Source organism: Lepidochelys kempii, chromosome 8 (assembly GCF_965140265.1).
Source record: "Lepidochelys kempii isolate rLepKem1 chromosome 8, rLepKem1.hap2, whole genome shotgun sequence".
In the NCBI taxonomy this organism is placed as follows: domain Eukaryota; kingdom Metazoa; phylum Chordata; order Testudines; family Cheloniidae; genus Lepidochelys; species Lepidochelys kempii.
Window position 1 is genome coordinate 5,587,344 of NC_133263.1, and position 72,089 is coordinate 5,659,432.

Genomic DNA, 72,089 nt, shown 5'->3' on the forward strand with positions numbered 1-72,089 from the left:
TTTAAAGCAGAAGGCTTTTAGATAAGGCTCCTCTACTGATCCCAGCACAGATAGTATCACTCCTTCCAGTACACCTCAGCCCTAATCTGAAATCGCTTACACTATTGTGCCAGACCAATATATCTTATTTCAGACCTGAAGCTTCATCTGCAGTATAGCCACATTCAGCTGTGCTAGAACGTCTCAATCCTGACCTGAAACTTGCCCTGGTAAGCCCATTCTGGGCCACTCCCGAGCAGAGACTTTCAGTCGCATGTGATTATGCATTGCCTTTGTGATGAAAACAGCCATGGAGGCTAAGATCCCAAGAATGTTGTCTTTTGCGACCTAGTAAGATTTGGACCCATGCCACTAAAGCTGATGGATTTGGATCATGTCACCAAGGGTGACGGCAGCAGCCTCAACCTGTGGCGTCACCAAGGTTGCAGCCCTCTTTGCTGTGAAGGGAATGCATTATTCTCACCAAGATGTCCCCTGGGAAGAGTTAAAGAACTCTGCAAAATGACACATGATTCCGAATATGACGTCAGTTACTCACGTGCTTTAGAAATTGACATGGTGAACTCCAAGTCAAAGATTTTCTTTCATGCAGACTGATGCCCTTATTTAAGAAAACTATGAAGAGACTTAAAATGAAAGTAATTTTCCACAAGGGATAAGAAATAGCAAGAAATAAATCCGGATTCATGACAACCATGTGTGCTGACACTGAATGAACTCAGATGACTAGTAAAGTTGTACAATCCAGGGAGCTAGAGGTGTCAACCCTATAGTCTTTTTCAGGGGTTAGTCCCCTTCTTAACTCAATTTGTAATAGACATGTGGGTTGGAACCTGTTCTTTTTAATATGAATATCTATTGTTGTCTTTTTTAAGGTGACACAGCCACATACTGCCATTTGCTTTGTGTTTCTATAAGAAAACAACGAGGAGGCATTAAAACATACCTGAAACCATAGAATTGCTCCTAATTGTGCACATAAATATATACAACCAGATTTTCAAGCACAGATTTTTGTTTCTGTGCCTCCAAATTTTGAGCATAACTTTGTCTGTGCAGTTACTTGTAAGATTATTTAATGTCACTTTGATGCACCTGATTACTCTCACAACATGTGTGCTGGAAATGGCCCATCTTGATTTTCATACACATTGTAAGGAGAGTGGTCACTTTGGATAAGCTATTACCAGCAGGAGAGTGAGTTTGTGTGTGTGGTTTTTGGAAGGGGGGGGGGGGGTGAGAAAACCTGGATTTGCGCTGGAAATGGCCCACCTTGATTATCATACACATTGTAAGGAGAGTGATCACTTTAGATAAGCTATTACCAGCAGGAGAGTGGGGTGGGAGGAGGTATTGTTTCATGGTCTCTGTGTATATAATGTCTTCTGCAGTTTCCACAGTATGCATCCGATGAAGTGAGCTGTAGCTCACGAAAGCTTATGCTCAAATAAATTGGTTAGTCTCTAAGGTGCCACAAATACTCCTTTTCTTCTCACAACATTAGTACTTAGAAGACTAATAACCTACGCTGAGTTATTTCCCTGACCAGTGGTCTCGTTTACTTGTCCTAGTACTGACAATGTCCTATGATGTGTTCCGTGTAGATGTCTCTGGACCACCTGATGGTGTCAGACACCATAAGCTGTTTCATGAGCCGGGCGTAGCTTTGACCGACTCTACACACTCTCAGCACCAGCTCATTGTGGGGGTCCCACGCACCCAGGGCTCCCATGACCAGGGCTTGGATCTGGACCTCGTAGCCCCGGGCTCTCAGGGTGTTGGCCAGTGGGGTGTATTTCAAGACCTTCCGAGCTCAGGTCTCATGGAAGGCCGGGGACCTGTTTTCGAATGGCACTGTGACATCTGCTATGAGGACCTTCTTCTTTTCTGAGTCGGTCACAACGATGTCGGGTCATGCTTGGCTGTCTGTTCCAGGGAAGGCGGAGTCAACGGTGATTTTCCCCGGGGATGGCGGGATGGCTTTCATCAGCCAGTTCTGGATGGGGTGGTGGTGATGCTGCCAGGCTCTGGAGTGGTGCTTACAACCACACAGAACGTGGGGCAGGGTCTCGTTGGGGTAGCCGCACTTCCTGCAGCTTTTGTCCCGGTTGCCATGGCAGACAGCTCCGTTGAGGGGAACGCAATTGAGCCGGGCCCAGAGGATGAACCACCAGTCCATGAAGCTGCCCCCAGGGAGGAAGTGGTTGCTGGTGTCTCATTTGCTGGTCACCTCAAACACCTTGACATGGTCAGGATTCTGCTTGAGGTTCTCGGTGTAGTGGCAGCAGATGGCATCTTTCAGGGTCCTTTCCAGCATTGTTCTGGTGGTTGGGGTGATGATAGTGTGGTCCGAGGTCTTTATGCACGGCACCAGTACTCCCAGCTCCTGGTGCTCCTTGCACAACTTCCAGCGGCAGCCGATCCTCTTTCCTAGACGTCTCGAGGCATTGCAGGTGCGGGACCAGAGAGAGGACAGGTCTCCCCCCTCTCTCCCAAACTCAGTCTCCAGGGAGCTGCTGAGGTAAGTGGCGATGTCCTGCTTGGAGGGGGCCCTGGCGATACATTTCCTGACCATGTCCCGTATGGCTTCATCCACGATGCTCCTCACCGTCAGGTCCAGGCATGTCAGGAGGCGGAAGGCATGGGTGATCACCGCCACGTTGTACAGGTCGCCCATCCGAGGCACGTTGGCACTACCTTCCGGTGAGAGATATAGATGATATCGGTGCTGGCCCTCTGGGGAAGGTAGAGCCATTTCCTCACCAGCTGCCTGATGGTGCTCATTTCCATGATAGTTCAATTCCTTGCCTCCTACATGAATTGCCGACAGGGAAGCTGATTTTGATGGTGCCATTTGTGATCTGGATATTTGCTTACTGATAAGAACTGGACGAAGATTTTTTCCAAAGCCCAACCAGCAATGGACATATATTAAAATCTTATAGCCAGCTACCAGTGGTGATGTTTCCGATGTTGGACCTAATAATAGGAATAATGTAGATAAAATTTCCAAAAGCACCCCAGTCCAAAAGCAACTAAGGCACTTAGGAGCCTAAGTCATGTAGGTCTTGCAATGCTGAGCAAAGTAACATCTAAATATCATGGCCTAAGAGCCTACATCACTTTTGAAAATGAAACTTAGGCTTCTAAGTCCTATTGACTTTCAGTGAAGGTTAAACTCCTAAATCACTTAGGCCTCGCAACACTGAGTGAAGCAGCACCTAAATACCTTTAAATATCTGGATCTTACATTTCTGAAAATGGGACTTTGGCTCCTAGGTCACACAGTGCTTTTGAAAACTTTAATCCCGTCTCCCACGGTAAGCCATTCAGTCCCAATTATTTATTTTACTTCTAGGGGAAAGAGCAGACAAGCACCCAGCCATCATGGTAATTTCTAGCCCTAATTACACCATCTTATTCTTTGCTTCTTATTAGTCCTATGAAAAATAGAACTACTGTGAGTTTAGAATCAATATTCCTCCCACACTCTTTCAGCTCCCTTCCCTGCAGGCACATTCTCTCTCTCTCTCTCTGTTTTGCTAGTAGCTCTTGTTTAGACATTTTTTTCAGCCAATACTAAATGAAAGGTTGTGCCTTTCATGTCCAGCCGTGACTCTGGGTTGCCTTCAGCAAGACAGAGAGCATTTGGGTGAGAGAGGACTGAGGCATGCACTCCCATGGCAAGACTAGCAAATAACTGGCGCTTTTTACGAAGGAGGGTTTTCAGAGAAAGCTGTGCATGTGAGAGCTTTCTCCTTGCGTGGGTGTGGATGTGGGTGTGAAAGAGCATGCATGTGAGAGAGAGAGAGAGAGAGACAGAGACAAAGAGGTAGGAGTGTGTGTGTGTTCAGCCGCAAGGAGGAAAACATCATAGAATCATAGAATATCAGGGTTGGAAGGGACCTCAGGAGGTCATCTAGTCCAACCCCCTGCTCAAAGCAGGACCAATCCCCAACTAAATCATCCCAGCCAGGGCTTTATCAAGCCTGACCTTAAAAATATCTAAGGAAGGAGATTCTGCCACCTCCCTAGGTAACGCATTCCAGTGTTTCACCACCCTCCTAGTGAAAAAGTTTTTTCCTAATATCCAACCTAAACCTCCCCCACTGCAACTTGAGACCATTACTCCTTGTTCTGTCATCTGCTACCACTGAGAACAGTCTAGATGCATCCTCTTGGAACCCCCTTTCAGGTAGTTGAAAGCAGCTATCAAATCCCCCCTCATTCTTCTCTTCTGCAGACTAAACAATCCCAGTTCCCTCAGCCTCTCCTCATAAGTCATGTGTTCCAGTCCCCTAATAATTTTTGTTGCCCTCCGTTGGATGCTTTCCATTTTTCCACATCCTTCTTGCAGTGTGGGGCCCAAAACTGGACACAGTACTCCAGATGAGGCCTCACCAATGTTGAATAGAGGGGAATGATCACATCCGTTGATCTGCTGACAATGCCCCTACTTATACAGCCCAAAATGCTGTTAGCCTTCTTGGCAACAAGGGCACACTGTTGACTCATATCCAGCTTCTCATCCACTGTAACCCATAGGTCCTTTTCTGCAGAAGTGCTGCCTAGCCATTCGGTCCCTAGTCTGTAGCTGTGCTTGGGATTCTTCCGTCCTAAGTGCAGGACCCTGCACTTATCCTTATTGAACCTCATCAGATATTTTTTGGCTTAATCCTCTAATTTGTCTAGGGCCCTCTGTATCCTATCCCTACCCTCCAGTGTATCTACCACTCCTTCCAGTTTAGTGTCACCTGCAAACTTGTTGAGGGTGCAGTCCACGCCATCCTCCAGATCATTAATGAAGATATTGAACAAAACCGGCCCCAGGACCAACCCGTGGGGCACTCTGCTTGATACCGGCTGCCAACTAGACATCATTGATCACTAACCGTTGAGCCCGATGATCTAGCCAGCTTTCTATCCACCTTATAGTCCATTCATCCAGCCCATACCTCCTTAACTTCCTGGCAAGAATACTGTGGGAGACAGTGTCAAAAGCTTTGCTAAAGTCAAGGAATATAATCACTACCACTGCTCTTAACTGGGACTCAAGGGGAGCTTAGGTCTAGTGTGGGCTCTATGCACAGGGGTGAATTTCTCCCTGTTAGAACAGTCATCTGTCATGGTTAGGCAGCTGGTGTGCTGTGGCCACTGCTTACCATGCTGTTAGTAATTAACTCATTAGTTCCTTGTGCATACTCTGTACTTAGCCCCTACACCACAGAGCTTCCTATCTTTGTTCTGTGCCAGTGTAGTTCCGAGCACAACGGGGTCTTGAACTCTGCCTGGGGCTCTTAGGGATGACTGCAACAGAAATAACCAACAATAATAATAATTTCACCCAACAAGAACAGGTTAGAGGTAATATGAGAATGTGACTTCTCCGAAGGACAGATTCAGATGATGTCCCTCAACCACAGGAGTGGAACTTGTGGGCATTGTTGCCAAATGTCAAGGTGGCAATTCCCCTCTTTTAGTCACAGCTGCAAGCTATTGCAAACCCGCTGACATTTTAAAGGGATGCAGCCAAAGTTTGGAAGCCCAACTTTTAATCCGATTGAATGCTACAATAACAAAGGGCCCTGGCCCAGACACTCAAAGGAATTTAGGTACTTCTGTTGATTAAAATGGAAGTTAAGATCCTAAAAAACATTTGAGGATCTGGGACCATGTTTCTTTCAAAAATTGTGAAAGAAATCAGTGTCCATTTAATATTTCTCAGTAGCAAGTAGCTTCCATTCCCCCTACTCTAATCTCTCCCTCCCTCCCCCCCCCTCAATTAAATAAATAAATAAATAAAAAGATGAGGACACAAATGTCCCTTTCTGATGTATCCCAATGAGAGGTTGAATAGGCAAATATCAAACATTTGTATTCAGACTTCTGACCATCCTTAAAAAATATACTTTGTTAATAATGTGGCCATTATCCTGAATTGCTGAATGACTCTTCAGATAATAATGTGTATACTCTGTTTCTTTGATGTTTAGAATCACTCAAGCATTTAGGAACTGTCAAATAATATACTGTTATTCAAGGAAATATATTCACTGAAAGATTAAATTACATATTGCAGCAAAGATCTCCTTTGGAGTGGAGAGGCATTTCATGCTAACAAATAACTACAACGTTATTATAACAAGACTAAATGGCACATGACTTCAAATGACTGCATGGGTTTCTTTGAAGGTTGCGAGAAGAGCATATAGGATTGATAAGGAAAGGAGTTGCTCTATTAAATAGTTTTAAAAGATTTGTAAATGTTTCAAAGAGCAAATTCATACCAACAGTGACCCGGACACAGAGCTGTTGCATTCATTCCATCTATTCCTGTTGAAGTCCTTCAAAGTTATGGGTGTCTGTATTAAAGACATGTAGCATCATTGTAGCTGTGTCGATCCCAGGATATTGACGAGACAAGGCAGGTGAGGTAATATCTTTTATTGGACTGTGACAGGTTTCAGTCGGTCCTGTGAGCCCCTAGGGGGTGATGGAGAGCTGTGGTCCCACTGGCGGGCCTTAGTCACACCTTTTGGGCACTGGGGAATTAGCGGGAAAGGTGTGCTCACCGGAGTCTGCGGGGCGCCCCTCGGGCGGGGGGAGCGCCGGCCCGAGTCTGCGGGGCACAGTTCTGCCACCCAAGGCAGGTTGGCCGGGGTAGGGGAATGCAGGCCCACCCAACTCCACAGCGTTCCAGCCCAGGCCCTGACAGTGGCGGGAGCCGAAGGTCCTGCCGCTCGGTCAGCGGGGGGCCATCCGCGCCCGCTGACCAAACACACCCACCCCACGGTGCAGTTCTGCCCCTGGGATACTTCCTACCCGGTCTCTCCGGCGGGTCTCTCTAGCTCGTCCGGGTATTCAGCTGCTGGCAGCTCCAGCTCCCTCTCTGTGTCGGACTCACGCTGGACCGGGCTGCAGCCGGGCCCCTCCAGGTCCCCCGGGTACTCAGCGGCTCGCAGTCCTGGTCGCCACAGGCCTTCCTCCCGGGCCTCCCCTGGGTCAGCAGCAGGATCGCAAGGGAGCAGCCAGCAGCCTGAGTCTGTCTCCCACCCTGGTGCTCTCCTCACTGGGCAGAGGGCCCCGCCCTTTGTCCTTCCTGTCTCACCCCTCCCCTTCCAGGGATTGGCGTAAGGTTGGTCTGGCCCTGCCCTCTCAGGCTGAAAGGGTGGCTCTTTACCCTCTGGTTCAGAGGGGAGCCACCCTGGCTCCCTATATGGACCAACTTCTCTTGGTGAGAGAGACAAGCTTTCGAGCTTACACAGAGCTCTGCTTCAGGTCTGGGATGAAGATGTCAATCTCCTGAGATTCTTTACTTACCAGGCTACAGTACTGGATATTAACATAACAATAATGGCAGAGAAAATTTGCCATTGGGACTGGCTTGGAGATAGGCATCCATCAAAGCACCAGCTACTACTTGCTTGCCCGTTGACTTGTATTGGGAGCACAATGTGTGCCGTATCTTCATGAAAGCAGCATAGTGTGGGATCTAAAAAGTTTCAAAGTACAGTATCTGTCCAGGGGCTTTTCAAGGGATGGCATTTTCTTCACATTTCCTTAAAGCTTATGCACTTTGAAATTGAATGTCACTATGTACAATACAGTGAGTGCTCCCGAGACCATCCAATTTACATATTATTGCTCCTTTGGCCTGAGCAGTGGTATCCTATATGCAGGGCCTTGCGGGGTTGTTTTGGTTACAATGAGAAACCAATTCTATGATTCAAGTATATTCTTTGGTATGACCTTTATTTACAAAGAACGGACACAGAGTCCCTGTTTCTCTGCTGTGTGGAGAGACACATAGCAGCAGGCATTTGTCTTGCTGAAAATTCCTATGTCTGCCACCCAAGTAGCTCTGTTTTTTGGCTTCCTCTCAGTCACATTCAAAATGTTTCTACAAATTTTGCCTCTAACACACAAGGGCTGCAAAACTAGTCCCCTGCTAGGGAGCCAGGGAAACCCCTCAGGGTGCACGCCTTAGCTCTGACCTTCCATGTGCCTTGGTCATTCCCTCCGTTATTTGTAGCTGTTTGCTGTACAAAGGAGCTAAACTGCTTCTTCCATGTGTGTGTTTGCAGGGTTAGGGCCTTATTTACTTGGTTTTCCAGGCTATAAAACCAGCAAAATTGAATCACTAATAAGGAAAGAGAAAGAGAAACAGCTGATGTGCAGATTCTCCTCCAGCTGCAATTGTGTCTTTGTGGACACGAATAAAGTGTGCCATTTTGCACACTTTGCTTAATATGAGAAATGTTAAAATGTCACTGGGAACAGTGCCAGTAAAGGCTGGTGACAGATCAAGAGGCATCCCAAATACAGCTGAAGATGAGGAGATGCCCGTGAGAAAAAAAACACAATCAGGACCATGGCACAGCACAGGTCATCTGAATCATCAAGTGACACACTAATATTAATGCAGGACGTAAAATCTCCCCAACAGTGTGTTTGCATACAGTTGCTGTTCCAAATACAGTCCAAATGACTTCAAAGAAAATATCAAAGACGCTTTATAGTACAAGACATCACTGAGATGATTCTTTACCCAGTTGGATTCTCACTCAGGGAATGCTGGTTGAATAATTGTCACTGCATGATTTATTCAAGAAATCGCCACATTTTCCCCACATAAATTATCTAACAAATATATATTTACTTTTTTGTCTGACTCTCTACGATTCCGTAAAGATCCAAGGATGGGATTTTGAAATTTCTCGACTAAATAGAACCTTCCTCGGGTCTCTGTGTGATGGCCACCAAACTTCTCACTGAAGAGAACTGGATGGAGCTTCCCTGGCACCCTGCCAACACCTTTTTGTTTGGTCATCTAAGTGGGGCTGAATGTGCTGCCATGAGATACCAGGAGCGGGTATCAAACCTGAATCTCTTGCATAACTATGTAGTGGATTAACCACCCAGGTCATTTTCTGAAACTTTGCCACGTATTCCATAGGATGGCTTTGTTTGCCCTGCTCCTCTGGTGGATATAACATCTCGACAAGCCATCCCCACCCCCTGCTCTGCAGTGCCACAGGAGCCTTTCAGTAATATTGAAACAAATCAATAATAAATGGCCAGAACCCACAATCCTCTGGGTGAAAGCCGTCGAAGTTGGCAAGCAGTGTTATCAATAGTGGGAACAGTGTGTGCATTCCAAACCTCCCCCCAATTACTGCTATGAGTACCGCACAAGCAGCAGGGTTTCGCCACTTTCAGCTGGTGCTCAGATGCACAGATCTCTCCCCCTCACCCACACACCCATTCCTTTGTTTAGTTGCCTCTGGACTGTGTTGCCTGGCAACAGGAATCAGGAGCTTTAGTAGACAAAAGCTATTATTTCAGTCATACAGATGTGTTAATGCGATGATTGATTGGAGGACAGGTCAGATTTCTCCCACACACCAATTCTGAGGCAACAGGATTTTAAGGGGAAAAGGCAAAGAACCTAAACACAGAGGCAATCGAGACATTTTGCAGGGTTTGTCTGTATGTGGGTGATACGGAGGGAGTATGGATGGTACAAGGAAGATATTAAGTGACCGGTTGCCATTTCTGGGTTCCCCAGAGATTTCAGGAATATTCTAACAAACTGTGATTTGGATCTGGGGGTTGCATTCCACTTATAAACCATTTTACCGACCAGTACCAAACAGAACTGCCTTTGCAACATGTGGCTATTAAAGCAGATTGTTTTGTGCTTCCTTATGGGAGTACATCAGATGAATTTGTCGCTTCATGGGTAGGGAAGTCTGGCTTTGCATTCCAAGAAGCCCCGAACATGTTTGTGTGGAGTTGCAGCATTACATCACCCTAGCATCTCTCAGTCATGCTGTATTGCACGGAGCTGGCTGAACACCGCAGAAGTATTTCTGAGCATTCCTTCAAATTCCAACCTGCTCTTCACAGCCTCCATGTTTGGGGCCCCCTTCTGCTCACCGTTTATGAATATTCATCTGAGGACATTTTTGCTTAGGCAGAAGTTTGGGGTGCAGCTGGTTTTCATATGAATGCCCATATTTGGGTGCAAACCAGGCTGTTTGAAAAAGAGGAGTTGCTATCTTCTATGCTGGTGGGTTAACTCATTGGCCAGTGCATCAGCAGCAGGATGATTTCAGTCCCTTTTCTTCAGGGCTGAGTTTTATTTCTCCAAATCAAACAGTTCGACATAAATCCAATGCACAAACCGGGTCCTTTCTTCCCGACTCAGGGTCTCTGCTCCGGGCAGGTCTCACTTTAAACTGAGCTGCTTTTGTTGGCAATAGGCGGCCTTCCGGCTTCCTATCACCTGATCTGTGTCCTCAGACCCATCACCTGGCAGGCAGATAAGCCAAACTCTCTGAAAGGGGCATCCTACCCTGATGCAGGTGTAGCATTTGCAGTAGCTGTGCAGAGTCCGTTGTCTGCTATGGTGGACTCTGCATTTAAGAATGGTTTGTTATCTTTGTCTTTTGCAGTTAGTCTGTAAGATTCTGGGCTCGGGGTCATTTCTATCTGGTCCAGCTGTAGGGAACCAGTGCCTTTGCTGATGTATGCTTGTGTGAGTACCAAAAAAAGAAATCGGACTCATTACCTGACAGACAGCTAGTTGGTCACAGATTGGGACTGAGCCCAACTCCTTAAAGGACCATCCCACCCTGTGTCATATCCATCATTTGGTCTTTGTGATGGTCCTTTTTAAAAAGTTTCAGCTATCCAATAAGGGTGCAGAAATAATACCATGTGACTTAGGTGACCAGTAACACCCCAATAACACACAGCAAATGCCTCTATCTTCACTACAAATAACAGGCATTTAGTTAAAACTAAAAAGACACAACCTGAACATTTACACCACACATTTGTCCAGTTTTGATTAAATGCGGATCTTACATTTAAAAAAATGTTTTGGGTTGATGTTACTTGTTTTGTTCTATTTGTGTCTCTCATATTTGTCATGTCACTTTGTTAAGGTGTGATGCCCAGTGTAATGAGGTGTGACCAACACTGAGAAAGATTCATCACAGGGAGAAAGCGGCCAGATAGGATTTAACTTGTGGTATAGAATTTTAATGAATAAAGAGGCATTACAATTTATTTCTCTGCTCTCTTCAGAAATGAATTAAAACTAGGGACCTCTGAGGCAAGAATAAGAAACGTCCCCTCCCCTACACCTCAAGCTGAACCCATTTATAAAGGTAAATTGAACTATGTCTTAAAGCATTCAAGTAAAATCCTTTTCACTTCCCATTTCTCACTAAGAACAGAAATTTCAAGTATCTTATGAAAAATTCTGAGATTTCTAGGCCAAGATTGAAGTTTGGACAGTTCAGAAAAGCTTTAGATCCTTATTGGTACCAAATCTCCTGGTTTCTATCAGGACGTGTTTCAGACGTGAACAGGTCCCAGAGGAGAGGAAAGGCTCAGCAGGGAGGCATGGCGGAAAGAGGAGGAGAACACATATGAGCAGTATATGGGGTGAGCTAACCTAACCAACTCCATCTTTTGTCTTGCCTTGGGGAGCTGTACAGAGAATAGTATGGAACCAAACTCAGCTAATAATCTATCTCTGAAAGACTCAGTACTAGGCGTATTGTAGCTTACTGAGTGAGGGGTACTAAGTCAGGTGTCTCAGGGCCAAGACAGTGAGAGAAAGCGAAAGCATAAGGATCACCATGAATGGATGCAGATCACTATTTGAACTCAGCTGCATGACAGCTTGAGAAACAGAATAGACTGTATAAAGAGCTAAAACAAATACTGCAGGTAGCAGAACATCAGGTAACCATTGCTCATCTTTCCTTAGGGGAGAGAGCAAGCCACACTGGATGTGGAGGAAAGGGAAACCAATATTTGCTTTCCTCCCGATGCTGACACAGTAAATAGCCTCATATTATCACATTAAATCTTCTCTAATTTTCTCTTGCTCGGACCCCCAGCAAATAAAGTCAGTGCCTGAGACAAATCCAACACAAGAATTATCGTTTGGTAAAGCTGTAAACCCTGAGCCAGGGCAGTTGCAATGTAATTATTATTACTCAATGGACCTTTACAGTCTGCTGGGAAGCTTTGCTTAATGACAAGTGTTAGTTACAGAGGTGCAATGGTCCCCTCACCGCAGATCCCGATGCCTGTACAGTTAATCTATTCTGATAGATAACCTCAGACAACACCTTGGCAGGACTTCTCTTTGCATAAGGAGATATATGTTTCAGGCTTTGAATGGAAATGAAGAAGCACTAAGTGCCTATTACATGCTGCTCAGTATCGTTTGGAAGATTTTAAAGGTTAACCATGGCACCAGCAGCAAGCAGCCTCCTAGGAAGAGGGCTCATTTCCTTGAGGCCTGTGATGTATAGCTGCCATCAGGCAATGGACAGCCAGAGAAGGGAAGGTATTTTGCATAGCTGAACCTCCATGGAAAGGAATTTTTTTTCATTAAGCTGTTAAAAACATGCTAGCTTGGCTGGAGTGATGGGGTATGAAATAGCATGTAGATGATTTAAAGGATTTTATCGCAATATTGTATGGCTCTGAGGTTTGGAGATTTGGGTTTAAAGGAAAAGGAGAGGAAGGGTAAATTTGAAACCAGGGGGCTCTGGCAAGGCTGAAAATCAAAGGCTGTGGTCCTAGGGGAGTCAGTAGGATACCCTTGTTGAAATCTGTAAATAAAAGGGATGAGCTTTAACCAAGACCCAGATCCATCCAGCAGTGACTAAAGCCCCAGATCCCTGATAAAGGGCTAAATCTGTTTTTTTTTTTTTAAATCAGCTTCCAGGCACAACTTCAGTTTCTTTTGTAAGGAGCCAGTTCCTCAGTGAAGCTACTTCTCACTTACAGTGTAAGTTACAATAATAGTCTAGGAGAAAAAAAATGCACTTTTGTTTGCACCTTGTGCTTAACCTACTTGGAAATCAACCCCTCCAGTTTTCATATGCAGAGCAAACCTTTTCTTCCAACTAGAAGAGTTGAGAAGCAATAGCAATGTAATGAGGCATGGCAGAATCCAATGTTTTATATAATTTTGATGGATAATATTGATGTTTGTTTAAGCATTTTATTTAGATTTTTATCCATTTAAATTTTCGCCGTTGCTGGAAAGTGTGGGGGAGAGGGGCTCAGACAATTATTTAACGACAGTTGATGTTGAGATTCCAAAAATTAAAGCTACCTAAATGGAGCCCCTGCTCTAGCTCCACTAATTCTGGCATTACAACGTGTTTATACCCCAGAAGGTGGGACTCCATTCTCAAACAGCTGTTTCCTTCCTTGACCTAGCTGGACATTTTGATTATTATCAATGGAAATACTTTTTGTTGGTTTGTATGTGCATGGTGAAATTGATGTTTACTGACATACGCAGATAAAAATCAAATCCTTCCAAGCCTAAATATAATATAGCCAGGGTAAGCCAGCAGTGGGGCAGCAGGTTAAATACACTGTGGACTTAAAACCCTAATTCAGTTTGTACGTTGTCCTTATCAAAGCAAAACTGTAATAGAAATCAATTAGATTTTTGCCCAGTGTAAGGGTTCTAGGACTTCTCCATATATTCTAGCAAATCTGGGTTACAAAGGAAATGAAGCAAAAGGGAACAATAAAAGTTGATTATTGAATATAACTGATTTATTGGCGCAATGTAATGCTTTTGCTTGTTTCAGAGAGTATAATCTGTGGGCAGTTGCTCTGAATCTAAGAAATGTATTTCCCTCAACAAACTTTTACTGTTTCTAAGTACAGCTTTAGAAAAGGAACTGGTTGCAACTAACAATAGCCTATTTCCAAGATTTAGCTGCCTAAACAAACAGAATTTGCAAGACTATTTATAATAGTGAGTCTCAATAATGCTACAGTAAAGACTAATTTAGAGCATTCAACCTGAACAGAAGAGAGAGAAAATACAAAATATGTTCATTAAAACACTCTTCCGAGAAGTTTAATCACGGGACCAAATACAGGGTGTTGATTTGTATTCTCTGGAAACCTGTGACTTCACTGGAGTTGTGCAAAGACAAATGTGAGCAGAACTTGGCTCTACATGTCATTATAATTATATATCAACAGCTCTTTTCGTCAGAAGCTCTAAGCCCCCTTTACAAACATTAATTAAGGAGAGATTGGTTTCAGAGTAGCAGCCATGTTAGTCTGTATTCGCAAAAAGAAAAGGAGTACTTGTGGCATCTTAGAGACTAACCAATTTATTTGAGCATAAGCTTTCATGAGCTACAGCTCACTTCATTGGATGCATTCAGTGGAAAATACAGTGAGGAGATTTATATACACACAGAACATGAAAAAATGGGTGTTTATCATGCATGTAAGGAGAGTGATCACTTAAGATGAGCTATTACCAGCAGGAGAGTGGGGGAAGGTGGGCCATTTCCAGCAGTTAACAAGATGTAGTTCTTGTTAACTGCTGGAAATGGCCCACCTTGATTATCACTACAAAGGATTTTCTCCCCTCCCCGCCCCCCCCCCACTCTCCTGCTGGTAATAGCTCATCTTAAGTGATCACTCTCCTTACAGTGTGTATGGTAACACCCATTTTTTCATGTTCTGTGTGTATATAAATCTCCTCACTGTATTTTCCACTGAATGCATCCGATGAAGTGAGCTGTAGCTCACAAAAGCTTATGTTCAAATAAATTGGTTAGTCTCTAAGGTGCCACAAGTACTCCTTTTCTTTTTAAGGAGAGATTGGTTTTCTCTAGGTCATAAAGGGACATTGTGACAGAACCAGGGCCTGAACCCAATTCTCCTGAGCCCCAGTTCAGTGCCTTTAACTACTGGCAATCCTTCCTGCTCCGTCAAGTTAACTTAATCCTATGAATATGAGAGGATGCAGATAGAAACAGCGCAGTCATCTGATTCTTCATCTCTAGGAGGAGGGACCATCTAACAGGGACCGTGAAGTCTCCACTCCATACTTAGGTAGAAAACCAAATTCACAGGATTCAAGGAGATCTGAATTGTTCAGATGATACTAAAGTTGCCTCATGCCCATTTCCTCAGTAATCATTGTCATAGGTGAGCTCTCAGAATCGAGGAGGATTCTTTCATGGATTGTCTATTTCAAGTTATCTGTGGGGTCGCTGATGGCTGATGAGGCCTATTCTAGCCTGACAGACTCTGCCATGTGTTAGGATATAGATATTCAGGCCTGTCTGTAAAGGCCTGTACTCTAAGAATTTAGGTGTATTCTTATCACTTGGCTAGTGATAGAGGTATAAAAGAAAGAATCAAAATCATTGTCTGCCGGTGTAAGGTCCTTCTCTTACTGTCACAGTCTGAGGCCCTGTTCTTATAAGGCCTTTGGCTAAGCAACAGAGGCAGCCATAAGCTGGGAAGCAACCGGTCATCTCCTCACATTCCAAACTAGTCACATTGAAATAAGGTGCTATTGGGCTGTTAGGAATACAGTCCTGTCCTGATAATGCCTATCGCCTCCAGAGAAAGGGAAGTGCCTAGAAAATGTAAAAGGAAACTTAGTTTGATAGCATCCTGTCTGGCAAGAACCCACTTATCAATAGCTGGGATGTGAAATCCTCACTTCTGTATTGTTTTGTCATTATAGTTCCCCCTTTGCCATTGTTTGTCTGTATAATCTCTGTCTGGTTCTGTGATTGTTCCTGTCTGCTGTATAATTAATTTTGCTGGGTGTAAACTAATTAAGGTGGTGGGATATAATTGGTTATATAATCATGTTACAATGTGGTAGGATTGGTTAGTTAAATTTCAGTAAAATGCTTGGTTAAGGTATAGGTAAGCAGAACTCAAGTTTTACTATATAGTCTGCAGTAGTCAGGAAGTGAGTGGTGGTGGGAATAGGAACAGGGAATGGGGGTTGGGAAATTGGAATCATGTTTGGCTAAGGGCAGGAATGGGAACAGGGACACAGGTGTAAGGCTCTGTGGTGTCAAAGCTGGGAAGGGGGACTCTAAGGAAGGAAACTGAAATCATGCTTGCTAGAAGTTCACCCCAATAAAAATCGAATTGTTTGCACCTTTGGACTTCGGGTATTGTTGCTCTCTGTTCATGCGAGAAGGACCAGGGAAGTAAGTGGGTGAAGGAATAAGCCCCCTAACACCATGTTGCACACATGTATTTCCAAGCCCGGTGGGTAAGCCTGGGATGTTGGTTTGAGATGTGGCATGGTCTTTCTGTTGCTCCCATTTTTCCATTACATGTAGTCCAGTATGATACCCTTGTCCTAGAAGAGCAGGTTAGAGGAAGCCCATCAGTATCAAGAGACATGAACTTCTTCTGGGTCTGCGAGACTTGACCAGGTTTAAATTCAGGAGCCTTTTCAGTGAAGATGGGCCAAATTTGCGCTTCACAATAAACTCTGGAACTGGGTGAGTTTTGGCGAGGATTTAGAGTTTCATTCTGAAAGCTGTGCACAGCTCTTGTTAACACTCACCTCTTTCAAAGCTTGTTACCATTTTTCACATATTCTGTTTTACTACAATCATTGTTCCTAAGCGCTTGTTATATTACATTTTGTTTCATTGAAGAAGTCCTTAAAGCAAAGATATCAAGCACTGACAATGACACACTCAGTCCCAAGGCCAGTGTTCGGAGATCATATCTATTGCTGCAGGCAGGACTGACGTACCTTTTACTTTTTTTTCCCCATAATAGAAAATAAATGTACTGTGCTTAGATAGAATTCTAGAATTCTGTCTTTTGCTCAGGAGGCCTTGGCAAGAGTAAATCATTTATCATTGAACGGGTGCTTGTGTAGTTCCAATAAACTTTAACAACACCCTCCATCCAATAAAAATTGCCCAGTCCCTACCAGCGTTCTAATTTTGGTATAGCTTTTCTTTATTTTTTTTTTCCAAATACAATAAATACACCAAAATACCAGATTCTCTGTAATACATGAAATCAGTAAAGTAGGTTAGGATGAAGAGGGGAGGGAAAGCAACGTATCTATCTTCAGGATCTACATTCATCACAGACCTCCTAAAAAGGCAGCCCAAGCCTTTTAAAATGTACGCTGCAGACCTTGCCAAGGCAATGCACATAGCTTAACCAATATATTAGTAAATCACAAAAGCAAATGCCCCTTCTCTCCTGCCCTCAAAATCTTTCACTATAAGAGAAGCAAACTTATTTTTCTAACCCATCTTGCATTTTCTTATTTTTTCTAAAGGTTGGGCTGCATTCCAGGAAAAGATTTATCATTTAAAAACAAAAACAAATCAGAGTCTTTTTTCATTTAAGACGACAGACTGAGCAGACTGAGTTCCTTTTGGATAAAGTGTTTGGAAGATTGTTGGGAGAGTCATAGCTTAGGTTTTTTCTATGTTAGTTTAATTACATGCAAATAAGGATTTCTTTTTCAGACACGTGGAAATGTCTTCCACCCACCTTCTTGGTTATGCGTAACAGGAGCATGCAACTCTCAATGAAGGGATAGAATGCAACCCATAATATATTGAGGAAATGGGTTGGTACAGAAACAGAAATTATACTCTTCTTCACTATTTCTCTTTTGATTTGTTGAACTGTGTCATTCTAGACCTTTGGATGCATATAAACAATTGTTTATAAAAAGCAACCAGCCTTTTGGGTAGGAGAATTAATCTTGAAACGGTTTTCAGACAGCGTAAAAAGTTTAGCATCTTAACCAAAAAAAAAAAAAGGGATAGGAGAGAAATATTTTAGAATTCTTTAACCATTATAAAAAGTTATTCATCATGCAATAAAATATGTTCCCTCCCTCAGTAGATCTATGATTTCATCTTCTGGAACGAACAAACACACACACTCCAGCCTTAAAAAATTGTCAAGAACATTTCCCTGCCTATGCACAAAATTTACTCACCTGTCAAGAAGATTTCTTACCCTGGGGAAGTAGGCAAGTCAAATTTCACAAGGCTGATATAATCAGACACTGCCAGCCCCTTTGGGTGAACTGCCCGGGTTTGATCCCAAAGCAAAACACTTTAAACTTTAGCATTTTTCTCTTCAAGGTCACCTCTCCCGTTCTCTGTGTCTCCAAGCTTCCATCTCTCTGCCACAGGAGATCTTGCAGCTATACAAGGCCCAGTGTCTTTCGACCTGATGTCAGGGCCCTAATCTCTCCTTTTGCCACTGGCTTTTCTGTCCAATCCACCTCCTCTGCCCATTTCCCCCTCTCTGACACCCGCAAACCATTCTTTTCTCCAATCTTGCTGAATTGTGTCATTATTTTGTGACGTGAACAAGTTTTCACTACTATAGTCCTAACAAACATCTAACTAATTAAATGAATTCTACATTAGTATGGCTGGAACGCCCAACAGCAAGAGCAATAGCGATGGTACGATAGAGCAACGTAAGCAGGAGTCTTCCCTCAGCATTCTCAGCTCATGGTAAATTGCATCTTAAATGTCATGAGATATAGCTTCTCCCTTCTGGAATGCATGGCAAATGCTAGATTTGTCCAATTCTTCAATAAAAAAAATTTGTATTGGAGACTGGTGAAATTATTATCTACCTTGCCCCTATCACAATAGGATCCAAGCACCTAACCATCTTTAATGTATTTACCCTCACACGCCACTGCCAGGTAGTGTTGTGATGATATCCCCATTTTATAGAGAGGCAACTGGGGAACATGGGGATAAGAGACTTGCCCAAAGTCACAGAGGAATCTGTCGTGGAGTCGAGAACTGAACTTAGGTGTTTTGAGTTCTAGGCTAGTTCTCTAACCACTGGACTGTCCTGCCTCTCAGAATTTGGGTTATTAAAAATGAACAAATTAACTTAAAATCAATATAACCACAACAGACCTGAACCAGGCATCTCCTGAACGTTTGGGATATTAAATGCCAGATCAGAACTCGGGCCCCATAGAAATGGGGATAATGCATTAAATGAGGATCGGTAAGAACTCGGGCCCCATAGAAATGGGGATAATGCATTAAATGAGGATCGGTAACAAACCCAGACTTCCCTTTTGAGAAATGTTGGGAAAGTTTGAATCCAGAAATATTGAGGCTCGGGCCCTACTCTTAAAGCAAATAAGCGGGAAAGTGAGCAGATATTGCATTTCTGCTACAGCTGTGACCAGAGGCCATCCACAGTCTCTCTCTAGTAACTCTGTGAGGATGATTATACACATCACCCACAGGTGAAGGCCTACATATTCAAAAGCAAGTAGCGATTTTGAGTGCCTCCATTTTTCTATGACCAAAATTAGTGCGGAGCAGCTACCTTGTGAAAATCAGGCCCCTTTAAGGAATCTGAGGATGGGCATCTGGAGGTACCCAAAATCACCACCCATTTATGCAAATATAGGTCAAAATCTTGTGTATCTCCACTGGGGAACCAAGATTTAGTGTGGACCCCCACCTCCCTCTGCACACTGGATACCTCAGTTGATGTGTTCAAAGAAAGATCCTTGCTCCAATCTCACTAGCTGATTCTGTGAGGAAACCTGTAGGAAACCTGCTGAAAGGCTGTTACATCTGATTCTATTGCTTTCAAAGGCCAGTGTGCTGACAAGGAAATTATTGTTATTAGGGCTGACAAATGGATGACTGGCACTGCCTGGAAGACTGACAGGTAACATTTAACTATCTCTGGCTGTGCAGAGGAGTGACCTCTTCATTCCCACTCTAGCAGGAGTAATTGTCAGGTTCCACACCACAAGTTCAATTTCCATCAAACATACATTTATTTTCCCTTTTCTGTGAAAGGAGAAGGGGGACCCTGTTTCATTTCATGAACCAGAAATCTCCAAACAAGTGAACTAAGCTGGTGAGAAGAACCCGTTTTGCTTACTTACCTTTATCTCCTCTTCTCTGTGTCCACACATCCTCTGTGTTGAACCTGATCCACCATTATGACGACAAATCTCACTGGGTGTTCCATCTTGTAATGTGCTGGGCCCCATTAAAGTCCCGCGGACCTGTTTCTGCTGTCCATCACACCAGTGTAGGTCAGGTGAATCTCCATGGAAACCAGTGGTGTTCTCTATTGTGAGATCAGACTCTCAAGATGCTCAGAACCTCCTGTGATCAAGTCCTGTAGTCACTGCAGCATCAGGTGCCAATTATAAGTGTAGGCCAGCTGTCCTGCATATCATAGCACCTGCTAGACCTCCCTCTCTAGACCAAATATAATCATAGGGATTGTGTAAATATCTCCGTCTTTTGCATACATATGGGGTATAGGATTTGGTCTGTCCAATATCATTTAAAAGTATATTCTGATCTGTAACTGATAGTTATGCTCATTGGTAATTCAAGATAATAGCCTTTCTTTCCGGACCAAGGCTATGCACTTATGCATTCTTGCTACTTGTAACATTAGCTGGTATTTCACAGGGAGCTGATCCTGTTGTGACTCTTTCTCGGGATGTCCAAGATTGTAGGTCACCTTTTTAAGAAGGGGGCTTACACTCTGAAAACGGCAGCTGGGATGGGCCACCCAAATGAGGCAGTGGATGGATTGAGGGCCCCTTCCAATGTGGAGGGTATAGAATGCTATCTATTCCCTGGGACTCTGTTACTCTGGAGAGGAGCTGGACTAAATTGGTGACCTGGCGGGAGGGCCGAGTCACCACCCACTGAAGGTGGACTGTAATGGGAGTACTAATTGCCAGTGAGAAACACCGGAGGCAAGTGAGGAACCAAGTGACCTAACCACTAGGCAATGTTGCCAGTGAGGCCAGCCCATCACAGTCATAGAATCATAGAATATCAGGGTTGGAAGGGACCTCAGGAGGTCATCTCGTCCAACCCCCTGCTCAAAGCAGGACCAATCCCCCATTTTTGCCCCAGATCCCTAAATGGCCCCTTCAAGGATTGAACTCACAACCCTGGGTTTAGCAGGCCAATGCTCAAACCACTGAGCTATCCCTCCTCCCTATTAATTACCCCCTTGTATGACAAAACAGAAGCTCCAGTCTGGACAGAGGCTCTCAGACCCCAAGGGTGAACATTCCCAATTGATCATAACTGAACTGAGCAGGAAATGTTGTTAGCTATACAGCTATGCCATGTAAAATCTCCACTGATTCCACATAACAGAAGCCTGTAGAATCTAAACAACTGAATGCTGTGGAAGCTTATTTGCATTTTAAATGAACCTGCTGCTGCCTTTGGGCAATCTTGATCGTTAATAGCTGTATCTGTAAAACATACCATTCTTTTACCCCTAAAACAAACAAACAAATATATCTCGGGCAACAGAAGCCTCTGTCTCTGTGTATATGCTTGAACTGTAATGTTAAGTCCCCATTTAAAGGAGGTGTTAGATGGTATACTTAAATATTGCCTCATAATTTACATAGCAGTATTGAGATTTTTCCTTGCTCTCATTTAGGCAATAATAAACACACACACACACACAAATAGAGAGTGAGAAAGAGGTTCCCTTGTCCTAAATGCCACCAAGAACAACTACACACTGACACTTTCTGGGAGAGAAATACAATTGAACAACACAGTATTTTCCTTAATGTCTCAATAATTTCCAAAGTCCAGTTAGGGGAGCAAATTCTACCATCATCAAGCAGATAAACTCATATAGCCGGTGTGTTAGAGCAATAAGTATTTTTCACTCCATGCAATCAGGACTTTAAACAGGATCGGCCAGTTGCATCATCTGGGACAATCATGTGGAGTCTTGTCATGTTAAGCTTCCTCTCTGAAAGATGCTTCAGTGGGTTTACGATGTCCAGACGGGTTTCTCAAAGGTATTCTGGTTTGCTGTTTATCCTTGAGATGAAGCATCACAGTTTGATATGTCTCGAGTAAGAGGAATGGATATCTCAGAGGGAAGAGGATACAGAGTCTTTCACATCTGTGTTCTTAGTTGTATCTAGGCCAGGTTGGCAACCTCTTCTTTGCTGTCTTGTGGCCTTTATGAAATAAGTTGATGGTCTTAGTCCAATTTCCAAGGGAAATTTCAACACCCCAAAAAATCTTATCCCGTCCCACATTCTCCACCTCAAACCCACCACACTTAGCACCAATGGGACTCCATGTTGGCAGTTTTATCCAAGGCCATAGGCCAAATGGTCATGAAGCTTGAATTACGTTCTCATCCCTAGATACGGTCCATCTGTATCAGTGAATAGTCACATTGGCAAGTCAGCAAGGGGGAAGATGACACTGTTACTGCCTGAAGAAAAACAGAAGATTTCACTTCTAAATATCATGAGTCCAGCACCTGTAAGTAGCATGCAATTCACTAGGGAAAAAATACTTTTGTAAAGGGCTTCATGAAGATTCAGGGAAACAAAAAAACAGGGTTATACTCAGGAAAGCTAATGGTGTACCAATATATAAAAAGGGTAAACAGGATGACCTGGGCAATTGTAAGTCTATCAGTCTGACACTGATTCTGGGCAAGATAATGGAGTGGCTGATACGGTACTCAATTAATAAAGAATAGAATGAGGGTAACGCTGATCAACATGGGTTTATGGAAAATAGTTTGACAAGAATTAACTTGATATCTTTTTTGATGAGATTACAAGTTTGGTTGACAAAGGAATACTGTTGATGTAACATACTTAGACTTCTGTAAGATATTTGACTTGGTACATTTTGATTTTAAAAAATAGAATGATATAAAATTAACATGGCACACATTACATGGATTAAAAACTGTTTAACTGATAGATCTCAAAATGTAATTGTAAAAGGGCAATCATCAAGCGTGTATGGTTCAAGTGGGGTCCCTCAGGGATCAATTCTTGGATCTACGCTATTTAGCACTTCTGTCAATGACCTGGAAGAAAACATAAAACCATCACTGATGAGGTTTGCAAATGACACAAAAACTGGGGGAGTGGTAAATACTGAAGAGGGCAGGTCACTGACACAGATCAATCCAGGTCGTTTGGTCAGCTGAATGCAAGCAAACAAAATGTGTTTTAATACAGCTAAATCTGACAGCTAATAATAATACGGCTAGAAACAAAAAATGTAGGCTGGAGGGACTCTGTGCTGGGAAGCAGTGACTCTGAAAAATATTTGGAAGTCCTGGTGGATAATCAATTGAACATGAGCTCTCAGTGCAACAGTCTGGCCAAAAGGGCTAATGCAATCCTTGAATGCATTAACAGAGGAATCTCAAGTAGGAGTAAAGAGGTTATTTCACCTCTGTATTTGGCACTGGTGCAACTTCTGCTGGAATACTGTGTCCAGTTCTGATGTCCACTGTTCAAAAAGAATGTTAATAAATTGGAGAGGGTTCAGAAGGGATGCATGAGTATGATTAAAAGACTAGAAAACCTGCCTTATAGTGATAGACTCAAGGAGCTCAATCTATTTAGCTTAACAAAGAGAAGGTTAAGGGGTGACTTGATTACAGTCTGTAAGTATTTACATGGGGAACAAATATTTGATAATGGGCTCTTCAGTCTAGCAGAGAAAGGTCTAACATGATCCAATGGCTGGAAGTTGAAGCTAGACAAATTCAGACTGGAAATAAGATGTAAATTTTTTAACAGTGAGAGTTAACAGTTTTAACTAACCCTTGGAAGAACTTCCCGAGGCTTACGGTGGAGTCTCCATCACTGACATTTTAAAATCAAGATTGGATGTTTTTCTAAAAGCTCTGCTCTAGGAATGATTCTGTAGAGGTTCTATGGCCTGCATTCTACAGGAGGCCAGATTAGATCATAATGGTCCCTTCTGGCTTGGAATCTATGAAACTTGTATTAGCAAGATGTGTCTTTTCCCCACCTGTAGAGGGGAGTATAGAAGCAGTCGCTTTGGAGGATTTTATTGATCAGAAATTTGGAAACTTTTTTTGAGGAATAATTGTGTGTGCAACACACAACACTTCTGGAGATGCTGCTTTTATGGAAGTAGTAATTTTGGAAAGCACATCCCATTTGGTATGAATTTTCACACTCTGTCAGTATCACAATGGAGTATCTTATAACCCCAAAATGTCTGATTCCTTGTTGCATTGTGTTAACCGGACACCTAATCAAATGAACAGTGATCTTTGCAGTGATTGATTTTTGGCTAACTTGTACCCCAACTGCAATTAAAAAAACATTTGGAGGAAAATGCAATAAAATTAATCTACCCAGGAAGTTGAGACCTCGGTATGTCACCTGTCCCTGGAAAGCACTAAAAATAGTGGCTGTGAAGACAGCTCAGGGACAACTTGAGTAGAGGAGAAGAGCATGGTCAAATGCTGGCCACTATATCTACTGCAAAATCACTACCATGCACAGCTCCAGCAGGAAACCTCAGTGGTCACCCAGCAACAGGCAGGAGGAACAGGCAGTACCACATAGAGGCTGAGAGAGAATGAAAGGACACAATGGTGACAGGAAGGCAGGGGCAGTGGAGGAGATCAAAGCTAAACAGAGTCAATCACTCCATTGTCCAGAGACTGATAATTGGACAATAGGAGATTTGAGTGCCAGGCACTGTCACCTGCATGTAGCTTTCGGATGACCTGGGTTGGGTCAGTGGCACCAGGATGCTTGCGTTTGTGGCTATCATTATATCATCCATGAGTTCCAACCTTTGGCAGCTCTGTGTGAGCTGTGTTGCTTAAGCCTTATTCATCTCTTGTCCCACCCACCCCTGTCTTAGAGAGCACTCCAACTCGGAGCTTTATCTTCTCTATCTTCCCATTAAGCTGTGAGGTCCTCAAGGTGACAGACTGTCTATTTATTACCTGTACAGCCCTCAGACCTTTTTGTTTGTTTGTTTGTTGTTTTTTTGATATTCAGCAATTAACAGCAGCAATCGTGAAGATGACTCTGGTCTTACTCCATAATAAGCTCAACTGGGACCTCAGATTGACACAGAGAAATTGGATGTGGATCTGATCCTGGACCTCAGCTTAATGAGACAGGTCCATCTCCAGTGTCCATTTAAAGTAATAAACCATTCCCTCTCCAGGCCTCCAGCCACCTCACTTGCATCTCTCTCTCTCTCTCTTGCATGCAGACACACTCTATCTTCACAGGGCTGATGGAAAGGGAACAGTTGTCCAGGGTCCCTTTAAGGCACACACAGAGGAGATTCGTTCCACTGTGTTGGCTCTCTCGGAAGCATCCTGCTATGAATCTCATAATAAAAGGAGAAAAGGGGAGGCATTATGGGAAACACAGACTTGGTGGGATAACTCACATGACTGGAGTACTGTCATGGATGGATATAAGCTGTTCAGGAAGGACAGGCAGGGCAGAAAAGGTGGGGGAGTTGCATTGTATGAAAGAGAGCAGTATGACTGCTCAGCCCTCCGATATGAACCTGCAGAAAAACCTGAGAGACTCTGGATTAAGTTTAGAAACGTGAGCAACAAGGGTGATATCATGGTGGGAGTCTGCTATAGACCACCGGATCAGGGGGATGAGGAGGACGAGGTTTTCTTCTGGCAACTAATGGAAGTTACTAGATCACAGGCTCTGGTTCTTATGGGAGACTTCAATCACCCTGATATCTGCTGGGAGAGCAATACAGTGGTGCACAGACAATCCAGGAAGTTTTTGGAAAGTGTAGGGGACAATTTCCTGGTGCAAGTGCTGGAGGAACCAACTAGGGCAGAGTTCTTCTTGACCTGCTGCTCACAAACCAGGAAGAATTTGAAGGGGAAGCAAAAATGGAGGGGAACCTGGGAGGCAGTGACCATGAGATGGTCGAGTTCAGGATCCTGACACAGGGAAGAAAGGAGAGCAGCAGAATATGGACCCTGGACGTCAGAAAAGCAGACTTTGACAACCTCAGGGAACTGATGGGCAGGATCCTCTGGGAGAATAACATGAGAGGGAAAGGAGTCCAGGAGAGCTGGCTGTATTTTAAAGAATCCTTATTGAGGTTACAGGGACAAACCATCCCGATGTGTAGAAAGAATAGTAAATATGGCAGGCGACCAGCTTGCTTATCAGTGAAATCCTTGCTGATCTTAAACACAAAAAAGAAGCTTACAAGAAGTGGAAGATTGGACAAATGACCAGGGAAGAGTATAAAAATATTGTTCGGGCATGCAGGAGTGAAATCAGGAAGGCCAAATCACATGTGGAGGTGCAGCTAGCAAGAGATGTTAAGAGTAACAAGAAGGGTTTCTTCAGGTATGTTAGCAACAAGAAGAAAGTCAAGGAAAGTATGGGCCCCTTACTGAATGAGGGAGGCAACCTAGTGACAGAGGATGTGGAAAAAGCTAATGTACTCAATGCTTTTTTTGCCTCTCTCTTCACGAACAGGGTCAGCTCCCAGACTGCTGCACTGGGCAGCACAGCATGGGGAGGAGGTGACCAGCCCTCTGTGGAGAAAGAAGTGGTTCGGGACTATTTAGAAAAGCTTGACGAGCACAAGTCCATGGGGCCAGATGCACTGCATACGAGAGTGCTAAAGGAGTTGGCAGATGTGATTGCAGAGCCATTGGACATTATCTTTGAAAACTCTTGGCGATCGGGTGAGGTCAGATGACAGAACAAGGAGTAATGGTCTCAAGTTGCAATGGGGGAGGTTTAGGTTGGATATTAGGAAAAACTTTTTCACTAGGACGGTGGTGAAGCACTGGAATGGGTTACCTAGGGAGGTGGTGGAATCTCCTTCCTTTTTGGTTTTTAAGGTCAGGCTTGACAAAGCCCTGGCTGGGATGATTTAGTTGGGGGACTGGTCCTGCTTTGAGCAGGGGGTTGGACTACATGACCTCCTGAGGTCCTTCCAATCCTGATATTCTATGATTCTATGAAACAAAGCTTCAGATTTCCTGTGTAATTAAGAGCAACAACATTTAAGTAAAGGTGAGTTTTCCTTGCTCTTTTGGGTACCACATGGTAGTATTGGCCCAGCATCTTAGTGCCCAGTCTGTTCTGTAAAAGCCCAAGTAAGAAAGTCTGCCAAACTGGTTTTCTCTGCTTGTATACACAGGTGACAGACAGCTGTAGGTGCCTGCCCCTTGCTGTGGGATGGAAACACCATTTCTATGTATTTCTGAAATTAAAAGCTTTGGTCCAGCAGTCTGGTGTGGCAGGAATCCAGAAGGGAAAGATACTGGCTGTAGCTTCACTGAGCCTCCCAGAACAGATGGATCAAACATTTTAATAAGCCTTCTGCACAGAGTTCAGAGTTAAATGCTTCCGTGCTGACGGAAGAGGCCTTGAGTGTCTCCAGGCCAACACGTCAACTTCACTGAACAGGGAAATATTAGGTTGGTGTAGAGACAGAATTGAAATGCTTAGGATGGAATTTGTGAGCAGGGGGAGAAAGCCCTGAAAGAAGAAAACTCAAGCCGATCTGTCTCATTACAAGCAAATACAGCAGGAAGCCATTTATTTCCTGTATGTATATTGAACAGCAAGGGGACACATTGCTGGGGAGACTAGGATCAGTGAGAGCTAGGTTTATGTGAACTGCAAGCTAAAGGAAGAATTCTGACTGGAGCATGACGGGTTCCCCCTGGGGTGCCACCTGAAACTGGGGTACCGCTGAGCCCTTTGACTCACCTGCCTGGGCTTCCTCTCACACTGTGCTGCTGTGACAAGCTGCAGACACACTTCTGGTCTTACACTTCCATCCAGCAGGTGGACAAACACAGCTGCAGTTACATGCAGGCTCTCTGACCAGCCTAGGACCCCACAGCGCTCCATCCTGCCCTGGTCCAAACCCCAACCAGTATGAATTTATTGTCCAGTTCACCTCCCCCTCAATGTGGAGAGGAATATGCAACAGCCCCTCTGAGCTAAGATTCCCACACACTTCACTCCGAGCTCACTGGTTCAGATAAAGCAAAACAAGTTTATTAACTACAAATGATAGATTTTAAGTGATTATAAGTGATAGCAAACGGATCAAAGCAGATTACCTAGCAAATAAAGAAAATGCAACCTAAGCTTAATATACTAGATAGATTGGATATGAATAGCAGATTCTCACCCTAGCTGATGGTACAGGTAGACTTGTAGATTCTTAAGGCACAAGCTGCATTAGCTTTACAGCGTGGGTTTCTCAGGTCTTCATACACAGGCTAGAAATCCCTTTAGCCTGGGTCTAGCACTTCCCCCAGTACAGGTCTGTAAAGATACAGAGTCAATATTAAAAACTTTAGACACATAAATTATACATGCATACAAATAGGATAATCATATTCAGCAAATCATAACTTTTCCAATGACACCTCACATGACCTGTCTTGTACAAAATGCATCATAATTATGCTATAATTATATCATAATTATATCTATGATTCTATGATAATAATATGCTTATGAAGAATATGGGGTGCAGCGTCACAGGGGGCTTGCAAGAGACCATCGCCCCAGATTCTCCCACAACTTCTCCCAAATCCCTTCCTTACTGCAGATGCAGCAATACATTGTGAATCCAGACCTGGCAGTACACATGGCAGCTTCAAAAAATAACTTGTGGGGAGAGAAGTGAGGGGACATCCTTGTTGTTTTACTCAAACACCCACAATATCCCCTCCCACAAGGGGAAGAGAATGTCTTCAGAATGTAACACTGGTGTTTTTCTCTTCCAAGTTACTGTAGAATTGTGGATGCTCCTGTGAATCCATCTGGAGACTGAGAGGATGTACGGTAATGGGATAAGAGCCAGCACTTCTTTGACACATGCAAGCTAGTCAAGAGTATTTATAGGGGTGGGTAGCATGCTGATAGGAGAGACTGCAGGCTTATTACTCACCTTCAAACCAGAGAATTTGAAAGGGCATAATTTGAGAGAATAAAAACCTTGAGAAAAGGAAGGAATACATCAACCATTGAAAAGAAAGGAAGGAGCATATTTTTGTTCCTATGAGATATATATGTAGGGGCAAAATCCATCCCTGGGATGATGTCAGTGACGTCAACGGAGACAGATCAGGTATGAATTTGACCCAGGGTGACAAATTCTGCATTGTTGGGTATCATATGTATAACCATGGGCACCATTTGCTCTTGAGTTTGTGCTTGTCTGGGCAGGAATAGTCACCACAGGACCTGCAGATGCAGCTTAGCCATCTCCAATATTTTCCTAGGCTGCTCCCCTCAATTTTCAGTTCTTTGTGGGAAGAGACAGCTCTGTGGCCTTTCCCCAAAGCTTCAGTTTAGAGAGACAAAGCATCTCCTGAAGATGGTTGAGTTAGTTTCAACTGAGTCTCCAAAAGGGAGGTGCTTTCTTCCTCTTTTATCCACTGCCACTTTCTTTCTACTTTTTTTTTTCTTTCCCAGAATCATGGAAATATGCTATGGCCGCAGGACTGCTCCCAGAGTGAAGTCTCAAGGGTTTTGTCTAGTCCAGTTCTAAATAGCTTAAGCTATAGGTCTTCGAACACATTGCTATGAAGATTGTTGCACACACTTTCGTTAGACCTCACTCTTGGGTAACTCCTGCTCTCCCCCCTCCTGCACCCCAATATTCACCCTGAATTGTTCTTCATCCCATTGCACCCAGTTACAAAAAATCTGCTGTAATCACTCAGAATTCTGCCTGCATGAACATAAGCTAGAAACTAAACTGACCCAGTTACTCTGACTGTGAAAACTGAATGAAATCCAAACATCTGCAATATGTATATCTAGGTAAATAAAGCCAAATGAATTCCATTTCAGGGAGGAAAAGTTTGTTCATTACACAGAGCAAAATTATGAGCAGTTTGTAGACACCTGGGCCGATATTGGCCTTATGACACTGCAATGCAGAAGTTGCAGTGCACAGGAGGGAATGAGCAACAAATACCGCCCCCCCCCCCCCGCCCCAGACACACATGAGAAATTGAGAAATTTTCTTATGGCTAATTTTTACTGTATTTCCTAGTAATGCGGCACCTCACCTGGGAGTCTTCTCCAAGACTAAGCTTCTCCATCACACCCATCCACGTGTATGTCTACAAATGTTTAACCCTTTCCACCACTGAAATTTAGATCCACAGATTGACTAGCTCACATTTCAATTATTCAACAGCGTCATGACTCCCTCCCATCTTTACAGACAATTCCAGACCATCGTGCTCATTCAAAGTCCACTGATGTCAGTGGAAAGACACCCAATAGCTTTAAAGTGCATAGAATTAGCCTCTCTATCTTCCAGGTATAAATTCTTCTCTGTTATCCTGGAGCAATTCCATTGAAATCCAATGGATCAAATTCTACTGTTACCAATGAAATGGAGAACAAAATTTGGCCCTTAAGCTGCTTACCCATGAAAAGAAAAAGAGGCTTTAAAGTTCTGTTGCTGACTGGTAAGATGTTCATTAAAAGGAGCTACATTTGTTTATTCCCCAGTGAGATCCTGTTTCTTGTGTCATGATTTATTGCTAATTAATCCATTCATACCATTTGCATATTCCACATACCAAGAGACTGATTCTGATCCCGTTTACTTTATGTTGCTGTAACTTTGGTGAAATCAAATGAGTTCCAGTGAGATCAGAATCAGATCTGAGTTTCAGATCCTTTGTTGGTTGAATTCTATGTCCCCAGAGAGACCCGGTGAATTGACTCTCTTGTTTTAAAATCTAAATAGAAGACACTTCTTCTGTGAACATCTAGTTTGGGTTTGTTTTATTTTTCTAACTTGTAAGCAACATTAGCCCAATTTTAGATTGACTTACATCCCCCGGCAACTTAATTGAAATAATTTGGTTTGCCCCAGGGTTGTAAGTTACTGAGCAGAATTCAGCCCCATGATACTTGAAAAAAGTGCTAGATAACTCAAAAGATTATTTTAAAAAATAACATCTGTACATTTTTGCTCACATCTTAAATTCTATTTATTGAGATCACTGAGATTCAGAGAATTTTAGTCCTCAAATAAGTGAGTCTCTGAACTGTGTGGAAATGGCTGGAAACAAGAATAGCGCATGCAGGTGCTATGCAATTTTCTCCCACATGACTTTGCTAATATTGAATGACGCCTGGTATTCCAGTTCTGGATTCCAAGTAGAGACAGTGTCATCTAGAGGAGAAAACATGGAAATGCAGGCTGAGATATAATTGGTTGGAAATTTTTTTCTTTTACCTTTTTTAAGGGGGTAAATTTGTTGTGTTGAGAAAAGCAGCTGCAGGCAATGTTGCAAACTGCAGTTTTCATATAACTTTGTGTGTGTGTGAGGACATGTCATGAAGCTGCTTCATGGCTTTCAGTGAAGAACTTCTAATTGATCTGGGTCACTTCCTTTCTTTATTATCTCCTCCACACTGCACTTTAGAAATATGTTTGGCTCCGAATAACCTCTGTTAGTTCAGCAACATGTTTGACATGTGTATAAATACCTCGGATCATGAGTTAACCCTTTGTCATTGGAGATGCGAGACAGCAGGAGTCTGAAGGAAGATGATTGGCTTTCATTCAGATTCTGATTAAAGGCCAAAGCATTTCTTTGCTACTACTGTATAGGAAATGGCTGGGATGATTTAGTTGGGGATTGGTCCTGCTTTGAGCAGGGGGTTGGACTAGATGACCTCCTGAGCTCCCTTCCAACCCTGATATTCTATGATTCTAAATATACAAGCTATTATTTCTTGTTGTTGAGAACAATAGGGCTTGGAAGATCTATGTTAGGATTATAATAGCCTCCAGTAGTAAAAATCCTGACAGCGTTGACTCAGTCCTATATCCTTGCAGTAGATAAACAAAGTACCAAGTGGTTTACTGTGTGGGAGGCTTCTCAATAAGATGTTAGAATACTAGATCATGTCTGTTCTCCATAGGTATTTAAAGATCCCATGTCACAGTTCCCTACTCCTCGCTAAAATTTCCCCTTCTCTATTGTTGTTGTGCAGCAAGCAATGCACTAGTTAGCAGATACCATTTACCCCAGAGGTGGCTGCATGTCATTGGTGTCACATTGTATATGTTTTGTAAAGCACTCAGGCACTTTGAGATGTCAGGTATGAGAAAAGCATTAAGCAGTGTTAGTACTGGTGTTAATTACTTACTTGATTGTTAGAATTCCATGTCAGGTAAGTCGAGATGAGAAGAGGGCACTCTAAAACTGCTCGCAAATGTGTGTTCCAGCTGCAGGGACCCATGAGCATTTTAAAACACTGGATTGGGGCTCAGTATCTCCTGACAGATCAACATCAATGAGCAGCAGTAATTTTGCATGGGTGACTTTTTTTCCCTGTGAGTAGTATGGCTGTCAAACTCATTTTGAGAGTATTTCTTCAGATGCAAACAGCAGCCTCCAGGGTACATCATCCAGACACAATATGGTAGAAAAATAATTTTAAAGAGTTCTTGTTTAAGAAGCAGAAATGATCGTGCTAAAACCATCCACAACAACAAAAGTCAAAGCAATCCTGGGGTTCATTGGCCTCCTCCAAAAGGATATCTTTGTTTGGTGATGACAGTCAAGAATTTAGCATTATCAATAGATATGAATGTGGCTCAAAATCCACAAAAACAATGAATACAGAACCTTCAGGGCTGTTCTCAAAGGCTTCTGGGATATGTAGTTCCCGTTAGCTGAAAAGGCCTCTCTTTATCCTGGGAGCAGAAACTTCTGAACCAGAGTGGCAGGCCAGCTAGCTGGAGAAAAGACACTATTTGCTCATCTGCACTGTAGCAGAGACAGGACAGCATCCTCGTTCCCACTTCCCCCAGATTCTGACTCCATTCACTGCCTGCTTGTGACCTACCCCTGTTATGTATCGGAGTGGATCAGCTGTCTCTAAGGAACAAGCAGATATTGCATTATGTAGCATAGCAGAAACACCACCTCTGCACCTAGTTAAAAGCTGCCTTCTGCAAAAGACTCTACAATGCCCTATCAACAGCATCAGCATTGCAGGACGCAAAAGTGGGCAATCCACCAAAATATTAGCAGACTTGCAGTCACGAGATTCGGAGGCCTTCAAAGCCGGCCCTGACTTCAGCACCTTCTCCCTCCAGCAGTCCACTGATTGCATCCCAAGATGGGACTTACCCATGGAGTTCAGAGGTACCATTGCTACTACATGACCTATATTGACAACAGGGAAAGATGAACAGGGCCAGATCAAATGAGAAGTCCTTCTTTTTTCATCTCATTTTCACCTGCCTCTGCATTTCCTGGTTGCAGGCATGAAACAGGTTGCTCTGACAGTATTTCAGGCTTGACTGGAAGCAGGGCTTACCAGAAATCTCATGATAGAGCTGGTTCTCATGAGATCTCCAGCCAATTTTGCAGACCAAACAGATTTAGAGACTTCAAAAAGGTGCAGTTCAGTACAGAAAGGGCAAGTTAATGAAGTTCCTCCCTCATTAACAGGTACAGACTCATCTCTGATTGCATTTATGGGAACTGAAGTTAAGAATTAGGGTTTTTTCCCAAAAAGGTTGCTGGGAAGTTGATTGTCTGACAAGACCACATGCAAAGTCTGCAATGTACAGAGCAACTAATGAGCACCTTCAGGTCCCACTGACATCAAGGGACCTTTCAGGTGCTCCGAACTTCCCAGGATCTGGTCCACAGGGATTAAGTCTATTGCAGAAGCATGAATCAGGGTCTGACCTTCAAACAAAATGGTTTGATGAATCACTCCTGTGCTTGGAGCTAATACACACAGTCTCTGCTCTTGCTCTTGGCCTTTACAGTCAATGAGTCCTATTCATCCATTCCATAATATTAAGAGGCCAGAAAGAGAAGAAAAATTGAATACACACTCCACTTGTCAGTCCATTTTTCTTTCAGCATCACCCACCCATATTCTGAGCATGGAGTCACTGCTGGGATGGATCGGAAGATGCACTCTAGGATGCAAATCCAGTTCTGAGGTCTTAAGTTCCAGCACACACATGCCCAGGTGACAGAGGACAACAGCTCAAGAACAGTTTGAACGAATGGGTTCTGAGAAGGGAGCCTCGGGGGGTTGCTGAATGATGTGTATGTTGTTTTAAGAGACTCCACAGAAGAATGAAGAGGGTGCATCAGTGCAGTATCATGCAATTTATCTATATTCCCCTTCCTACAAAGTCTCTCAAATACTCAAAAGAGAAACTCAGTCACAAGCTAAAGAGAAAACAAACTTTTGCATGTGAATTTTAAAGAGAAGAACGGCCTCAGTGCCTTTTCCACACAGCATGTCTATGATTGATGAGGGAGCAAAAGTGAGAGAGTGGCTCTTAGCTGCAGAATGCCAGGTGAGAGGCCAAGACTGGAAGACCAAGATTAGCAAGTCAGGGATGGTAGGTTCTGAGGTCAGATAGGGTGGGGAAGGGCTTAGACCATAATCAAGAGAGGAGTAAAGAGACCAATGGGGTGGGAGGTCAAAGTGACATAGAGACAGGTCTGTTTGTATACGTTAGTAGTTACAGTGGACTCAGTAGCAACATGTGGTCACCCATCTAACCAATACCCTGAGGGAGTGGTTTCTAGGCATAGCAGATGAAACCCCATTTTCAATGCCATGTGAGCAAGCAAAGAAGGGCGAGAGATCCCATTGGATCTTGTCCTCCTGGTTATAAAGAACACCAGAGAGAGCGTCACCGTGATGTACAGCACAACAAATCCTCCACAAGTGTACTGATTAACCCTCTCTTTACTGGGCTAGAGCTAAATTAAACAAAAGGCACTCAGAAGCTATGGTGACAGGGCTGTATAAATATGTTGACACGTCAGATTATATAGATGGACAAGTATTTGCATATATTTCCATTAGCTAGTCTCTTGCATTGTTAAAGATCTAAGTAACATCTTTCTGGAAGGAGACTCAATCAGCATTTCAATCACAGCTTGACATGAATAGTTCAGACATGTATTCAAGAGTGTAGGCCTGGAGTTACAGATTAATAGAAGCTACCACCTTAAAATCATCAATAAATACACATGAGATAAGATTAAAGATGGATAAATTGGTCATACCTGTTATACCCAGCAAATATGGGTATAATATGCATTTTGGGTTGCTACCAACCTCAGTAGGATTTGAAATGCTTCATCCCAGTACCAATCTCCCCACCCCCAGGCCACCCAAACCCTGCCTAATTCTGAGTTATGTATTATCAGCACCACTGTGATACAGAGCACATGATAAAGCTGCAATCTCATTTCAGGTCCCAGGAGTGCTAGAACCTGTTTGGTTCAGAACAACTTTTTCACCTAAGCTATTTGTGTAGTTAATATGTTCAACAGTGGCTATTTGAAGTGCTTATCCCTTAGAAATCCCACTGACACCCAGGGAAGTGGCAGTTGTTCAGCACGTTTGAAAGTCAAGTCAGGATTGTTCAGTACTTCCTTTCATTGACTTCACACTCAGCAGCGATTACCTTCAGGCGTACTTAACACTTTAAACCTCGGAGTAAAGATCTGTCTGGGAGGAACTTGGTGGAGGAAGATACATAAATATATATATATTTTTTTCCTGCACTGGTTTGTGCTTTGATAAAGCAATTTCATATGGTGGGAGTGCACTAACCTGCAATTTCCATCAATTTGTGTCAGCTTGGGCAATGAATCATCAGTACGGTGTCAACATTCTTTCAGATACCAACATGGCTCTTCATAAGCAGCAAGGTTAAAATGTCCAGCTCTAGGGGAACAAACAAACCACGACTAAAGGGCCAGCAGATGTAGCTATTGGGATGTTCAGAAAGCAATGGGGGGTGGGGAAGAGCAGCAAGAAAAGTTCATGTTATTTCTAGCCCTTGGAGAAATTCAGATAGGACTGCGTATATCAGTGCTAGGCAGATAGATGCCCTCACACTCAACAGGCTCGGTGATATCACCTTATTATCACCCTTTGAAGAAGATAGCATTGCATCTATTAAAATCACTTGCTTTGTCCAGGCCAGTTGTTAAGCTACTTTATCACTTGCACTAGCCTACGCAGTAATACTTTCACAGGTGAAGGTAATCAAAAATTGATTTACAATCTTAGGTTAGCCCAGCTGTCGTTAACAGAGTCTCAGTTGCTTGGAGACAGAAAGGTCACTTCCAAGATATTCTCTCTCTCTCCTCCTGGTCCTACTCCCTTTGAATGTTGGCAAGGGACACACAAGTACCCCCCTAAACTATACATAATTGAATCTCTGCTCATGGCAAAAAGAACCTGCATAAGCACATACGACTCATGATATGAAAAATATTGATTTATCTCCACAATGTTTTTCTTTCTTAAAGTTCCTGTTTAGCGATGCTTGCTGACAGACTGTTCATGCATCAATCAGCAGCTCCTAGGTGCTAACAAGGGCTGACCATGAGGCCTCCTGGAAGATTGAAGTCTGTTTGCACCATTAAGAGAGGTCTAAATGTTCCACATGGCTCAAATGATTCTTGGGTTCAGTCCAGCACCTCGGACAGCTCAGATCACTCAGCCATGGTGATGCAGATTGTATATATGAAGCTGCTTCCGCAGCTTGGAGAGTGACCAAATACTTCTGATTTTTTTAAGTGGTTGGCCACCGTTTTGAACTGCATCTTTCTCATATTCCATTTTCACTTCCTTGGGCCCTGCAGGGTCACTCAGGAAACTGGAGTTCAGCTGAGAGAAAAAAGGTGGGAACAATTACAACTCTGAGAGAGGTAAAAATATCCCTCCAAATTGCTCTGCTTTGGCCATGGGGAAGGGATGTTAATTTACCCATGTAGCCATGACACTGTATAGCCTACTCAGAGGTCAGAAAGCCACACTGGGGGCAGATTCTCTCTTGCACCGGTGCTCCACAGGGAGAGGGTGTGGGATCCGACTTATGAGGAGAGGCTGAGGGAACTGGGATTGTTTAGTCTGTGGAAGAGAAGAGTGAGGGGGGATTTGATAGCTGCTTTCAACTACCTGATAGGGGGTTCCAAAGAGGATGAATCTAGACTGTTCTCAGTGGTAGCAGATGACAGAACAAGGAGTAATGGTCTCAAGTGGCAGTGGGGGAGGTTTAGGTTGGATATTAGGAAAAACTTTTTCACTAGGAGGGTGGTGAAGCATTGGAATACGTTACCTAGGGAGGTGGTGGAATCTCCTTCCTTTTTGGTTTTTAAGGTCAGGCTTGACAAAGCCCTGGCTGGGATGATTTAGTTGGGGGATTGGTCCTGCTTTGAGCAGGGGGTTGGACTAGATGACCTCCTGAAGTCCCTTCCAACTCTGATATTCTATGATTCTATGATCCCTGATTCTCACAGCCATCCTGATAATGCTGACAGCTGCTCTTGGGAAGCTATAAGTTCTGCCATTATAGCATAGGATCTATAGTGGACCTGGTGTCATCTGAGGTAGCCCCAGCCTAATGGAACATCACCATACTCCCTCCATGCCCCCAGTGTACCCTCTGCAGTGAGAAGGGATGGGCCAGGGGCAGTCCTCTGACAGGAATTTTCTGTTTCCTGTTTGCAGCTGGATAATCAAAACCCTTTGCATCACCTGAGTGGCATAAAGGGGCTGTAACCTATCTTGAGAGTCTAGTCCACTATAAGCAGATGGGGTTTGCAGCATGTTCCTAACACAGGATAGAGTCCAAACTTAAATTTCCTGCAGTTCCCCTTTATCGTTAACTTAAACAGCAACAAGAGCACAGTTCCTGATGGAGTTTGCTCCTGGGCTTGGCTGATTCTTGGATTTCTCCTTGCTGGACTCCTCTGTTATTCCACCTATAGGCACTCAAGCCATTTTCTATCTTGTGTTGGAGCTAATAGACCCATCTAGAATGGTTTCCAGGATGAGTCAGTAGAATTTACGCTGTGTTTTCAAGCAGTGTCCTAGAACCTAACATGCTGTTAAACATATATTGTTTTACTGTCACCTGATTAGATTGTTACCAGAAGAATGGGAAAGGAGCAACCCAAAAAACAATGAGTGCTGATTAGATTATCCATCATTCGGCAGCCACTCAGACTGTTCAACGCTAACACTTTCACTGGCAGATGAAGTCATAAATCTACACCTAGTTCTGCTACTAAAATCTCCAGAAGATTTGTGTCTGGTTAAATTACCTTTGCTGGAAAGTCATAGCTGGCTCTAAGAACAGCAGGAAAACACCGTTGTCTGTAGCTCTTAGGGAAAACGTGTGACTAGACTGTAAACCTGCTGGAGATGAAAGGCAACCTGCAGGACTGGAAATACTGTTCCAATCTGCGTTCCATGTTTTAGCAAACTGTTTCCCCATGTAAGCTAGTCCTAGATGCCGCTTTTCCTGTGAGGCTATTTCTTGGGCTGTTTCAGAAAGGTTGTTGTTGTTTTTTTAAGGGAGGTGAAGCTGAAACCTCCTAGATCAGGAGTTCTCGAACTTCATTGCACAAAAATTACTATATGACCCCAGGAGAGGGGACCGAAGCCTGAACCCTGCCATCTTGGGGCGGGGGGCTAAAGTATTCCCTACTGAGGACATGAGAATTCCTGATAAGCTGCATCTCTCTGGCCCAGCCAACCCCTGCTATGCAGATTCCAGCTGAGGAGGGCTCTGTAATTAATGGGCAGCTCTGGAGCAGAATTCTGAAGCTAGGCATGGTGGTGCCTGACCAGGAGAAGCTGCCTTGTGGTAGCAGGACATGGCAGCCGGCTCTCCATTTCCTGCTGACTTATCCATTCACTAAAGAAAACGTCCAACTTCAGCAAAGCCTGTAAAGCGTGCTTGCTTGCTTGCAAAAATCCTGCAGTGTGTCGAAAACAATGCATAAGCACAGGGAAGGGAAGAGTTCTGCATCCCACTGGAAGAGCAACTTCAGAGATGACTAGGAAGCACTGGCTGTCCTAAGAGCCTGTTAACCTTGAGACCTGAAGAGGCCCCAAGTCCCTTAATGGAAGTAAGTCTTAAAATGAGTGAGATTTTCACAGACCTCTGGAGGGAGCGAGGGTTTCTTTTGCAAGGCTCCTGGATGATGCTGAGTCAGTCTTTCCAGGAGAGCATGAGACAGTGTTTGCTGAGCCATCTCTGTTTTCTGTTAGGTCCACTCTGTATAACCTTCAATCAAGCCAAGGAGAGAACGTCTGCAATAGCCTGGGGGAAAAGGAAGTTGCCTAGTGTAAGAAGCACGTCTCCGTATAGTGACAAGCTTAGATACAGCAGATTCCACATAGACTTGTCTACACTGGCATTTCATTGGCAAAATGTTTGTCGTTCAGGGGTGTTAAAAAACCACCGCCCCGAACGACAAAAGTTCTACCGATGAAAAGCGCTGGTGTGGACAACGCTTTGTCAGTAGGTGCACATTCCTGCTGACAAAGCCACTGCCACTCATAGTGGGTGGAAGTTTTTTTGCTGGCAGGAGAGCTCTCTCCTGCCAACAAACACTGTACACCTTTTAGCGGTGGGTCATACACATTTCTGAAGGTTTCAGCCCCTTTTCCTTATATGTATTTCCACACCACGCTATAATTTGGGGTGCCCCGTTTTCACAGGCTAACTTGTTAGCTCCCCATGTACTTATTAATATTTACATCACTCATTCTCCATAACAGCTCATGGTTAGCACATTGCTGACACCCTATGTTTGCAAAAATCCCCCAAATATTCTAACCGACTTTATCTGGTACAATACAATTGATATGTCCTGAATATCGGCAGTTAACCTATCTATTAGTGGCAAAGAGTCCTGTGGCACCTTATACACTCACAGACGTGTTGGAGCATAAGCTTTCGTGGGTGAATGCATGCATCTGATGAAGTGGGTATTCACCCACAAAAGCTTATGCTCCAATATGTCTGTTAGTCTATAAGGTGCCACAGGACACTCTGTTGCTTTTACAGATCCAGACTAACACAGCGACCCGTCTGATACGATCTATTAGTGTAACTGTCTCATCTTGTGACATAGGGTCACTCATTGGCTAGTAGGTTTACCACCTTTGAAAAGCAAAAAAAACCACAAACCCATGGCATCCCCTCCACAAGGCAAGTCCATTGCAACCCCAACCATGAGGCAACTCCGCAACCCCACCTCCCACTTCAACAGCCACTTAGAGAGAGAGAACACCCATAGATAAGATTGATAACATTTTTTACTAAAACTGTGGAAGTGGGAACACTGCAACATCTTTAGCTGGACACAAGCTGTTAACATTAGATTTCGCAGTGTATTGAGATAGTAATGCAAATCTTTAGACATACATAAAAGAAAAAAGGGCAGATTATTTTTTTTTCCCCAGCAACTAGCAAATCCACACAAAAAAAACCAGCCAGGTCTGTCAAATACCAACCCGTGGTAACCCTGTGGGCTGGCTACTCCTGTCAGCCTATCTTTAGGTCTGAGGCCTGAAGGCCTTGCTATACAGTATTAATCAATACTTATTTCATACCTCTATCTTGAATATACCTGATATATATTCTCACTGGCTACAAAATAAAGAGGCTTTGCAGTTTAAGGGTGCTGCAAGGATTTCTTTCCTCCATGTCTCCTCTCCGTGAACCTGGAATCAACAATCGTGGCTGCATTAAATAAATGTGTGTGTCTGAGATGTAAAATTTCATGGGACCCCATGAGTCCTCACACTAAAAAGAGTACAAATAAGTATGATAGATAACATTTTGGCCAACACCAGAAATTGAACCAGGGGACTCCAGAGCTAAGCATTAGTCTAAACAGCATGAGAGCCCCATGTATTAAAGTGCCTGTAACAGACTTACAATGTTTGTGGATCAGACACAGAGGTGTATGGGTAACACACACTGACCAATGAGTTACACAAGCATTCCAGCTAACCCAGGGGAAAACATCCAAATAACCTACATGATCATACTAACACACATGCCCTGATTTTAATCTCACACCAGTTTCAATAGGAGATAGTCTCTTCTTCCCTGAATGTCTTAGGCAAAACAGACAAAGAGTAGAAGAAAGGAAGAATTGTTTTCTCTGTTATCCCCAGGTTCAGCCTGATGCATAGAAAAATCTTATATTGAGCAGATTTGATAGGAGACTTACGGAGGGAAATACATATAGAACCCCAAGATTCAGGTTTCAGAGTAGCAGCCATGTTAGTCCGTATCTACCCCAAGATGTGGTTTTCTGTGTTGCTTTTATGAATGAATCCATTCCATAATTTAAGGGGGGGGTGGTAAACAGAGTGAATTGGGAGTGGGGAGGAAAAACAATGGCTACAGAAAAATGAAAACAGAGGAACGAGAGAAAATAACTCCCACTGAATGTGCTGCCTTTGCTTCCTGCAGAGGGAGAGAAGTCCAGGTTGGTACGAACATTTTAACGCTTTGTTGGTAACACCGTTTTCTAAAAAATCCCTGGAATGACTTCATCAGATAGCCTGTTCTCCTGCAGGGTGAATTCAATTGTTGAACACGGAGTTCCTATCAAACAAAACTCACTCCCTTCCTACAGGACAGGAGGAATATTAACTGGCCAGGACTGTAATAAAGCTCTGTCAGGAGCCAACCTAATCAAGATAGTGATCTCAGTTCCCTTCCCAGCTTTCTAATGAAAATAGATTGCACACGGAATTCCCCCCCAGTTGGTATTCATTAGCACCAATGGCCATCTCAGCTAAAAGACTAAGGACTGAAAGGGCATGGAGACTGAAATAATATATGTCTCACAACTATGTTGGGGACACTGGGCATGGCCACTAGGTAACTCAAGGGGATGGAAGACCACAAGTGTCGATGAAGCCCCCTCGCACTAGGCCCAAGTATCCTTGCCCCCCGACCCCGGCCTGGAGGCACTCGCAGCAGCTATGCGTACTAGGTCCAAATGTCCCCGTCCCCGTCCCCGTCCCTGTCCCCGTCCCGTCCCGTCCCGTCCCCCCCCCCCCCGGCCTGGAGGCACTCGCAGCAGTTATGCTGAGGATCTGCAACAATATGTTGCAGAGTCAGACTGCCTGAAACTAAACAAGGCCAAACAGGGCAGATATGGAAAAACAATGCTGAATAAAGAAGCTTTATGTATAGTTTAACAAATGATACAAAAAACAAGGGAACTAGCTGGTAACTGGATTGGCTGGCTATATGGATACTTAGGGCAGCATGCTATTGGATAAGTATGCTGAAGAAAGGATGTATAAAAGCCTGTGTAACTTCCTGCTCTGTGTACAGGATTTGAGATTCTAATCTCCCTGTACCTTTTTGAAGCTTCAAATAAACTTTCCTGCTTCTCCACCCCGTTGTGATTATTGAGTGAAGCACACTGGGTAACGAACCCCTGATGTTGTTTTGCCTCTCGGAACTGGGTGCCGGCAACATCTAGATGAGGTTTGTCCAGCTCAGGTGTATTGAGAAGGCAGTCTAAGGGCAGATCAATGCAACTCATGTCACAGCACTGAAGATCACCTGCTTTAGATGTGAAGCCCTCAATAGCCCAGAGTTTAAAGGTTCAGGAACCTTTGAAAGCCCTTCAGTAAACTGAACTGAAACAAAGAGAGTTCACATTGTTGCTGGGTCTGAGATGAACATTTCGCACAGCTGAAGTTGTCAGTTAAAGTTGAGTTTGAAAAGGATAAAATCTAAAGAAGCTAAGATCCATTTTTCATCCAAAATGGATAGAAATTTGTACTGGTTGAATTATTCTTTGTAATTCATATTTGTTACAAATTTAACCCCTTTTTTTGTGAGCCAATCCTAGGTTTCACTGTATATATTCATCCTGATAATTGCCAGATTGTTTTGGGTAAGTAATTTTCAGGCTATGGGTTGTTCACAAACTGCATGCATTTCCTGACCAATATTCATTAGGCCTGATTAGAAAACTTTCCAAAAAACTGTTTCTAGATGGAAAATTGGATTTTTGACTAACTTAAATTTTCACAGAAAGTGTTGTTTTTCCGTTAAAAAAGTCAAGTTTTTGTTGAAAAAAATTTTCAACAAAAAATCTGAATTTTCAGCAGGGCAAAATCCTCCTGAAAATCTGATCAGCTATTCATTATTTGCATTAGTCATGTAAGACACATGGCTTTGTTTCTGCTCCCTGATTGGCTATCTGAATGTTTGTAAATAGACAACAAATAAACAATGCCTAACAAATAAGGGATTTCCTCTGTGTGTGCATGTGTGTATTGGGAGCTGGGGCAAATGACCTTTTACGCTAAAATCTGTGGAAATTTCAGGATTTGCTAACATTTCCTGAATAGCTGGTGGTTTCTAGATACTTGTACATGATAAATAAGACTCTATAAACAACAGTAAACTGAATTTAGGCTCAGAGTTCCAAATGCAAATTAAGGTTTTTTGCTAGTATTTGACCAGCTCTATTACTTATGCAACATGTGGGGAGACAAATAGAGAAACTATGTAGACAGAATTATATCTAAAGAGAATGGAGCAAGATCAGCCTTGTAATAAGAGGGTACAACACCAAAGAATACTGAAGAAATATTGTGCAAAATATTTTATACGGCATCAGTAAGTTTTTAATTTAACTGTGTGGCATTATCGCATGCTGAGTGTGGTTTATTAGTGCCCTAATAAACCATAAAGAACACTCTAACTTCATTACCACAGGAAATTGCCATTTGCAAATCTAATTTACAGACAAATCATTAACTGAATTCCAGAAGTTCAGAAAAAGCTATTGGGAATAGAGTCTGTCCTTAAATTCAGTTCTGCTAAGCGCAGTAAGGTTGCACACAGTGAGGCTGTGCCTGCAATGACTTATAATGTAAGGACTCAGTCTTCTTCTGCAGTAAAGCCCAGAGGGTAACCAAAGATGGCACACAGCTCTCGCCACTCCCCTATGGCCCCAGCACAGCCCCTATACTGTGGGTTGTGAGGTGGGTAGCAGAGAGCTGACGTTGCAGCTCTACATCACCCAGCAATTCTCCCATACTCAACTTTGTTGCCCCTTTGCAAAATCCAAGCAAGCACCAATGGGCTGCAGAAGGGAGCCAGGATCTGACCTTATATGTTTAAGAAAAGCAGTGTTTGAATTCAGACCTTGTGCATGTGATCCCACACAAGCTGTCTCAATGAAAGCCAATTGTGATTTATCTTAACCATTTTTGGAATACTCTTTACTTTTCTCTGTCTTTAATATATAAAATCATGTTTACATAAGGTATCGCAACAAAGCAAAAATGTAGGTGTCAGAATAGGTTCCTACCAACAGAGCTGGTGAGGAATTTTCACAGAAAACGGTTTCCACAAAATTGAAATTTTTGATGGGACAATTTCAATTTTGCATATATATAAAATGATTACAGTGGAAAAATTGAAGTAACATTTTGTTTTTGCAAAAAGAACAGGAGGACTTGTGGCACCTTAGAGACTAACAAATTTATTTGAGCCTAAGCTTTCGTGAGCTACAGCTCACTTCATCGGATGCATCAGCTCACGAAAGCTTATGCTCAAATAAATTTGTTAGTCTTTAAGGTGCCACAAGTCCTCCTTTTCTTTTTGCGGATACGGACTAACACGGTTGCTACTCTGAAACCTGTCATTTTGGTTTTGGTAGGTTTGACCCAAAATAGTATATTAGATTTTGTTGAACTGACCCAAAATGTTTCATTTTTAATCAGTTCAAAAAAACATTAAACTATATTTTCCTACTGGGCATTTCCTCATGGCAGTTGTAGTTCAGGGCCCCCATTCTCTCCTATTGGACGAGTTCCATAATGCAATGTGGACTCCCCTCTCATTGAGCTGCATGGTACACCATGGAAAATAGCCAGCCAGCCAGCCAGGTCCATAAGGGAGAATGGGGGTATCAGGCTCCCAAATGACAACTCCCATGAGACAATGTGCCATAATGGGGAAATGCAGTTTCATATTGAAATGAAACATTGTGGGTCAGTTCAACAACATGAAATGAAACATTGTGATTTGGAATGTTGAAATGTTTCGTTTTGACTGAAAATGTCAAAATGAAACAACTGTTTCCAAACTGATTTTTTTTTCAGACTATTCCATTCCTTGGGGGGGTATTTCAACTTTATGTCCCAATTTGGGACGAAAATAAGTGTTGAAAAAAAATAATCAGTATTTCCAAAGGTTAGAAATTTTGAATTTTGCTCAGCTCTACCTAACCATATGTACATGAAGACCCATTCCAGTTGAGAGGAAAAAACACTAGGGGCCCCCTGATATTTCACTGTCTTCCACCTTGTGGAGTTGTCTGTTTGCAGTTGTGTAAAGTGAGTGTGTACAGCCACCATTCTGATTGGGGCGTGTTTCACGTGCACTTTCCCCAGATGTAAATGACCCTCAATGTGCAGAGCAGTGGGGGATCAGGCCTCATGAGTGAGATTTTCAAAAGTTCCTAAGTAAGTTAGACACCCAACTCACTTAGACATTTTTGAAAAGCTCTTCTGCATGTTTTTATTACTCAGCCTAGAAATCTGAAAGGTCATACAAGTGAAGTAGCAGTTCCTGCCATGAATGAACTGTGATGTGTCTTTAGGTAGATGCCTGGGGGGGGGGGGGGAAACATGGTGAGAGTCAGTACACAAAACAGAGACAGAGGTTCATCAGCCTATGGTTACATTCCATCCAGAGATGGCCTGGATGTCTATGCTGGTGAAGATACTGATGCCTCAGTGAGTAGTTTGAGGCGGATGAGGTTTTGATGACAAAGTGGTATAAGTGCACCATGGCCAGTTTTCACCCTGCAGCGTGTTTCTAATTAGTGAGAAAGAGATAATGGGGGTGTGGGAGGGAAACAGGATAGCTCTTGAAAGTCTGAGGGGATTAATTGCCTCACAGCTGTCAGGGTAGTAATTAATTTCACATAATCGGAGCAAAGCGGAAGTCAACAAGCAGAATTTAATCTTCAAATGCATTGGAAGCTTCCCTTGCTTTTAGTTTTAGTGCTGAAACTTGCAGATCCCAAACAATATGTAAATGCGCATTGACAAACTCTTGGCAATCACCCAGCAAAAAGGTAGCTTGAGGGAACCAGGAAAACTTTTTCTGTTTTTTTGTTTCCTTGCAACTTTGTTTTCTGTTTATTTTCTGGACAAGGCTCAGAGCTGCTTTTGAGTCGGTTAGAGTACGGATTATACTGACAATCCCGCTAGGCTGACTCAAAAATGCAGTTCAAATTTCTTTCCCATTCTTTAGTTCAAGTTTAATCAGAGTGGGAGGATCACTTTGGGAAACTTTAACTTTCAAAGGACAAAATCTTCCTATTGTTTAGAATTTCGTTAGCACTGTCCTTGTACAGCACAATTAAAGGCACTCCTCACCCTCACCCCCAAAACTAACACTCTAACTTCCTGTGTAATGTACAAGTACCTGATTTGTGCACATATTTTGGGAAATTACAGGCCTGATCTTGCACCACTATATTCAACAGCAGCTTGACTTCAATGCTTCAATGACTGCAGGATTAAGCCCTGCATGCATAAATTAGGCATGCAATAAATACATGACCCTTACTGCAAAAATATATAATTATCCTTCAGCTATTACATCGTCATTACAGTGCAATTAATCAGTTAACAGATACTGTATTAGTCCAACACAATCCCATAGAATTTGTGCCTAGCAACTAAAAGTACGACCAAGATGTTTTACAAGTCAAACTAAAAGGCAAAAAACCCCAGCCTGACCTGAATTTTGTTGCATTTCTGGAAAGGTTTATAGCTGTATCTTCATATTAGGCTTTTCTCTCTCATTTATAAGGAGCCTTTATGAGCGCAACAAATAAAATTACATATCAGATCAATACAGTCCGACTCCCAGCAACCAGAACACTATCAAAAGTCATCAACCATGTTTGGGAACCCAGTCTTATAATTCATCAAGCAGTCAGGCATAATGCAATAATTGTACTGGATAGACTCATAAATACAGACCCAATCAAAGTTCATTTCAAGTTTACCTTTTGCTGCTGTCAGGTGCTTACCAGTTTCTTCCCGATCACTCTAGAAATGGGTAAAGCAGATTGCAAAGTCTTTGTTTTACTAAGCATTAGAGTCATCACTGAGAAGTTGATAATCTCAACCACCGACGTCGGCAACAACTGTGGCAAGAAGTGTTCCTTGCAAAAGGAATCAGTAAATCCAGAACCCAAAGATGCATGTCAACCATAGTGGAAGGATAAGAATTGCATTTCAAACAAACAACTTTTCATGTTGCACACACTGAATGAAAAAAAAAAAGGAGAAAAATAATGAAGTAGAAAGTAATACAAAAAAGCTGAGCGATTCAGTATTGGTCAGCTAGACCCTGATTCAGCAAAAGACAGAAAGCAGGTACTTACGAGCTTTGCTGAATCCAGGCCCTAACCACATCTAACAGAGGGGTGCTCTGCTGCTTTAGGATGCAGTTGTGGTTCTTCCCCAAGCCTCAAGCAAAGGGTGGCACATTGTTGTGCTTGCCCATAGAGCACACCACAAGGCAGACTGTGACTTTGACAGCCACCATATGCCTCCTGGTTTCCCCGAGGCAGCCTACACATAACATAGCATACTTCCCCTGGCATGCTGGCAGAGCTAGACTAGCTGAGGCATTGCGGGCTGGAGCTACATAATGCCCTATCCTGCCCTCTGTATAGTGGGTGGGAGACAGCAACCCCATGGGGGCTGCATTCCTCCCCAAGCTGCTATCAGTGGTACAGGTAGCTGGCATTAGAAAGTACCCTACCATGCCACAGCACAGTCTGGCCTTTACTGAAGTAGTGTTCGATTCTGGGTACCCTATCTTACACAGAAAAGTGACCATAACCTTATGTTCTGTTTTAACTTCTAGCTGGAATAGAATTCTTGAAGAGCTACCTGAGCAGATCATGTTGTTGATATTCATCACCCTATTGGATTTCACAAAGGCAATTCCTGCTCCTAGGTGTCTACCTTCAACGTGGTTAACAAATAACCTGAATGAGCATTAGCCATTTTCTACCTTTATGGAAAACCAGTTCACGTGGGGATAATTGCACATGCTAATATTTATGGAACATCTGCAATTTTTCCATCATATTATGCACGCACCAGAATCTTTACCAACCATTAGAAATGCTTGTTAACACTGGGACGTAGATACACAAGGAAGAAGAATGACATTTCTATTAAAATAATGCATATGCTAACTTCCTGGCAGCCCCAAACTGCTTGTTCACAATCTGGCAACAAGGCGGGTTGCTGACCCTTCCATATGTCATTCTTTCCCCCCCAAGGAAATAGTTGTGTGGAGTTATTACCAGCGAGCATAAAATTGCATACCATATTGCTCTGCTACTTGAAAGGACTGGGAGAAGTGGCTTAGATAAGCCTCTCTCATAACCCCTTTAACTTCCATGTCAAACTTCAGCCCAATCTGTGGTGGAGATTCACAATTTTTTGTAAATCCTATTTGTATACACTGCCCAATTGTACCCAGGCCTAGAGGTATATGTGACAAAACCTTGCTAGGAAGGAGTTAGGTGTGGAACTGTTCAGTGCCATCAGAACTTAGGCAGCTTTCTGCATGTTCACTGGCAGAAACAGGTGGCTCGGGTCATTAGGTACCTGCAGGGTTAGGTAGCAGCTGAGTGGTACTTTTGTGAATGCCAGAGATGCCTAAATGTGAATCCAGCCCTTAGTCTCCCCGTGCCTCAGTTCCTTTCTCTAAGATGGGCTCATCGCACTTTCTTACCCGCAGAGGTGGTGTGAGGATACGTACGTTAGCGATTGTGAGGTGCTGTGTTACTCGGGGCCGAAAAGGTACCTAAGATAGAATGCTGAAAAGCCGTTCTTGTGCGCTGCCGGAACAAAAGAAGTCCTCAAAATCTTGCCTATAGTAGTTCTCAGAGATCATTGTGCTAGGAGGTGTACACACACAGAGGTGGACATAATGGCTGCCCAAATTGCCCACCTTTGTAGGACCTGATGGTGACCATCTTTCCATTGACTTCAATGGGTTTTAGATCACATCCTGAGAATCTAGAAAACATACCTTCATGAGATCTTTGGGACACCTAATCAAACAGCATCGCTGAATATTTTGATGTCTCTCCATCACTAGTCATGCATCCTAGCTATGATTAATCAAACATGCCCTGAGGGTATGTCTTCACCGAAGAGTTAAGCTCTTATCTAGATTTTACCCAAGCCCCCTTAACGTCCACACACACAAGCCTTTACCCATGTTTATATGTGCTTTAAATCTGGGCTTGTTTGCCCAGCTGGGGATACAGTCTAGAGCCCAGATTTCACTTTAACACAGGCTTTAATCCACCTCCTTTGCAGTGTGGATGCAGGCTGTAAACTGGATTGCAGAGCATTGGTGTGGATAGTCTTCCAGTGCTTTCCCACAATCATAGAATCATAGAATCATAGAATATCAGGGTTGGAAGGGACCCCAGAAGGTCATCTAGTCCAACCCCCTGCTCAAAGCAGGACCAATTCCCAGTTAAATCATCCCAGCCAGGGCTTTGTCAAGCCTGACCTTAAAAACCTCTAAGGAAGGAGATTCTACCACCTCCCTAGGTAACGCATTCCAGTGTTTCACCACCCTCTTAGTGAAAAAGTTTTTCCTAATATCCAATCTAAACCTCCCCCACTGCAACTTGAGACCATTACTCCTCGTTCTGTCATCTGCTACCATTGAGAACAGTCTAGAGCCATCCTCTTTGGAACCCCCTTTCAGGTAGTTGAAAGCAGCTATCAAATCCCCCCTCATTCTTCTCTTCTGCAGGCTAAACAATCCCAGCTCCCTCAGCCTCTCCTTATAACTCATGTGTTCCAGTCCCCTAATCATTTTTGTTGCCCTTCGCTGGACTCTCTCCAATTTATCCACATCCTTCTTGAAGTGTGGGGCCCAAAACTGGACACAGTACTCCAGATGAGGCCTCACCAATGTCGAATAGAGGGGAACGATCACGTCCCTCGATCTGCTCGCTATGCCCCTACTTATACATCCCAAAATGCCATTGGCCTTCTTGGCAACAAGGGCACACTGCTGACTCATATCCAGCTTCTCGTCCACTGTCACCCCTAGGTCCTTTTCTGCAGAACTGCTGCCTAGCCATTCGGTCCCTAGTCTGTAGCTGTGCATTGGGTTCTTCCGTCCTAAGTGCAGGACCCTGCACTTATCCTTATTGAACCTCATCAGATTCCTTTTGGCCCAATCTTCCAATTGGTCTAGGTCCTTCTGTATCCTATCCCTCCCCTCCAGCGTATCTACCACTCCTCCCAGTTTAGTATCATCCGCAAATTTGCTGAGAGTGCAATCCACACCATCCTCCAGATCATTTATGAAGATATTGAATAAAACTGGCCCCAGGACCGACCCTTGGGGCACTCCACTTGATACCGGCTGCCAACTAGACATGGAGCCATTGATCACTACCCGTTGAGCCCGACAATTTAGCCAGCTTTCTACCCACCTTATAGTGCATTCATCCAGCCCATACTTCCTTAACTTGCTGACAAGAATACTATGGGAGACCGTGTCAAAAGCTTTGCTAAAGTCAAGAAACAATACATCCACTGCTTTCCCTTCATCCACAGAACCAGTAATCTCATCATAAAAGGCGATTAGATTAGTCAGGCATGACCTTCCCTTGGTGAATCCATGCTGGCTGTTCCTGATCACTTTCCTCTCATGCAAGTGCTTCAGGATTGATTCTTTGAGGACCTGCTCCATGATTTTTCCAGGGACTGAGGTGAGGCTGACTGGCCTGTAGTTCCCAGGATCTTCCTTCTTCCCTTTTTTAAAGATTGGCACTACATTAGCCTTTTTCCAGTCATCCGGGACTTCCCCGGTTCGCCACGAGTTTTCAAAGATAATGGCCAGTGGCTCTGCAATCACAGCCGCCAATTCCTTCAGTGGGGACATATATGCCTGACTTTCTACCAAGTGAAGTGCTAGGGACGATTAGAAATCCTAGCTCCTACTGCAGTGCCAGAGCTTGATGGGTATGACTTGAGCATCACATAGCACTGTGGATGCTCTCACCCAGCCTTTGCTAACCTGGGTAAACTCTGCAATGAAGAAATACCCTGAGAGCCGATGGTTGCTGATGATCTCAGAATGGCTCTGTTTTAATGCTATATTTTACATTTCATATGATTTTAGAACAGGAGATGCTTTGGCCCTAAATTTAGCTACTAAACTTAATCTCTAACCTTTATCCCCCACTCTTCATTAAACTGTTTCAGATCAGTTATGGAAAATTTTGACCAATTACCACTCTGGTATAGTGAAATGCCTTGTATCCATGGTAACACAGTGGAAAGTTTTCTGATGACAAAGAAATTAACTTACCCCCAACCTTGTTAGTCATCCACCTTTCTTTGAGATTTCCGAGGGCAGTGAATTATCTAGAAGCACAGAACACACCAAATACTGAGGTCGCTCAAGGAAGAACCATCGTGACACACAATGTGGGATTTTCCCCTTGAGAACTTGATAGAAATAAACCGAAGGAAAACAAATGATGAAAAGTGTTGAACTGGAAAATTGAGAACCGTTGTCATTAAAAGACTGTTCTGCAGCACTTACGTTCTATTTCACTCTAGGGTTCCCTTGCCTCACATATAAATTTTAGTTTTGCAGCAACCCGTTTAGATTTGTAAAGAAGAAATGCCTAGAAGGAGATAGCAACAACCCATTCCCTGTCCACTCTCACCCACCAACCTTTTACTTCCATTAGTACAGAGGTCCAAATCCTCCGCTGATGTAAATCTCCATAGCATCACTGATCTCAGCAGATCTGAGAGGGGAGGGATAGCATTGGCCTGCTCAACCCAGGGTTCTGAGTTCAATCCTTGAGGGGGCCATTTAGGGATCTGGGGCAAAAATGGGGGATTGGTCCTACTTTGAGCAGGGGGTTGAGCTAGATGACCTCCTGAGGTCCCTTCCAACCCTGATATTCTATGATTCTATGATTTGGTCTGATTTCCACCAGCTCAGGAGTCAGGCCCACACTTTGCACCTCTTGCCATTAGGTCCATCTTATCCTGCCACTGATAATCCACTAAAGCCTTTTTTCTGCACTGCCCTGGGTTAGAAGCTCCAAACCGCGTGAAAAATGATTGTTGTAATGCAGGAATTAAAATTAATAAAGCCAGGAGTGAGCAGGAAATCAATAATCTAACAGTAACAGATTTCTTTGTCTTTGGTAGGGCTATGACAAGCATTTACCAGAGTTTCCCTCTGTTAAAAATTAATTGAACTATTTTATCCTATCAGATACAAGCACGCTTTTGTGCCACTCAAGTGATATAATTATGACAAAGTAATTACAAGCCAGAGCCTGCCTGATGTTGTGAACAAATCAGCAGAGAAAAGCAGTTCATGGCAGCAGTTTTATCTCCGCACATGCAGGCGGGGCGGGGGGATTGCAAAGTGGTCCAGCCATATATTTCCCCAGCACTCACACGTCCCTTCTACACAAGAAAACAATCCCTATAGAAAAAAATGATTTCTTCATTTTGGAGAAACCATTCTGCAGTCAATGTGAAAGGGTTACAGAGATCAGAGAAAGAAAGATGCTAAAGAGTTGATAAGTATTAATTGCTTTGGATTCTGACCTCTAGCCGTGAAAGTTATGCGCTTGGAGAATCTGTCAGTCACGCAGCAGGAGAAACCCCCACTGGGTGAATAGAAACTAAAGGTCAGATCTTCATCTGGTGTATCTCACCATCACTCCATTAAGACCAGTCTGTGTTAGAATTTACTACAGCATCCATCGCTGTAGTATCCATCTAACAATTATATGACACCTGTGATTTCTCTGAAGAGCAGAAAGAATCACCAGGTGTCAGAAAGTGCAGACACTGACAAAATACTTGTGAGCACAGACAACGATCAATACTGCAGTGCAGCCTGGCTGGTGGGTCTGGCTGCCTGAGTATTACACACACCCCAGTGCAGTGACTCCTACACCCAACCTAGTCCTAGTTACGGTTGGCTGGAAAACAAGAATTCAGTTTTGTAAAAAATTGAGGTTTTGATATTTCTTTTCAATTGGTAGAAACAAAACCTAAAGTGTGTGTGTGAGAGAGAGAGACCCCCAACTTCAGAATAGCTGATGGTCTACTACACTCTAGGTGAGTGCCCTGGGCTAAGGTTCAAGTCTACTAGAACACACTGTGGCAAACGTTGTATGTGATCATGTAACTCCAGAATGTATCATAATGTATACACACCAGGAGGCTAAATTAAGGGTATACAGGCAACCTTAATCCTGTCGTTTCCTAACTTTTTGACTTTACAACCCTAATAAGCTTCTTCTAACATAGAATTATAAACCAAAAACCACCTACTCGGCATTATATCTCAAACATATTGTATATGCTCTAGGATGGCTCTACTTTACTCCTAAAGGCAAGACCATTAAAGGAACTGGTCAACTCTGAGGCTGTCCAGATAGGTATAGAGAGAACATGTATTCATTCCTTGACTGTTGTGAGATGTTGTATGACTTCTGTCAAAGTTCAGAACAAGCTGTGATCATTTCCCATTGGCAAGTGATGATGCTCAATTGCAGGAGGAACTCCCAGCAAGAAGGGGTGAAAACGTCATACAGTCTCCTGATAACATAAACCACAACATATCAAAAGACCTGTCATTGCTAGGTCAATCTTAGGAAATCCCGTGTGGCAGATGTGTGCTGACATTCCATTAAAACTGGTGCCACTTGGGGATTACAACAGATATGTCTGACAGAATTGCTGGTACCCGTCTGACAAAGTAGAAGCTGTTGGCAGCAGCTGACTGGCTAGTGAAAACACTTCTTTTGAAGATGGTAACGGTTCCTCATGGGATGTTTGCAGAATGAAGAGTGATGGTGGTGAGTGTGACCATTTGGGATTGATGAAGGCAGCTCCAGGCAGTTTCTTGTGTCTGGGAGAGTAGATATAAGCAGGGATCCTACTTTTCTGTGATTTAAAAAAAAAATCTTTGATAAAAAACATAAAATCCATGTTTTTTCCATGATTAAAACTAAATGCTGAACTTTAGTTTCCTTATATCTATAGTATCAGTTGAAGACAATGCTTTATTGAAATACACTAGAACCTCATTTATCTGAGCTTCCATTATCCGGCTCTCTGTATTAACCAGACCACCAGCTGCCCAGGGCTGACAGCCCGAGACCTACCGGCCAGGATTCAGAGCCCGGTCCCAATTAGATCAGATAAATGGGGTTCCACTGTAAATTTAAACTGCGTTCAAAAATCAACCACAAAAGGAGAAGGTTCTGTGCATTGAATAAGTGACACTGGTACTTTCAGTAAAATTTAGTTCACCGTGTGCACTGCATTTTAAAAGAGAATTTAACCCAAATTCAAAATTGGCACCTAAAATTTTAAATGCAGATGAAATCTTGTATTTGAGCACACCAGTGTACACTTGCCAACCAGGAAGGTGCATGACTGACTCCCTGATTCCAGGCATAAAACTATATGTGCACAAAATTGAAGGTGCGGATTTGGAGTTCAAAGGACACAGACCCTTCACTGGTGCATCTTGGCACCACTTCATTGACTTCAGTATACAGCAGGTAAAGATCAGATTCTATAAGGACTTTTTTTTCAAGCCTTCTGGTCCAGCTTTTGGAAGAGCAGTGTCCTCTGATGCACAAAAGGAAGAGAGATTTTATGAAATTGGGGAGGGGCTCGGGAAGAAAAAATTCGGTTGGGAAAAAAATCTTTGCCATTTCATCTACGTTTTGTGTAGAAGAGCTAATACAATGGATTGCAAATCAGGACCAAATTGGAGCATCTCTCAGACTCGCCATAAACAATGTCTGGGTGAATGGTAAGCATAGACTAAAATAGATTTACCGTCAGTGGGTTAGGCAGGGCACCATCTGCCATCCCACCCCCAAATATAATGATTTACTGGAATGACCAAAAGTCAGTGTCTAACAATAATAAGGTTGCAATAAGAAAACGCACCAGTGTGCCAGGGCTGTTTCTCCTTGCATACTGAAATCCCCAAAAAGGTAGAAGAAATTATCTGACATGACAGCTGGACAGGTCTATAATGATAATCCACTGCTCGTTTGCATAATTGGGCATGAACAACAATAACGAATGCCCCTTTGCCTGACATCCTGCTTGTTAACAGGTTTCAACCCAAGCAAAAGAATCAGAAATAATGGAGAAAAATCACTTATAAGATCGCTAAACATCTTATAAAGAATGGAGCAAATTGACACAGAGAAGGAAGTCCAGGTCAAGCTAAAACAACCCTGACAAGGGAGAGATGCTAAAACATTTCTACTTAGCACTTAAATATATTATATAATGAAATTGGTGTGTACGTTACTGGAGAAACCATTTCTTGGGAGCAGAAAGTGAACCACCATAATCCTCAGCAGTAGTGTGAATGGAAGTAGGAGTGAGATACTGCCTACCCCTGCTTTGACCCCTTTATGCCAGCTAAAAGGGTTGGACCAGTGTAAATTCCCCCGAGGGCTGCCATAACTCAGACAGACTTCCATGGCTGTCTAAATTATGTTGGGTGCCACCTCATTCCTGGAGGTGCCCAGGGCCCAAGGACACCTTAAAGCTGCTACTGTTCCCCTCCCTGTGGGCTGCAAGTTCTGAGATGCACCCAGTACAGAATTTCCCCCTTTATATAAAGAGCGAGGGTAGGGGGTGGCTGTGAAACAGAAAGAAAGAGATGGTGTGTGCCTGGCTGTGTTTATGGGAGTACATATGACAGGAACTCTCCTAGGAAGCATTGCTGCAAGCATAGAGTGTAAGGCCAGAAACCAGGAGCGACGCCTGTGATCTCAGTCGCTCATCTATGATTCTTGTGGGGTGGGCTTGAGCAGCTCTTTCTCGGTGTTTCAGTTTCCGCACTTGTAAAAGGGGGACAATAATATTTGCTTACCTCACTCAGAGGGATGGTGTAAAGATTATTTTATTAACATTGACAAGAGACTTTGAAAATATAAAGCCCTAAAGACTTGCCAAGAGGTGGTGGTGTTATTGATTCATGGCCACAAAGGTGTGATTGTGAATGGGTAGGTTTTTATGGACAAATTTTCCTGCTTTTGGGCAATGGGTACAGGAGCAAGAATGTATGTCTGCCTGTTGTTTTGGAGGGGGGGGGGGGACCCTACACTGATCTGTGCAAACAGGCATTTGCACAGGACAGGAAACTAAGTACAGGAACTCCTCACTTAAAGTCGTCCCTGTTAACGTTGTTTCGTTGCTGATCAATTAGGGAACATGCTCCTTTAAAGTTGTGCAATGTTCCCTTCTAATGTCTTTGGCAGCCACCCGCTTTGTCCACTGCTTGCAGGAAGAGCAGCCCATTGCAGTGAGCTGGTGGGGGCTTGGAACCAGGGTGGACCAGCAGCCCCCCATCAGCTCCCCGCTCCCCTAAGTTCCCTGTGTGGCAGCAGTTCAGAAGGCTATCAATTGCTGGCAGTTCATCTGTCCCTCCCCCCACTGCCATGTGCTGCTCCTGCCCTCTGCCTTGGAGCTGATCCCCCGAGACTCCTGCTTGCGGGGGGGGCTAATGTCAGGGTGTCCCCCTCCCCCCGCACCCCGCTAACCCCATCGAGCAGGGGACACACACAGATGGAGGGAGCTGCTGCGGCAGCTGTGGTCAGGTCTCAGCTTGCTGATCTAGTTAACGAGGCAGTGTACTTCTGACCCCACTCTTCATACTTAAAGGGGAAATGCGCATCTCTACCTCTCAAACACACACAGGATGTGTGTCTCTGTCTGCCCTCCCTCCTTTCCTGCTGCCTTGTAGAGTGAGAGAGTTAACCCTTGAGGGCTCAGCCAATCGCTAGTTCATCATTTAGCAGTAAGGCATTCCCTGGGAAATATCCCACCCTCTGACTCCTCCACCTTAACCAAGCTTCACAATCATCACCACTGTGTACCAGTATTAAATTGTTTGTTTAAAACTTATACTGTGTGCGTGTGTATATAGATAGATAAATAGATAATAGTCTTTTGTCTGGTGAAAAAAATTTCCCTGGAACCCAACCCCCTCATTTACATTAAGTCTTATGGGGAAATTGGATTCGCTTAACATCGTTTCGCTTAAAGTTGCATTTTTCAGGAACATAACTACAACGTTAAGTGAGGAGTTCCTGTACCTGCTGTAACTCCCCATTGGCATAGGCAATTACCGAGAGTGAATGGCCACGTCCTGTCTGTCTCCTTCTGTCATTTAACTCTACTCTTTTTGTTGGTCCCTTAGTCGGGCTTAGATCAAAATCTGTATTTTAGAGAATCACATGACTGAAATATCCAGCGGCCTAAACACTGACCCAACTTTCCCACCTTTTGTGTTCATCACTGGATGAAAACAAGACACAGGGTCCCAGCATTGCCTTCGGACACATGGTTGTTAGGCCTATTCAAAACAAGGGGAGTCGTGTTTGTGTGATCTGAATCTTGGGCATTTAATAACTTAGCCTACTGTGACATCTGGTGGCTGCATTCTTACTACAGTGTCATTTACAAGCATTGTCCCCAAGGGGGAATCCTACTTTATCGAGCATCTGCCTTAAATGCCCACCATCTCCGAAGGTCGTGAGGTTGTTGTTTTGCCACTCTAGGGGACTGGAAACCAGACCAAGAGTCTTTTACAGTCTCCGATCATGCCTTTGTTGGTAGTCGCCAAAGACAATTGTCAGCTGATGGCTGCTCCGTAACCTATACTGTACAGAACGAGTTGAGGGTGAGTTCAGAATGTGGTGGGTCAGGAGTCTGTCATAAAGAAACTCTCTCTCCATCCAGCAAGCTTGCTGAAAGGCACCCTGTGGGGCAGGTTACTCCCGGAGTTTACTCCTGAAGAGCATCCACCACATTGTTCCTGTGGCACTGAGTCCTAGGAATCTTCTTAGGTCAGTCAGAAATTTGACCATCCATGTGTAGACTTAGTGCTTCTTGTTCTGGCAGGGCTCCTACGTGCCCTGTTTGACAGCTTCCCCATAACCCACCTCAGGGAAGTGAGGCATTAACAGTCACTGTGAATTCCCTTGGTGTTGGGATGAGGCAGATGATGAGGCCACAGGGGATGGTTGTCCCCATCACCTGCTCCTAACCCCGGGACCCTGAAGCATGCGGGGCATAATCAGTGGGTCTTCCATGATGTAAGGAGAAGGGGAGAGCAGGCTCCAGAGCTGGCATTACCTCACTGGGGCTGGGCACCCAAAGGCTCTGCTTTGTGCTCCTCCGCCCTGCAAATGGGGAGAACACCCAGCATTAGGCTAAGTAATGGGTGGGTGTTCATTGCACAGGATCTATAGTCTACACAAGGAGGTGCAAACTATGTCCCTGGAGGGTGGGTGTGTATCAGAGGTAGGGTTACCAGATAGCAACTGAGGAAAACAAAGGGCACAGGGGGTGGGGGGTAAAAGGTGCCAATATAAGAAAAAGTCCCCCCAAAATGGAACTGTCCCTTGAAAAACGGGACGGATGGTCACGCTAATCAGAGGAAATGTGCATTTGAGAATGAACTGAAGATGTACTCCCTGAGCTGCCCCCTGGGATTCTTGGCCCCATCACTGTGGGGGAGCTGCCTGCCCCACTGCTCCCCCAGAGCAGCTCTGGTGGGACCCCCAGAGAAGCACTTCACAACTGCTCTTCCTTTGGGTGCTGCAGCTGCTCAGCAGCACCCCCACTGGCAAACTGCTGCATTGCAGAGGAGAAAGCCGCTCCGGCTACTCACTTTTCTACATGCCTGCCAGGTTGTGGGAGACGAGGTGGATGAAGCAGGAGCTTGGCTGGCTCTGCATAAGCCTTGGGGACAGCCCAGTAAAAGATGCTTCCCCCACGCCCTGGGTCCCTCCCCCAGATAGCCACCCAGGGCAGCTCCAAGAAACAGGAGAAGCTGAGCTTGACAATCTGATTCTCTGCTCCAGCCCTGGGAGCTGCTCGAACTTGCACAGGCTAGCTGCTGTCTCCAAGTGACTGTACACCAGCTGGGGCAGCCACGGCAGATAGTGCACCAGGCACTCCTCCCGCCTCACCACCGAGGAGCTGTGTAATATACCATCAGAGCAACATATGCCTCTTCTGTGCCAGCTCGGGACATACCCACGCACAGGACCATTGGGTGCTCACTTTGTCCTGCCTGAGTGGCAGAACATGCCAGAGAGTGTAGGCTGTGGCCCCTTGGCCTTTGTGCAACAAGGTGTGTGGCCCTGAGCCTGGGCACCAGTGCTCGACAAGGTTATCAAGAGTATTCTTCTTTCCACCAGGTGGAGCCCAAAGCACTAGATAGTTTCTGAATGGCCCTTTGGCTAGATACTGCAAGTGACTCATCAATTAAACAAAAGGGAAAAGTTGAACTGGCAAGCAGCGACTGTTGCTGCTATTCTGTCGGTGTCGCGCTCTCCACTGTTTTCCCATTCGTCAGACATTGGATAATTGAAGCCATTTAAGACACTGATTGCTTGTAAAAACTCAAGTGATGTTGCAGCTACAAGATCCTTCTATCCCCAGCAAGTGGGCATTTTCCATGAACAGGGGGGCAAAAAAGTTTGCACAAGAGAGCAAAATACAGGATTTAAGATTATTCAAAGTGAACCGGAAAATGTTAATACACGTGGTTATGATCTCATTTACACTAGCTTTCCAGGACTGTAACATAGAGCTCAGTGGCGTTACACCCAATTAAGTGAGATCAGAATAAGGTCCTGGCACTCTGACAGATATTTTTTATTAAGGACAATACATTGGTCCATATAAAAAATAGGAGACCCTGGAAAATACCAGTGCGGATTCTAGTTTAGGTGTATAAGGGCCCAATTGCAAACTCAGGCTCCAGCTCCAGTTGGGGCTGGGTTGCTTGCCCAGGTGGAATTATATTCTTTTAATTATATTCTTGAATTTTAATCCAAAACTATTTCTACACTGAGGTATCATTATCCCATCATCAGTCCTTGTGGAAGCCTTTTTGGCATCTAAGGATATAGCCCACATCATCCATAGAGTCGTCATCTTCTCTCACCTCTCATAAAATATACAAAACCCTTCCAGGCGTGTCTCTAACTGGCAAGGAAACCAGGCCTTTTGTTTTCTGTTTGTACAGCATCTAGCACAATGGGGTCATGGTCAGTGGTGAGCTGGAGCCAGTTCACACTAACCGGTTGTTAAATTTTGAAGCCGGTTTAGAACCAGTTGTTAAAGAATACAAGGAACCAGACAGTGTGCTGTGAGGCAACTAGAAAGCTTTTGAATGCTGTAACAAGAAAACGCTTAAGCACATGGTTAACTTTAGGCAATTTTTACTCACCTGGCGGTGCACTGGGTCTTCGGCGGCGGGTCCTTCAGTGCCGCTGAAGACCCAGAGTGACTGAAGGAACCGGTTCTTCAGCTTTTGGCAGCTCATCACTGGTCATGGTCCATAATCAGGGTTCCTAGGCACAATAGTCATAAAAAGAAGAAGAAGAAGAAGTTTATCTCAGTTCATGAAAGAGGTAAAGATTTTATTCACTCTGTGGTTATCCACTTAGTAATCAATGTTTAGCAAGGAAAGAAGACTGGCTGCTGGATATTTTTAGTCTTTGGCTCATTTTTAGACAAGTGAAATGATAGCTCTTTCCTTTGCTAGAGGTGTTTCTTCTTTGAGCAATTATTTCATTCACGAGCTTTTGAAGACGTGAGGTTAGGATATTGGTGTCTTTATAAAATCTTTCAAGTCAGTCATGCTCTCCAGGGAGTTAACCTGAAGTTAATGGCCCTTTAACTCACTGAAAATGTGCCTGTTCTTCTGAAGGACAAATGTTTATATTCTCTAATTTTTCAGCAAAGCTTTTGGGCAATTCCTGAGAGGTCATGTGAGCAGACAAGCCCAACAAGATGTAGCTGAGCCAGATGTCTTATTGAATTCAGACCCAGCTTAGTACCATTAGAAAATTCTAACACACTGGATCTGCAAAAAGATATAGGATAGTGAAGCCGATCGCAGCATCACCACCATGGCGCCTCCTGCTGGTTGTCTGGGAATTAACTCTTTTCCAGCACTCCAAGCACCTCCTGCTGGCTGGTGTCTCACCTGCCACAGGCCCCACGTCCCTCCTGGACCCCAGTGCCCCTTTCCCTTGGGGTTCTGCCCACAGCAGTACCCCACAGTCCAGGTCTCTCCTCCCAGGGGAACCCCCAACCCTCCATACCCACCTTTTTCAGTGGCTACTGCCAGTTGTCATCTAGCCCCCTCTCACTGGGGCAGACTGCAGTCTGTAATGGCCACTCATCATTGGCAAGGGAGTTGGACCAGCAACCTCTGCTTGTCCCCGGGCTACACCTCTTCAGCCCTGGTACCTCTTTAGACCTTAAACAAGGCGCCAGGCTGGGGCTCCTCTTGCCTTTCCCCAGCGCTGCTCTGCATCAGGTACCCTCTGTTCCCAGGCAGCTAGGCCCTTCTCCCTCTAGGGCTGGAGAGAGACTGCCTGCTTCTGGCCTAGCAGCTCTTTTATAGGGCCCAGTCTGGCCCTGATTGGCTGCCTGCCAGCCTTTTCTTATTGACTCTCAGCACCAGCCCTCTCCAAGGGCTGGCTTTTAACCCTTTCAGGGCCAAAGCAGGGTGACTGCCCCACTACAGATAGCTACTCTACAGAAGGCACTAACTTAATCCAGATATTCAAACCCTTCTGTTTTTCACTTCCCTGGACTTTTCCATCCCTGTGTTTAGATATAATATGATGGTGGAACCTGAGCTGGGTGAATACTGGAAACAAATATTCCCATGAATATTCATTCTAATGTTCATATAAATTTGCTGTGTTCACCCCTGTTCTGTGTTTGCTTCCTATGGTGTTCTAGCAAATTGATAAAGCTGGCTGGGGAAGAAAGCAGGTGGGAAATGTCCCCATTTATTTACCTGAATTCAAAATTTCCATTCAAAAATTGAAGTTTGAAAACTTTCAACTACTTCTGGATGAAAATTTGAGGGTGTGGGTGGAAATTGTTTTTACAAATCATAAACTTTTTTCCTGTTTTGTTTTTTTCCCTCTTTGGTCAAATATCTGCCAAATGAGTTTACTATCAGAAAAGTTCACAAAAAAAGCTGAATGCAAGTAAACCATTTACCACAGCTATTCCTACTGTGTTCTCTAACCACAGCCCTTTAATCATGTATTGCAAGGATTTTTAATCGGACACTCCCAGAAACTCGCTTCAGATCTTCTCAATCTCTTCTCAACTTGCTTTTTTTTCTTTTGTCCACAATTGCCAACTGCCCTGTTAATAAAATCCATTAGATCCCCTCACAGAGAACACCTGACCCATGTGTACAAAGGATATACTGTTCCTTTTTGGATTCCAGGTAATTTGAATAAGTGGCTTCAATTACCAGCTGTTGTATTTATCTGCTGACATAAGCCTGAATCCTGAAATGAACAGTTTGAGCCCTGCCTTCTGATAAATTAGTTGAAGATTAAAGGTCTCTTTAGAAGCAATTTGGCTTTGGGATTGTCTCAGGAAATGAGCACTCGGCACAGTTATAACTGATTAAATAGCTTTTATTTTAACAAATAGGCTTTTAATTCTTTGGAATAGCAAAAGGTATTAACTTCTTATTTGTATTGAATGTTAAAGCTTCTCTGAGAAGTTGCTTCTTAAACAGAAAAGTTCTTGTTCTTGGTTCCTCTGAAAAGAATCTGTGTTTTAGGACACAGTTCTATTAGCATAAGCATAGTGGGTCCGAATCTCTTCTCACTTACACCAGTGTAAATCAGCAGTAACTCCTCTGAAGTCACTGGAGCAACATTGGTGCAAAACTGGGATAAGTGAGATCAGAAGGAAATCATAAGGGTACAAAGGAAAGCCAGAATCCAAAACATTGAACTCAAAGGTAGTTTTTCTGAAAATATTTCCCACTGTCACAAACATCAGTGGGTAGCAGTGGTAGATCAAGCTGGTCAACATCCTTTACTTGACATGGTTTTTCTACAAAAATTGGCTTTTGGGGGAAACAGAATATTTCTTCAGGACATGTGTTTCAATGAAATTATTAGGGTTTTCATTGTAAAACCATTTTTTTAAAAAAATTTCCACCAGCGGAAAGATTGAAATATTTCATTTGTTGGAAACACCCCCAAAATGTTAATTTTTTTTTAAATTTAAGAAAAGCAAATATTTTGAAGAAAGTTTTTCATGAAAACTTTGTTTTCTTCTAAACTTTTTGTGGGTAGCCACCACCTGCTGGCCAGTGTTTAATGTATGGTGCAGGGAACTGTATCTTTAACTGGCTTGGGAGGATGCTGCAGAAGCCATGGTCGGTTATGCAGAAGCTGATGGAACTAGTCATTGAATAAAGAGCATCTCTTTCAAGTCCCTTGAGCTTAATATGATTCCTGACTACTACAACATGGATTGGCTCGGAAAAGAGTTAGACTGCACAGTGGCTAATATGCGGGTGGTGAATCTGTGCCAGCTCACCCACCATTTCTGCTACATTCCAGGTATCAGCAGTGGTGAGAAACAGACAGAGTTGGTGAGAAATTTTTCAGAGAAGAATCTGAGTGTAACACTGCCCACGAGCTGTTGACTCACTATCTCACTGCTAATTTCCTGACATTCTTGCCCCTTTCGACTCAGTTTCTTTTCATTACTGAGATTAAAAACACCTCTGCTGTCACTGAACAAAATACTGAATATCTTAGGTGAGGTCATATACAGAGGTTCAGCACACAGTATTGGCAAGATCTTCTTTTTCGATGTATTGTTTACTTGCTTGTTTTTCACACTCTGGATTTCCAAGAGACAATAAGGCCTGAACTCATTCCTGTGGGAGGGAACAATTTTCTTTCCATTGGTTTTCCAAAGAATTTTAATAAGAGTTTGTTATTCTGGAAGTTAATAAGGGGGAAAGACTTTTTAGCCCAAGCTATGTGAAACTAACCATTTTTGCTATATTATGATTTGTTTGTATGTATGTAAAAAGATCTCTATACCTGGGAAAAAATTATGAAATTTCACAGATTTGCCATAGTGGATTTTTGTGACTTTATGGAGGAACTTTATCATATTTCAAATGAGAACAGATTTTTGTGGCAAAATTAGCTTTTTTGGAGGGTGTTTTTCCCCTCCTGTGAAAACTGCCTTTTATTGCCATAAAAACAGGCAGGATGGAACATTTTTATCCATACCCGCTTTAATCAAAATAGATACTTAAGTGGGTTGTGCGGTGAGTGAAGTGTTTAAACACACGCTATCAGCATGCTGTACTGTATTCCGTAATGTGCTTCAACCCACTTCCACATGTATCCACACTGCATCTGGTGGAACACCAAAAGGGCTTAGGGTTAAAAAATGGGTGTGTTCAGTACACTGCCCAAGCAAACCAAATGCTTCTGCCTAAAAATGGGTTTATGGGATAGGTCTTAACGTGCTTCACAATCTATAATGCATCTATCCTCCCAAAACCCAAGGGAGACAGGGCCGTGCTGCCATCCCCATTAGGGCTGTCAATTAATCGCAGTTAATGCCTGTGATTAACTGAACAAAAATTAACCCAATCCGCCACTGGAGGGCGAGGAGAGGAAAGGAATGGCTCCCATCCCACCTCCAGCAGGTTTCTCTGGGGTCCAACCCCTGTGCCATGCTCCATTGCCCCCGGCCGGCTCCTCAATCCAGGGACCAACACCCCCACACACATACACTGTGCCCCAATGCCGCCGGCTGGCCCCTTGCTCCTGGGACTGCCCTCTCTCACGTGCTCTGCCCCATTGCCCCTGGCTGGCCCCTTGCTCTGGGGGTACCCAAGAGAGAACAGGGGCCTGGCAAGCTCAGCTTCCCTGCACCAGCCTCTCTTCCCCGCCGCATGCCGGCTCCCTGAGGCAAAATCCACCCTCCCTTGCAAACAAGGGCTGCTCAGCTGAAGGGAGCCCACCTCGCTCAGTAAAAGGAGTTTAAAAGGAGTTTAACTGCACTATTTAACCTCACGATTAAAACGGCGATTAATTTTTTTAATCGCTTGACAGCCCTAGTTGCCATTGCACAAATGAACTCCTGTTGTGCTTTGCCTTGCAGAAAGATTGTCACTTGCCAAAAAAAATTTAAAAAAAATAAAAGCCTTCTGCTAGGTTTAAAATTGTGTCCAGAAAGACGTCAGCAGGGGGAACTAGCAGTCTTGCAGCTATGCTGGGGGAGCTACTGATGAGCATGGACAAGACTCCAGAATACTTACGGAGACAGAAAAAGGTGGACATGCTCAAAATCAGTTCAGATGCAACTATTTTCATTCCGAGGGATAAATGTATATGCTTTCAATATGACTAAAAGCTGAGGGGACTGTGGTTTGCAAACCCACCAAAACCAAACCAGGGGTTATTTGGATCCAGAGTCTGTCTAATCCAAGCCCTCAAAGTTGAGGAGTTCTGATAAAAAGTTTGGGTTTGAATCATTGCTCACCCAAACTCACAGGTACTCTAAGGGCTGGATCCTCAGCTGGTGTAAATAGGTGATTGACTTCAATGGAGCTATGTTGATATACACCAGCTGAGCATCTGAATGTATGTACAGCAAAATCTTGTGTTACTGTAGTACAGCATCAAAATCGATAAGCCAAACACCTCCACATTAACTGAGCAACCTGATGGATTTTCTTGTACAGATTCAATAACAAAATCAGTGACATGTAAAGGGTTGCATTTAAAAAGGAAGAAAGGTGAGAAGAAAACCACTGAGGCGCAATGTAGCTCCATTAATATTGCATTAGTAGAAAATGCATGGGCTTGATTTTTCAACTGAATGTTCATTCCAAGCAAAAAAACTAGCATAAATGCCCTGATTTCTTAAGAAAGTAAAAATCATCTAACTTCAGCTTAGTGATGGGAGTAGGTGGATGACGTTATAACACTCAGGAAGAAAAAGAAGGACAAGGTCCTTTATAAAAATAGGATTAAACGATCTTTATAATATACACTGCATTCTTTTAAATATGTCTAGATCTATGGCTGGAAGTTGAAGCTAAACAAATTCGGACTGGAAATAAGGCATAAATATTTGATAGTGAGAGTAATTAACCATTGCAAAAATTTATCAAGGGTCACAGTGGATTCTTCATCACTCACAATTTTTAAATCAACATTGGATGTTTTTCTAAAAGCTCTGCTCTAGAAATTATTTTGGGAAAGTTCTACAGTCCATCTTCTACAGGAACAACTAGATGATCACAATGATCCCTTCTGGCCCAGAATCTATAAAATTGCATCTTTATGTATAAAGGTTTTTTGAGACTCTCACTTTACTGCCAATATGAAATGAAATGTAAAAAGGAAGGCAAAGTTGCCAGTTTTCAAGCTTACAGGTATCAGTCAGCCCAAAGATGCCTCTTAAAAATGCACTCACACATACAGGTGAAATTTGCCTCTGTGCAGACAGCAAGCAGAAGGCACGTGGGTTTAAATGGAACTTATGCTGGCACTCTGCAAATACAGGTGATTTTTACCCTATGAGGGATAATCCTGCCTGCTGCACAGGGAAGCAAAAGGCAGTGGAAACCCAGCTCAATGAAACCCCCCACCCTCCTCCTTGTGCCACAGATGTCTTTGAAAAAAAGTACATCTAATGTGTTTTTGTTATAAACAAACATTATTGCAATAGTCTGTTGTTGAAATGACAGACTAGGCAGCAATTCATGCTTATGGTGACTGAGTGCAGGCAATCACTTTCTGGCTTTTTCTGCCATTGCATAGCTAGGCATGAATTTATTCACAATCTGTGTGGTCTATGGTGAGCAGTGTCTCATTTTGGTGACTTGTATGGGTGGAGTTTGTTTTGTGGGCGGAGCTTGGAAGAGATACACCGCCTTTTCCCCTCCATTTGACCTCCGATGAGAGTCACAAGAGTGAGGAGGACACAGGGCTTTCCACTTGTGACTGCTAGGCTCATTTCAGGAGCATGCAGGCTCTAAGGGGGCAATGCCACCACCTCCACCCTGCACCTTCTAACACCATGCGTGCTTGCTTCAATCTCCTTATTCAGAGAGTGAGGGAGGTTATCTAGGCTGCATCTCTATGGTTGTGGGACACTCTAGACAGGGTATCTATGGTTAAAATTCTCCAAAGCAAACCACAGAGACCCCGCCAGGAGGACTATAACAGCATTGCCAACCCCAAATGTTCAAAAATCATGAGCCAGGCCTCCAAAAACAAAAATTTGGAGAAAATGTGAACTAACATGTTGAAGTTGGGGGGGTTATACCTTCCCAAGATAATGAATTTACTTTCTTCAAAGCACAAATTGTTCAAAAGTTTCTGCACCAGCATGAAAGGGAGACTTTCCCTTTGGGGAAACTTGCAAAAAGAAAACATGTATGTAAAATCTACAGTATTCACTTTGCTGGTAAAGAGCTGTTTTCTATGCTTTAACTGCAGCACGTAGTATTCACCTCCCTAGTTCCTTGGGTGGTGAGGGTGAGAAGAAGCAGGGATGGGAATTCGAGGGCAGAAGGGGTGGTTGCACCAATAGGAGTTGTAATCCACAAGCAGAGGATGAGTGACCAGTTACAGGTGGACTCTAGTGAGGAGACCTCTACCGGGGAGAATCAGTGGTAGGAGTCGGGGCCCAGAGCACTGGGAAGGCATGGAAGGGACAGGTTACAAAGAGTTTTAGTCAGGGACCAGGGAGCAGAAGCTGACGGTGATGGGGTGGAGAGGCAGAGATGCCAGGTAGCCAGATAAGGGCAATGAGGAGGGCGCTAGCCAAGACAGCCGCAACTTCATGCAGAGCACCGGTTGCAGCAGAGAAGCTAGAACGGCACGCTGTCCATACAGTGGGGCCAGGATAGAGCTTTGGAATGAAAAAATATCCCTTTAAACATGCAATGGGGGAACCATTTAATTTTTACACAAAAGCTTGATTTCAATTAGATTTTTCAAAGAAAACACCCGAAACAAACATTTTCATTTTGTTTTGCTGCATGTTGAAATTTCCATTTGTTTTCAAAAACTGAAAAAAATTGGGGTTTGGATTTTTGTTTTGTTTCGTTTTTTTCCCCACCCCCCCCCCATTTTCCCCACCGGACAAGGCGGGGGGTGGGGAGGAAGGGAAGTAACCAGGAGAAAAAGTGGAACGAGCGGGAGAAGCAGTGTCGAGGCATGGACGGAGCTCCTAGCTGGAAGGATTTGTAGGACCAAAGAGTTGTAATTTCCCTGGAGTGCTGAAACTTTGTTTACAAAGTGGCAGTCATGTTGGTTCAAAGCGGTTAAATAACAGGGGTCCCTCCCCTCCCCAACACATACAGAGCATGTTTCATCTTGTATTTGGTTCTGAAATGAACCCGTAGTCCTGCGTTGATATCGGTCTCTTATCATGAAAACTAGGATGATGACACTAATTTAACCTTACGACTTCACTGCTGGGAAAAGTAGGTATGCAGATGGATTGACTCATGCCCTTAACCTTGGTTTGAGGTTCGACATAAATTGTCTTTGAGATAAGATTGTGGGTCATATAAAATAGAGGCTATGGATCTGTTGACTGAGGGGAAAGTAACCTTTGCATGAGAAACGTATGTTCAGAGTACCAAATTATGTCCAGAGTTACATGTGTCTGCTGATTTCACTCGGGTTGCACACAACTGAGGACAGAAATTACCCCCAAAGACATTATTATGATTTTTTAATATGATCAGTGACTTTGACAATTACCATAATTAGCAAGGGTGAAATTAGGAAAATATATATGAAAGCTTAGTAAATCTACACTGAGGAGTCCCATGGCACTTTAAAGACTAACAGATTTATCTGGGCATAAGCTTTCATGGGTAAAAAACCCCACTTCTTCAGATGCATGGAGTGAAAATTACAAATACAGGCATACGTATAATGGCCCATGATGAGAAGGGAGTTACCTTACAAGTGGAGAACCAGTGTTGACAAGCCAATTCAGTCAGGGTGGATGTGGTCCATTCCCAATAATTGATGCAAAGATGTCAATACCAAGAGAGGGCAAATTGCTTTTGTAGTGAGCCAGCCACTCTCAGACCCTATTCAAGCCCATGCTCTCCCCACCACCCATAAAAATGGTTTAATGACTTTTAAATTACATGTAATACTCATTAATTATGATGGAGTTACTCCTGATTTCCACCACTGGAAGTGAAATAATAATCTGCACCTATATCTCCACAGCTGGAAATGCATTAACCCATTGAGCCACAAAGCCCCACAGCCATTCCCCCCCGCCCCCCGCTTTTGCAATAACATGAGACAAGCATCAAGTGTCTGGCTGAATTGTCAATTTCCTGCATTTTTGCCAATCTGTGTCAGGCCAGAATGTTGGTTGTTTTTGTCTGTGACTTTCAAAGGCACTTTTATTTTCATCTCCAGGCAGCCATGAAACATGATGCTCAATGTTGTGCGCTCAATGTTCTTAACCTGTGGCGCACTGCTATGGATTGGAAGGGAATCTCCCCTTCCACGGTGGTGGTGAAGCCTCTTATGCTCTGAAGAATCTTCATCCCCTGCATACACGCTTACTGATACACATACATACCCTTCTCATGCACCAGACACCCAAATCTGCCCCTTTATTCCAATGACTGAAAACTTAGTATCTTTTTCTATGAAAGCTGACATAGATTCTTCAGCCAGTTCTGTGGCCTTGAAATTGACGGGTCCTGACGGCCAGTGGAGTTTCACTACACATTTTAGATACCTTCAATAATTGCTCTAATATAGCTTTTCTGCACACAGAAGTATCGTAGTTTTAAAGTCAGATACTGTGGGCTCCTTTAGGGATAGAAGCAGCATCCAACACTGGAGTGCAGGACATCTCTCTTTTCTAATGGTATCAAATGCCTGTTATTAGTACAGCTGGGCAATTGTTTTCAAACAAATAATTTATTCATAGTTTTGGGTCAACTGAAACAATCCTTGAATTCAGGTAGAGTTTGGCAAATAGTTTTGGCCAAAAAAAGAATGAAAAACAATAACTGAAAAAAATCGAAACACTTTCTAAACCTGATTCTTAATCCCTCTTTTTTCCAGTGGCTACTGGCTGTTGCATGTAATTAAATAGCTGCTTGCATGAGTGAGCCAGCCCTGCAAATCATCCTAATGTGTCACGCATGCTGACAGAATTCATAATAACCAGTCCATATAAAACCCAGCAGCGTTGCCAGGGGGCCATTTCTGAACCAAAGTAAGTAGCTAAACTGACCTTCTTTGCTAGCAACAACACTGATGATTGACTAAGCTGATTCATTTTTACATTACACAGACTCATATAGGGTAATTTAAAGTTCCGTGTTCTGCTTGAATGCTTCACGGATGGCTTTTTGGTAGCTCGCAGAAAGAATGACAGAACTCAGAGCAATCTGCGAAACAGCAAAACTGTCATGGGGTCCATTTTTAAAAAATCCAAATGTATCACGATTACCCCTGCTAATGGTTTTCAAACATTACTGGCCTGATGGTGGGCTCCACTAATTCCCCTCTATGCCACTCCAGTGGTACAAAATGGACTTAATGTTTCCTTAAATGGACACCTGAAGATTCCCCCAGCCTGGGCAACTCCCTGATTAGGGTAGAGTGCCTGTTAGCTCTATGATATCACTCCTATTATACCTCTCATCAGTGTAGGGACTACTGAGCACATGATGGGGAGTGACCACAGCATACTATGGTCTAGCAACCTCTTCAAGTGTAATAGCCCCTTGGGAGCTGCTTCCAGTCAGCATAGTTTAAGAACAGCCCTGGGGCTGCTCTAAATTGCAGTGGGTGGGTCGAGCAACTCCTGGCAGCCCTAGGGATGGGGGCTGAGGAAGGGAAAAGTGGGAGAACAGCTCCACTGCTCCAGTGCACTTGAATATCTTGCCTTATGCTATTTGGAGATTAAAATTAATGCCTAAAATATTCTTTATTCACTGTTTTCTATGAAATCACAATGAAAGAAGGTTTTAGGTCTCTCTTGGAAATGTTTGGCAACAAGGGGAATGAATGGAATGCGAAGAAATCTACATCTGGCTCCCAGTTTGAAGAGGCATGCCCCTGGAATACAGCAGGGGTCAAATCTGTATCTCAGGGGGCCAGGCAGGCATAGAAAAATACGATTTGGTGGCATTTGCATGGATTTGCACGTATGCTACTCTGCATGCTATGCATAACTTTTCAAGAAATATTAACCAGGAATTCATAATATAGGCATAATAGTTCCCATCCATGTAAACACTCAGAGCCTGGTATGCTTACAACTGTGAGCAGATCCAGCGACGTCAATGGACCAAATGCTGAGGGTCTTATCATGCTGAGTAGCATCTTACTCGATTAGCTAGGGCTTGTCTGTGGGGAGAAATTGACCAGAATACCTATGGCAGAATAGTTCCTTGGGTGGACACTTATTTCAGAATAACTACAGTGCTTTAAACTCACACCCTCCCTTATTTCAGAATAACTTCCCTATGTAGACAGACAGACTATAGAGTATAGTTTGATTTACATGGGATTTAAATGGCCCACTGAGTGCTCGGCTGGAACTTTACAACCTGCCCCGAACAAGGGCCCGCGTATAGTTGCATCAACCCATAAGCGAACCAGAGAACCCACTATGACTCAGCCACAATCCTGCCTCCGTTTCTCCTGGCTCAGTGCTGGGGGCGGGGGAAAAAGTAGTTCACTCCTTTTTATGGAAGCTTACAATCCCCCCCATGTCCCATCAGCTGATTTGACTGATGAGTGGGTGGGGCTTGGAGACAAGGATCTGCCCATTCCCTCCTTCACTTGCTCACAGAGGGATGTATTGAGTGAGCAGCCTGTGCTCTCCCCAGTGGGGCTGGAGTTGTACTCTGAGCCAGGGGAGCGAGTGGGATGTGAACCGCCAACAAACACCCTGTAAGGGTTGTAACAGTCTAGCCCATTTATCATTTAACGATGCCACAACTGCAATGGGTTTCCAGGCGGATGTGGCATGAGTAGGGGAGGGGAAGGGCTTGCTTCATAGGAGCTCTGGGCATTTCCAGAAATAAGTTGGCTTGAAATAAATACATTCATGAATAATTCAGTATCTTTGATCTTGCTTCCGCGCCAGAGCCATTATTTGCCAAGCTGATAAATGACTAGGAACTGCTGAGCTACCAAGTGATATTCAATTGCAAAAGACACTTGGGGGATTAGCACTGGCCAAATCAATACTGTCGTATTTAAACAGCCACTGAAGATATTGTTTGATGGAACAGAGCACTGGTTTGGGAGAAATTACCTGCCTGTTAAAGTTTGGGCCGTGTCTCCATTTCAGCTGATGATGGTTCCCCCTGCGCCATCCCTCCGTGGAGATGAACCGTTAGATAGTCTGGAGGTGTTTATGGCCCTTTGCACAGTGTGAGTGCACAAGGCTGAAATCAGTTACTTGAAAGTTTAGGAAAGTTTTGGGTGTCAGTTTCCGGGGAAAGATGTGGAAAGGACTCAGGGAGGGCTCAGGTATCCATGACTGTGGGGATCCTGCTCTGTATCGCCCCTCTTAAAAGTCTCTAGAATATTCATCTTCCCAC